We start from the raw sequence: 72,089 nt of genomic DNA on the forward strand, positions 1-72,089 counted from the left end.
TGTAAATAATTTCTAACTTCATGCATTTCAATGTGAGGTTATCGAAGGATGTTACAAGTGGTACTAGAGTTGAAGGTTGCAACACTAGCACCTTTGAGAATTGTTAAGTAGAAAAGAAATTGAGGTATGATACTAGTGGGCATCAACTCAGGTATGAGTATAACAATCTACATATTGAGATATTCATTAGACTATGTTTGGCATGAGATGTTTGATTCATGTGTATAACCACACTAGAGAGTATTATGTAATTAATTATGCTACAAAATTGTTTTCATGGAATTTGAATCTCGATGAGGATAAAGAATAAAAAAAACTTTATTACACCTTTGAAAAATATTGAACACTCACTAAGGAAGGGAAAATCAAAATATGGGTGATGTCCTTGAATAGGACGATAGAGAATTGGAAAAGGAAATTGAAAAAAACGCCTTCAGATTGCAAACAATGATTCAAGTAGTGAGACTTGACTATAATAGCTAGTTTCTCATTGAGATTTGTCATGGCTACATTAAGATGGTTGGTAGCCTTGATTAGTTAGTGTTTCATGACTAAATAATAAAACTTATATGCAAGAATTGGATTTGATTTAAGCTTATTACAAGTTGTCGACATGTGGTTATGATACTTATTTCATGTATAAGTTTCTTGATGATAATACACCTTGGGAAAATGGAAATGTGTGGATTGTTATCCTAATAGTTATTGACATTTACACATTAATTAATATTTGAATATACTTTTATGCATGAAACTAAAAGTATTGGGAAAATTAATACTTGTTAAATAATGAATATTTATGACTAACGTTGTTAATGGGATTAAACAATGGAAACTTAATGGTAACAAGAAAACCTGTGAAGGTAAAATGTTGCAATGTGAATTGCAATCGTAAATGAGAAAGTATAATTTTATGATATGCATGATTGTGTTACTTGGAAAATCAAAATATATACCACCTATATGTTAGTTATGTTTCATGCCAATCTAGATATTGTGGACACATGTTGTATGAATGCATGATTTACATAAATGTTTATTTTGTTTTAATGATAATGTGCATATGGTTCATTATGTAAAGTATTATGGAAAGAGTTCTAAAAGAGAAATTTAGCATGCTAAACAATTGTGGATAGTTGTGAAAGGCCAGAAGGCCTTGGGTTGATGGCAGTTGCCTACTCAGAGCAGTTGATGACGTTTGCCTACACGAATTTCCTTCACCTAGAGATACATGATCTGAGTAGCGGAAAAGAGTTGGCCAAGATGGTGAAGAGGGGAAAATGTTTGAGGTAACTCTGTTGATTTTGGAGCCTATTGGAGGAGGCCTAAAATTCCTCATATATGGGATGATGTTAGAAGAATATGCTGGATGCTGTCAAGGGGAATCCTATATTAGACCCTATATAGTCATTAGAATTCTTGAGCTAGATAGCGAGTGGAATTCCATAATGTACGAGGTATGGTCTTTGTCAAAAAACGGTGTAGATGTGAAAATGACTCAATCTAGTTATGGAAACTAGTTGCCATTGGTTGGGAGGAGCGTTCTTTAGCCTACTATGGTTCTCATAGCTAAGCAAATTAACTAATCAGTTATGCGTTAGTTTAAAAATGATTTTTTCTATATAATTGTGTAAATATTTTATGTACATCTTGACACGAAATGAGTGTAGCACTCGGAAAGGAATTACTTGAAGTATAAGTTCCTTTATTCTATTACTAATCTTTTTAATGTGTCAGCAAGCCTAGGAAAATATGCACTTGATGCATTTATTGAACATCGTGCCCTTTATATTAGGTGTCTGGTGTCGTTCGAGTATGGCGTTAGTGTACGACTATGCACAATGAGAGGAGATGTGTTGTTTAATCTTGTGTGTCTATTGATTAGATAAGAGAGAATCTTATGATCCTCCTCAGGTGACCATAGAGCTTTTCTTAGGTTTGGATTGGAGGAAGCTATAAGGTGTCCTTCATGTGTCGCTGCTTTCTTTTGCTTGCATGTCATTTTTTTGCAGGCAAATCACTCCATCCTCTGTTGGGTCACTACGCACTGCCCAAACCAATGCAATATATTTGAAGTCACTTGATAGTTATGGTTAATGATAATAATAACTAATGACAGTTATGATTAATTGAGATAGTTACGATTAATGATAATAATAATTTAATCTTAAAGTTATGGTTTTGCTAAACATCAAATTCGTATATGGAATTTATTTATGTAAAAGGATTTACTTTGCACAACAATTTGACTTGTCAAATCCACTTTAAATTTACAATTGTAAACTTTTAAATGAAAACCCATGCTCTAAACTATTAACCCACACACATTTTATATCATCTTAATATTTATAACTATACTGGTATGATATTTTAATATTTAATAATTATTCAATCGATATTAGAGTTTATATTGCATTTTATTAGTTGTATGTTGTTTAGATATTTTGTTTTTACTATGAAATTATTAATATTATTTTGTATGATTATTTTTACTATATTACAAGAAGTGTTTTGTAATTTAGTAGAAGAAATGTTATTTTATAAAATTATATTATAGTTCGAAAATATATTCTTATAAAATTATGTTAGATAGTATTTTTTTAAAGGCAATTTATTTTAATATTAAATTTGAATTTATTTAATATGTAAATAACGTATAGTTTTTTAATAATTTAATATAAAATATTAATATGTAATAAAATTAAATAATAAAAAATTTATATATGAAAGTTTGATTTTTAAAATTTGAAATGAACTAAACTATTATTTCATACCCAAAATAATATTAAAGTTTTTTTAATTATATTGCAGTTATTTTATATAATGTAATTATTTTTTGTCTATTTCCCAAAATGTAATCTAAATTATTTCATAATATTATAATTACAAATTGATAAGAAAAATCATAATAGTGATATTTAATGGGATAAATGTTTATATTTTCATATTTTACATTATAAAATTATTTATGATTTTTATTTTCGTGTTTTACTTTATAAAATTATTTATGATTTTTATTTTCATGTTTTATTTTATAAAATTATTTAAGATTGTTATGTTATTGTGAAATAATTATACCTAAATATTATTATAATTGACATTATTTAAAAATATATATTTAATTATAATTATGTGTTATTAATATTATTAATAATAGTCAAAGGTTAATTCAATTGGTTTAGGTCTTATTGTTAAAGCACCTTTCCATTAGAAGGTCACATGTTCAATTCTTCTTAATGCCTTTGAAGTTATTCTCAGTGCCCTCGAAATTAGGCTTTGATTAGTTTGGCCCTTGATTTTCTGTAGAAAAAATATTAAATTATATTTAATATAAATAATTAGATTTTTCTTTTCGATTAAAATTACTCTAATAAATTAGCCTAGTTGAAAAACATAATCATTTAATTTCTTATATTTTAAATAATTAAAATAATTCTACTATAATTATAGATTATATTATAATTATTTATAATTATGATATATAACATATAATAGAGTAAACATACTCGGGTAAAGGGAAACATATTTCACATATTCCTCTAATAACACAATGGATAACATGCATAATAGATACTCTAGATGCTTTATATTCTCCCAAAAATGACAAAAACGAGAAATGAGTTCATTATATAGGTGGTTAAGTAGGGTTATGATTTGTATTATTGGGCTGAGAGGTACTCTTCACCTTAGGATGATAGGGATGTTGTAATATAATATAATGTTGTGTAAACATGTTGACTTTCTCAAAGTAAAAAAAATAAAAATGAAAATAATTCTATATTAAAGTGAAAATAATTTCAAACTAAAAAATAAAATAAAAAATTCTTATGTTATTGTTGTTGTTATTAACTTCACTTCTTCTTGTCATGTTATTGATGTCTTTTGGGCTTCATGATAACTCTTAATATTGACCTATGTATTTATCTGAAATATAGTCTATTTAAAAGGGGAAATTAAAGGAGCCACATCAATCTTAACTCTACATCTACCAATCAAGCAACTGATAGCTTTTCTGCCCCTATAGATATCAGGATCACGATATGTCAGGACGCCCGTGTTTAAATCAGAACTCAGATTTAGACGATCCCTGTAATCATCGTCAATATGATAATCGTCAGGTTTTCTGGGAGACATTTAATTTCTGGTGAATCAAATTGGTAGTGGGAAGTAAATGGGGAGCATGACTGATAGGTAGTGTTCTCAAACCATAGTTACCAAGTTCGGCCGTACTGCAGAAAAAAATTCGAAAATTCGCCGGTTCGATTCGATTTGCGAATTAATACGTCAATTCGAGTTCGGTACGGTGTATTAGATATTAGGTTCACAATTAACGTTGGCGTTTTCGCAGTGGGTTGTCGTCGCTGCCCGCGGGGCTCTTCTCCCCTACAGGATCTGCTTGGAATGAGCGCTTTTTGGGCTTCAGTTTCTTCAAACCTTACCCCCCTTGGATTCCATAAATCGATTGCAGGTACCCTCTGGTCAAAGGTACCTTACAACAAATATAATAACCATGGAATGAGCGCTTTTTGGGCTTCAGTTTCTTCAAATCTTACTCCCCTTGGATTCCATAAATCGATTGCAGGTACCCTCTGGTCAAAGGTACCTTACAACAAATATAATAACCAAAGTCCCCACTCGTTCCTAATAGTTAAAAAAAGACAGGAGAAGAAAGAAGAGAATTAGGGCTCTTCCTCTCCTCGGAGTATTTAAATGCAGGATTGCCCATTTATTATTTCTGTAAACTCCACAAGCCCTAGGAATCACATGTGCAGGAAATGCCTTGTTATCTACTCAACTTCGTAAAATGGACGACTTAGAAATGAGGGAACCGACTTGTACTCACAGATCAATTCCTACACCAACCATGACATCAGAGGCCTCTCGAATTGATAGATCAAGTCCGACCACCTTGACAGGGGATATAAAATATTGGTTAGCTATCATGATATCCGGATCCATAAAAAAAAAGTAACTTCTATATTACAAAAAATTATAAAATGGAAAAATTCATTACTATAAAAGATATAAAATGGTAAGCTTCCAAATTGACAACTTTTATAAAAAAAAAAAATAGAAAAACAGTAACTCCTATATTATGACAATTTTTATAAAAAAAAAATAGAAAAGCAGTAACTTCTATATTATAAAAAATTATAAAATAGCAAAAGTCAGTTTACAATGGATAAGACTTATAAAAAAATAAAAATAAAAAAAAGATAAATCCAATATTAAAAAAAGAATATTAAGTATTTGTAATACGTATAATGTCGAATTTTTTCCGTATTGAATTTTATAGTGTCGAATTTTTTCCGTATCGAATCGAATTCGAATTCGAATTCGAATTCGAATTTGGTAACTATGTCTCAAACAACCTCGCGTAACCTTCCACACTCTCATGAACCGTGAAAGCTCCCGGATTGACGACATGAGACCAACTATCTGCATTTGAATAAGAATGAGTAGTGGTCCATCCTTCATACCCAACTTTTTCTTGCGAGCTTTCGTTTTCCGCGACAACAGGCATGGTGATTCCAGTGGATTCCAGAAACGCTGCATCACATGAGAGGGTATTAATATTATTCCGGAAATAGGAAATCGGGGGGCTAATCTCATTCTTTTGGTGCTCTGTTTCTTCCTCTTTTAATTCCAAATAGCCAGGACCACAGAACTGATTTTCAGGTGTGGGCCCCACAATGCAGGTGTTATAAGGTGTCTGGTGTCCTTCGGGCATGGCGTCGGTGTTCGGCTTTCCCTTTATGATTGTCCGTGCGCCCCAGCAAATGTAAGGCGATCTGCGACCACCTGTTCAGCATCGCACACATTGAGGCAGGAATAAAATGTGAAATATAATCAATATGGCGAATCACATAAACCTGTTGCCTACAATGGATTGAAAATATATAATGAGTCGTCCTTCTTCTCGTGAAAATGCTCCTCGCTTAAGGCCAGGGCGTAGGTAGTTAATCCATCTGAGACTACAGCTTTTTCCCGCATCTCTGGAGAAACGTTGTTACATGAGATTCACATCATTGTTATGTAATCACATCATTAAATGATTTATTGTTATTGTTATGTAATCACATCATGTCCTCTTCAGGTGACCACAGACCTTTTCTTAGGTTTGGATTGGAGGAAGCTGGTCCTCTTCAGGTGACCATCATGTCCTTTGCTTGCTTTTGCTTGCACCTCTTTTTTGACAGGCTAATCACTCCACCATCTGTCGGGTGACTGCGCACTGCCAGCCCAGCGTTTATCGTGCAATATAATTAAAGCCGCTTGATTCGTGTTGCACTTTTAAAACACGTGTGTATATTTGATTGACATGAAGGAACATTACGCATTTTGTATCATAGCAGTAACAGGGCAAGCTTTATTTGCTAGGCTATGCATCCATAAATGCGCGGGGCAATATACGTCCACCGTCGGATAATGTATTGATTTCGATTAAACTGTGGGAATATGCTGCCTGGATGCGCGAAGCAGTATACGCCCTCCCCGAATAATGTATTGGTTTTGATTAGACCCAATACTACCCACACATTTATAAATGCATAATAGAACAAATAAAACTTGCCCAATAAAAACGGTGTAAATTGAAATAGGCTACCAGGCAGGAAATATTCTTTTTGAGTTGTAATTTGACTTCACTTTTATACCAGACTCTGATTTTCTTATACTTGCACATGGTCAGTTTTATATTACAATTGATTTTTCTCAAAATTCTGTGTTTTTTTTTTTCTTCTAATATTTTTTATAAAATTGAACATAAATTATTCTATTAATACAATTCTTTTCAAAATTAAAATTAATTTTAATTTTAAAAATCTACAAGCACGTAATTCCATGACCTAGGTTATAGATACGTGTAATCACAGTACCTAGGTTATAGATACGTGTAATCACAGTGAATAATGGTACCAAAGCTTTATGTAGTTACATGTAAAATTATTACTTAGGTTTGGTCAATTTTGTTGTATATATATTTATGTTTTTTAATATTCATATTTCTATGTTACATCATTTTATGTTTCATTTATATGACATTGGTAGTGCACATGATAATAAAAATTTCAGATTTGTTTTAAATTTTTTAAATTAATAATTATGAAACTAAATTTAATATAGAATAATTATAATATTTATTGAAATCTATTTATTTATTTAGATAAAGTATTTAGATTTTTTTTAGATATTCGTTGAATATATGTTCATGTTTTTTATAAAAAATAATATTGGTGTTTCTTTTAAATATTTATAATTTTTAATACAAATTTTTATTTTATAATAACAATAATAAATTAATTTTAAAGTTACTATTAAACTAAATATTAATAACAACTTATTCTCACAATACAGATAATATTTATATAAAATAATTTATCACATTTAAGAAAATTACCATATCGATATGTTTTTAGGTAAAAACTGAAGAAAAAAAAAATAAAAAAATTCATTAAATCACCTATATGAACATAGAATTCTATATCTCTCTACCCAATCAAGTGATATGATTTGTGTTTTGAAGAGGTTACGAAAGTGTCATGATACTTTAAGAAAATCAATCTCACCCTTATATTATTTTATTAGTATAAACTCAAATTATTCAACCTAAGCTTTTCGTAACATATACATGGGTAGTATGAATTGCATTGCACTACATATTACACTTTTTTTAATTTTAAAATCTTTATTTTTTATTCTTTTAATCATCATTTTAATACTAGAAACACATCATAAATTCCCTCTACATCCCAAATTCCACAACTTGACAACTGTAATCTAACTTTTTTAAAATTCCACCTAGATTTAACCAAAAATCTATTGAAAAAAACCAATGTTTTTTGGGGAAAATGTTAGCTCTAAAATGTATACAATTAGAGAGCATATTAAAGTTGTAAATTTTTTACCATTAGAGAGTATATTCTAGCCTTGTTAGGTGCCCATTTTCGTCTTGTTTGTTGGCCTTGCACCCTTTTTATTTTCAGATTTTGATGAGGTTTGATGACCCGCATAGTAACGAGTGGTTACCCATTGCTAGGCTAATATCTGGTGCTCCATACCTTTGACACCCTACATTCCTTTTTTCATTGTTTCATCGCCTAGGGCTTATTGTCCCTAGATTTTCTATATTACTGTGAATATCTATGCGACTGTTTTTTATTCATATGATAACCAATCATTTTTTTGTTTACTGCGAATATATATATATATATATTTGTTTACTGCGAATATATATATATAGATATATAATGTTAAATTTATTTGAAAATAAATAAATCATTTTGTCAACATCTCCATGTTACTATGTTTTCATTTTCATTGTAATTGAATCTTAATTACAATAATGAATTGAATAATGATTTGATGATTCCCACCATCCAATTTTCTGTAATTTAAATAACTAATTTAATAAAATTAAACCATATAACTTGTTGTAGCTCCTAGAGACAACCCTTGTGTTGAGGAGAGATCAATGCCTAGGACATCTTAGCCTGCCTTGAAGATATTTCATTGCTACTCAAGAGATAAGGGAAAACGACTTTAGATCTAGTTCAATTACCTTTTTTCAAAGGCAAATATAGTATATGTAGTCATAGAAAATCATTCCCAAGAATAGATGCTTCAGGTATGGTGGCTGGCACACAGAGAATGCTGCTTAGATTTCTCCTTATAGTAAAGATGAAAAGGAGAAACATAAGGGAGGAACCTAGTGTAGAGGGATAGATAAACACATAATCCTATACAACAAATCTTGACAGAATTATGAAAGAATAAGGAAATACAATGAAGAAATTATGGAGCGCATTTTATGTTTTCCAACTCAATATTTCATCAATACATTCTGTCACACTATAACATAGTAAATCTATAATATTCGTAGGGACTCTGTGCTACAATATAACATAGTAAATCTATGATTTATAAGTGAATGCAATAGCTACTACTTACACAATTTTTGAGGAACATAATAAAAAATGAAATGACATACAAATGAAGAACACATACTGCATATCCCAAGTGCTTGGAATCACCAGAACCTCTTCATTAACTTCCAAAACGAAAATGGATTGTAGGCCTAAATAGGAAAAATTTACCAAAGAAACAATAACAGCCTAAGGAATAAGTCTTTAGAACTAAATTTGGAACCTCCTTGGAAAAAAGAGATTAGAACTCTAGAAAGCAGACATCAGATATCTAAGAGTAGAATTTTGGAGCCTTTTTAATGAGTTTCCTCCCTCTTTTTATAGGTAGAAATAAGGAAAAACAAATTACAAAATATCTTCAAATGTTACAATTGTTTGATCGACTCAGCAGTTTCAGCATGCGAGTGTCCTAATGATTACAAAACGGATCCGATTCTCTTCTTGAAAATGAAAAAAAATTACAAAATAACAAAACATGATATATGTGAGGTGTTGTGATGGACACAACAAAATATCTCCATGTCAATTCCTCTTTTTTCCTTAGGAAGACGTATGCCCCAACGTTTAGATGAGAAGTGAGCTGATGATCTGGCCATATTTTTGTTACTATATTCCCTCATGATTCTTGGCTAGTTCACCTATCACATTCTACCTTTAACAACTTCGATTTCCTCTTTCTAGAGCAGGCCATGATTAGGTGTGGTGGCATTGGATGTGCCCCGTGAGCTAGCTGCCAACCCATCCATCCCTTTATTTCCTCTGTGGTACACTATCAAAACCCAATACAACTCTTAACACTTCCAAGGTGCAGTTTCAGAGTCGATGCGTATCGTAACTTTAATTAAAATGAGGTTAGAAAAATCCAAATTTTCGATGCCTCGAGCAACCCCATGCTTAGCTCCTTATTATTCATATGCCATAGAACCAACACATGTGAAAATCAGTATAGCACTTGAGGGGGGCTGTAGTATCAGGGCCTTCCTTTATCGTAACTCTTATAAAACGGAAAATAATGAAATCATAACATTCTGATGCTCCTCAACCCCTTTTCTCTTAGTCCTCTTATCACAATCTCACCTTATAACCTTGTTCCATGACCAGTGGACTGGGCACTTGAATTCTTAAGGCTTCGTGCTCCTGTTGGGAACCCATCTCTATTTAGTATTCGTGCTTCCCCCTTGGTTCTTTGAATTCTTGCGTCCAAGTGCGACATAATGTCAGAGATCCTTATTATCATAACCTTTTTTAAAATGAAATTAGAATAGAGTTTTGGTACCTCCTTGCTACGATATTCCTTCTTAGCACATAGGTGCTCTATCCACCCTAAGCCCTTAGTTCTTTTGAATTCTTATGACCAAGTGTCACATAACATCGAATCCCCTCCATCAGAATTTCTTCAAGTTATAAAATAGAACAAAGTTACAATGTATCCCTCGAAACCAACTGCCAACTACACATTGGAAACCCCGCTCATTAGAATCTTTTCAAAAATGCAACTTCAAAAGGAGTCCAAGATTTTTTACATCTGATATTAAACATAGCTCTTGGGTGCTCCACATTTTCTATGCCCTTGGTCCTCTAAGACCTCATGACCAAGTGCTAACAACATCAGAAACCCTCCATCGAATCAGAATTTTTATAAAACAATTAAATGGGGGCTTACAAAATCTCTTTCCTCTTAACTTCCAACCTTAAAAAGGGTGCCATACCGATATCATCATCTCCACATAGAGCCTCCTTGGTTGTGACACGTGTCACCCAAATTTTCCCCATTAGGCCCACTAAAATGTCGAAATCCACTACCACGTGCACTATACGTCCACATCACACTGACATCATCAACCTTGTCAGCTCCATGGAGCCAATTATCTACCGACATGTGTCATGTCTTGAGGAGAGAGAAAGACTCCCTAGGGTCCTAAGATTTTCAATGATTTCCTTTGTTTTGCCCCTTCTCAGTGACGTAAACGATTATATAAATAATTATATTTTTAAAGGGTTATGAGGTTGCGATCTTCGATGTCCAGCCTTCTAGTATCTGGCCTCGATATACATTCCTTCCCGTTCTTCATATACGGGGTTCCAATGTGACTGAAACCCGAATTTCGACACTCCCCTTTTCATTTTGGCCTTTCATATTTCGACACTCCCGTTTTCAACTCTCCTTTGAATTTTGTCTCCCGAAATTTCAGGTCTCCCATCTGATATCAACACCTGATATGGTGAGCTTCCTCTCAAATGGTCATTCGATGTGTTTCCCTTCCCTTTTGATTTCCCTTTGAATCACCAAGATTGCACCTCTTCCTTATTGTATCAGGGACGGAAAAGATGACCATTCAACATAAATACAAGAACATAATACAAATACAACACATCTAATCTACAACATTATTATTATTAAATAATAATAAAAATTCTGTAAAATAATTTGTCTAAAATGTAGAGTTCATGTAAATTATCACCATCCTTGCATGTGTGAAATTTATGCAACTCCATCTTGAAATATTTGATAATATAATGCTCACCCTTACCTAGCCTCCATCACCATCGAGATTATTAATACATGCATTGGGTACCACTTTATTTTTTGAGATGTCACTTTGATATGGACAATCACAAAACACCAAGTATCCAACTTTCAATGATGTACTAACCTCCATGTATAATTTTATTGTTGTTTTTCATTTATCATGCCCTTAATGATTTTTTATTTTTATTCCTTTAAATTAATTTACTGTAGAAGATAATTTTGATGAAGAATAATATATATATGATAAAACGTGAGATTAAAAATTTGATATATAATTTTTATCTAAATAAGTATGTTAAAGCTTTTCGAATTTTAATTTAATTATCAATATTTTTAGAACTTTAATTTAATTATTAATAATTATTTAGTTGATGATATTTTTTTCTCAACTGAAGAAATTGTGTATGGAGTAATTATTGGGCATACACAACCCTGCCCAAGATTGGACCATGTATATGATAATAAAAAATTCAGATTTATTTTAAATTGTTTGAATTAATGATTGTGACAATAGAATAATTATAATATTTAATTAAATTTATTTATTTAGCTAAACAATTTAGATTTTTAAAAATATTGTTGAATATATTTTTACGTTTTTTATAAAAAATATTGGTGTTTCATTTAAATATTTATATTTTTTAATACAATTTTTTATTTTATAATAATAATAATTTAGCTTTACGATTTGGGTTTTGAAGAGGTTAATAAAGTGTCATGATACTTTAAGAACATCAATATCATCCTTATAGTACTTTATCAGATTATTCAACCCAAAATTTTTCATAACATATACAAGGGTAATATGAATTGCATTGCAATTACATATTACACTCTTTTAAAGTGCAAAATATTAAATCAGTATTGTTTTAATCATCATTTTAATACTAGAAATGGATTCAACATCATCATAAATTCCTTTTGCATCCCAAATTCCATAACTTGACAATTGTAATTAGACTTTTTTAAAATTCCGCCTAGATTTAACCAAAAATCTACTGAAAAAGCCAACATTTTTTGGGAAAAATTGTTAGCTCTAAAATGTCTACAATTAGAGAGTATATTAAAGTGGTAAGTTTCTTACCATTAGAGATTATGTTCTAGTCTTATCAGGTGCCCACTTGCGTCTTGTTTGTTGGCCTTGCACTTTTTTTCCTTTCAGATTTTACTGGGGTTTGATGACCCGCATAGTAATGAGTGGTTGCCTATTGTTGGGATAATATCTAATGATCCCTCTAGAGATATTTGACTGCCTACATTCCTTTTTTCATAGTTTCATTACCTAGTGCTTGTTGTCCCTAGATTTTTTATATTATTATGAATATGTAAGTGATTATTTTTTTATTGATACGATAACCAATCAATTTCTTGTTTACTATATATATATATATATATATATATATATATATATATATATATGTTCTTCATAATGTTAAATTTATTTATGCATTGGAAAAAGTGATTTAATCAACTAAATTTTGTAATCTTTAAAAATAATTAAATCGTTTTCTCGACATCTCCATGTTACTTTATTTTCATTTTCATTGTAATTCAATCATAATTATAACATTTAATCGAATAATGATTTGATGACTCCCACACTCCACTTTTTTGTAATTTAGATAACTAATTTATTAAAATTAAACCATACAACTTGTTGTAGCTCCTAGAGACAACACCTGGGTTGACGAGAGATCAGTGCCTGGGAAATATTAGTCTCCATTGAAGATAATTCATTGCTTCTCAAGAGATAAGGGAAAATGATTTTAGATCTTGTTGAATTACCTTTTCTCAGAGGCAAATATAGTATATGTAGTAAGAGGACATCATTCCCAAGAATAAATGCTTCGGTTATGGTGGCCGACACACAAAGAATGTTGCTTAAATTTTTCGTTATAGTAAAGATGAATGGGAGAAATATAAGGGAGGAACCTAGTGCAAAGGGCTAGATAAACACATAATCTTGTGCAACAAATCCTGAAATAATTATGAAAGAATAAGGAAATAAAATGTAGAAATTATGGAGCGCATTTTAAGGTTTCCAGCTCAATATTTCATGGGTACATTATGTCGAACTATAACATAGTATATCTATATTCTTCGTAGGGATTGTTAGCTACAATATAACATAGTAAATCTATGATTTATAAGTGAATCCAATTGCTACTACTTACACAGTTTCTGAGGAACATAAACACATATGAAATGACATACAAGTGAAGAACGCATATTGCATATACCAAATGCCTGGAATCACCAGAACCTCTTCATTAACTTGCAAGATGAAAATATATTGCAGGCCTAAATAGGCGATTTTTTCCAAAGAAACAATAACAGCCTCAGGAATAAAACTTTAGAACCAAATTTGGAACCTCCTCTGAAAAGAGAGTTCAGAACTCTAGAAAACAGACTTTGGATCCTCTAAGAGCATAATATTGGAACCTTTTTAATGAGTTTCCTCACTCCTTTTATAGGTAGAACCAAAGCAAAACAACTTGAAAAATACCTTCAAATGTTACAATTGTTTGATCGACTGAGTTGTCTGAGCATACGAATGCCTTAATTATTACAAAATGGATCTGATTCTCTTCTTCAAAATGAAATAATTTACAAAATAACAAAACATGAGAAATGTGAGGTGTCATGATGGACACAACAAGATATATCCATGTCGATTCCCCTTATTTCCTTAGGAAGACTTAGGCTCCAATGTCTGGATGAGTGGTGGGCTAATGATCTAGACATATTTCTGCTACTATATCCCCCCACAATCCTCAGCTAGTTCACCTGTCACTTTCTACAAAAAATAACCTGAATTTCCTCTTTCTGGAGTAGGTCATGATTAGGCATGGTGGGATTGAAGGTGCCTTGTGACCTAGCTTCCAACCAATCCATCCCTTTATTTCCTATGTGGTACACTATCAGAACCCAATACACCTCTTAACACTTCCATGGTCTAGTTTCACAGACGAGGCATTTTGTAACTTCAATTAAAATGAGGATACAAAAATCCAAAGTTTATATGCCTCGAGCCATCCCGTGCTTAGCTGCTTACTATTCATACACCATAGAACCAACACATGTGAGAATCAGTATAGTTCTTGATGGGGCCTACAGTATCAGAGCCTTCCTTTATCATAACTCGTATAAAAAGCAACATTACAAAATCGTAACATTCTGATGCTCCTCAATCCCTTTTCTCTTAGCCCTCTTATCACAATTTCACCATAGAACCTTGTGCCATGACCAGTGGAATGGACCCTTGAGTGCTTAAGCATTTGGGGTCTTATTAGGAGCGGATCTCCCTCTAGTATCTGTGCTTCACCCTTGGTTCTTTGAATGCTTGCAACTAAGTGCAACATAATGTCAGAGATCCATATTATCATAACCTTTTTAAAATCAAATTAGAATAGAGTTCAAATATTTCCTTGCTACGATATTCCTTCTTAGCACTTAAGTGCTCTGTCCACCCTAAGACCTTAGTTCTTTTGAGCTCTTATGAGCCAGTGCCACATAAAACTGGATCCCCTCCATCAGAACTTCTTCAAGTTAGAAATTAAACAAAGTTACGATGTATCCCTCTTCTGATGGGCTCCATATCACTTGGGTGCTCGACCTTGGTCTACACCCTTGGTTATTTGGGCACTCGAAACCAACTACCAACTACATTTTGGAAACCCCTCTCATTGGAATCTTTCAAAAATGCAACTTGAAAAGGTGTCCAAGATTTTTGACCACGAATATTCAACATAACTCTTGGGTGCTCCACATTTTCTATGTCCTTGCTCCCCTAAGTCCTCATGACCAAGTGCAAACAACATCGGATCCCCTCCATCAAATCAGATTTTATAAAATAATTAAACAGGGGCTTATGAAATGTCTTTCCTTCGAACTACCAACCTTCAAAAGGGCATCACGCTGATATCATCATTTACACATACAGCCTCCTTGGTTTTGACACATGTCACCCAAATTTTCCCCATTAATCCCACTAAAATGTCGAAATCCACTACGATGTTCACTGTACGGCCACATCACACTAATGTAATCGGCCTTGTCACCTCCATAGAGCCAATTATCTAACGCCATGAGTCCTGTCTTGAGGAGAGACAAAAGGCCCCCAAGGGTCCTCAGATTTTCAATGATTTCCTATGTTTTTCCCCTTCTGAGCGATGTCAATGCTTATATACTAATTATATTTTTAAAGGATTACTAGATCCCAATCTCCGATGTCCGAGATTTTAGTATCAAGCCTAGATATACCTTCCTTATTGTTCTTCATATATGGGGTTCCGATGTGACTGAAGCTCGAATTTTGACACTCCCCTTTTCATTTCAGCCATCAATATTTTGACACTTCCCTTTGCAGCTCTCCTCTAAATTCTAGCTCCGAAATTTTGGGTCTCCCATCTGATATCGACCCTCGATATGGTGATCAACTGAGTTGTATGAGCATGCAAATGCCTTAATTATTACAAAATGGATCTGATTCTCTTCTTCGAAATGAAATAATTTACAAAATTACAAAACATGAGAAATGTGAGGTGTCATGATGGAGACAACAAAATATCTCCATGTCGATTCCCCTTATTTCCATAGGAAGACTTAGGCTCCAATGTCTGGATGAGTGGTGGGCTAATGATCTGGCCATATTTCTGCTACTTATTCCCCCACGATTCTCGACGTTCACCTGTCACTTTCTACATTTAACAACTTGAATTTCCTCTTTCTGGAGTAGGTCATGATCAGGATTGGTGGCATTAAAGGTGCCATGTGACCTAGCTTCCAACCAATCTATCCCTTTATCTCCTTTGTGGTACACTATCAGAACCCAATACACCTCTTAACACTTGCATGGTGCAGTTTCAAAGACGAGGCGTATCCTAACTTCAATTAAAATGAGGTTACAAAAATCCAAAGTTTAGATGCCTCGAGCCATCCTGTGCTTAGCTACTTATTATTCATATGCCATATAACCAACACATGTGACAATCAGTATAGTGCTTAATGGGGGCTATAGTATCAGAGCCTTCCTTTATCATAACTCTTATAAAAAGGAACATTATAAAATCATAACATTCTGATGCTCCTCAACACCTTTTTTCTTAGCCCTCTTATCACAATTTCACCATAGAACCTTGTGCCATGATCAGTGGAATGGGCCCTCGAGTGCTTAAGCCTTTGGGCTCTTATTAGGAGCCGATCTCCCTCTAGTATTCGTTCTTCACCATTGGTTCTTTGAATTCTTGTGACCAAGTGCAACATAATGTCAGAGCTCGTTATTATTGTAACATTTTTAAAATGGAATTAGAATAGAGTTCAGATATCTCCTTGCTACGATATTCCTTCCTAGCACTTAGGTTCTCTGTCCACCCTAAGCCCTCATTTCTTTTGAGCTCTTATGATCCAGTGCCAAATAACATTGGATCCCCTCCATCAGAACCTCTTCAAGTTAGAAATTAGAACAAAGTTACGATGTATCCCTCTTTCGATGGGCTCCATATCAGTTGGGTGCTCGACCTCGGTCCACGCACTTGGTTATTTGGGCCCTCGAAACCAACTGCCAACTACATTTCGGAAACCCCTGTCATTGGAATGTTTCAAAAATGCAACTCCAAAGTTGTCCAAGATTCTTGACCACCGAAATTCAACATAACACTTGGGTGCTCCACATTTTCTACGCCCTTGGTTCCCTAAGTCCTCATGACCAAGTGCAAACAACATCGGATCCCCTCCATCAAATCAGATTTTTTATAAAACAATTAAACGCGGGCTTACGAAATTTATTTCCTTCAAACTGCCAAGCTTCAAAAGCGCATCATGTTGATATCATCATTTCCACATAGAGGCTCCTTGGTTTTGACACATGTGACCCAAATTTTCCCCATTAAGCCCACCAAAATGTCAAAATCCACTGCTACGTTCACTATACGGCCACATCATACTGATGTCATCGGCCTTGTCAGCTCCACAGAGCCAATTATCTACCGCCATGTGTCCTGTCTTGAGAGAAAGGCCCCCTAGGGTCCTCAAATTTTCAATGATTTCCTTTGTTTTTCCCTTTCTTATCGATGTCAACGCTTATATAATTATTATATTTTTAAAGGGTTACAAGGTTCGATCTCCGATGTACATAGCTACGCCCTATCACTGTGTTGATGCCTCGAAAATCGATACATCGACATCGGGGAAAGCCACCTGGTCCAGACCTTAAAGGCAACTCCTTCTCCGTTTGGTGTGGTGGCTGTGACTAGATATAATGGGACCAGTTTCCCAGTGATTTGTAAATAGGATGGATAAGTGATTGATTTTCTATTATCTAATGGTAATGATGGATGATTTATTCTAAAAGTGCAACAATATAAATAACTAATCTACCCCAGGAAATTTTTCTCTTAGTGAAACTTTTGGTAATTCTTATTAACAAGTAGGCATATAAATGACTCCACTTATAAACAAGAACATTCATTCATATGATAATTACTTTGTTCAAGTAGCTGGACAAAGTAATAATTAAAACATTATTACACTATTCTTTATATACCATTGACATAAATATGAATGAAAAAGTAACAATCCTTAAACATTCAATAGTGATAAGCTAAAGGGCTGTTGTGAAAGCACATACATATATCAAATGATAGAAAAAATGAATAAACATTGATTCATATAAAATAATGAAGCAAAGACATAGATAATAGTACCATATGTAATTTGAATCCCGTCCGATATCAATCGCATTCAGATCCCGTCTTTCAACTTAGAAATACTCTCACAAAAAGCAATAGTTCATATCTCATCAAAGTACTTTTCATTAAAATTTAGAATTTAGGTCCAGTCTTCACAAGAAAATATATATCAGAAGCACAATAGTGCAACTCCCGATCCGAGTCTTAATACAAAAATTGAGGACCATTTCCAAAAACATGAAAGGGTCTATAAATACTTTCTAAACTAACTAACTATGAAATAAAAATGCTATGAGCTGGTATAACCAAATCATAAATATATGAAAATCTCCCCGAAATAGACATGCATGCAGTCGGTAAGAATGATTCGTTGTTTCGGCTGACTATCCTTTGGCTTGCGCTGGCATATGGCGAGTATTGGTTGGAGTTCTGGAGGGTGACTCATACGTGAATGTAATTGGGCAGAATATGTGGCATCAATAATATCAGGAATCATGCAACCGATTGCATCGGTTAGACATTTCATCACTGCCTTTTGACTATGTGGTTTAACAAGGAAGAACCAAAAGATGTCCCATGTTAAAGTTTGAATGCTCGCAATCAATCTCTCCCTCTTTTCCAGTTCCTGTTTGCATGTCTGCTCCAATGCTTTTGCTGAAGGGAGTTTCCCTAGAGTGCATTCTTAAATTAAATTGGACAAATAAAGAGTATCATTAATTAATTCAATCAGATTACCAGTCGCTGATCTGCATCTTGAAGTCACCCTCTCCACTTTCATCAGTTGAGATTGCCATTCTAGGAACAGAATTTCCATATGTGATTCTAGAATTTGAGGCAGATTTGCAGCTTGTCCTTCCTTGGTTTGTTGCCAAGAGAGAAACTCTGTTAATGTTTCATCGTCTTCCTCCAATTTTTGTCTTGCATCAACTAACTTATCAATCATTGATGAGGAAATTTCACATAGGGGTAGAGCAGGAGAGATATTATGACATAGAAAGTTCAATTGATTAGATAATGCCTTATTAATCTGGAGAGCTTCTGATTTGAGTTCTCCTACTTGAGGAAATCCTTTGAACCTTTCTATTTGAAGTGACAGCTGAGCGATTTGTTCATCTTTTGTTTTTCTCAACTGCTCATTCATTGTCTTCAGCTTGGCCAATGCTTGGGATAGCTCCTTTTGTTTCTGAACTGCATTTTGATCTATTCTTTGCTTCTCTTTGAACAATTGCTCGTTTAATTGGTTGTTTGATTATTGCTGTGCTGCCAACTGTTGTTGTAACTGCTCTATCCTCTGTTGCTTTTCAGATACCTCTGCCTCTATTGAAACAATTGTCTAATCATTTTCTTTAAGCAAATTGCTGACTTCCAATGCCTTGTCCATAGTAGTTGTCGAGTATGCTCCAGCGTACTAAGAGAGTTTAGTAAGGTCTTCAGAAATATTGACTTCCTATCTCCATACCACAGTAGTTATTTCCATCTGTGCAGGCAAAAGAGAAGATTGATCAAGTTTTCTCTTTTTCCTTTGTCTCTTTATTACAACCCTATGCTCAGGGCTGTAGAAGACATCCAAAGGTGGTATTTCTTCTACATGTAGAACGATTTCATCGAATGGATTTTCTGGAATCATCTCTATATCCTTTTGAGTCATCGGTGGGCTGCTGGTTCCTTCAGTCATAACCATATCAGTTGCTGCCTTGTGACCAGTACTTACTTCAGGCATGTTAAATCCCTGTAGGCTCTCAGTATTGCTTATGATTGAGTCGAACTGTTGCCATTCTTTGAGCAGTTTGGGATCAACGTGAATGTTTGTATCCATGAGTTCACTACCTCTTCCCTGTTCCTATTCCTATTCTGGCATTTTTTCTTTCTCGAAGATCTTTTCCACATTAGGAGTCTTATCCGTAGTTATTTGTTTAGTTTGACTGGATGGCTGAATTGTAGGAATTGTGTCTAATAGGTCTAAAGGCAGAGTTTGCAACCTCTGTTCTCTAAGCCTATTAAATGTTTCTAGCCCTTCATCTTGATACCTGATTCTAGCCAATCCTTTAACTTGAAATAATGATTCAGTTGAGGCAAATAGATCATCGAAGTCATCTGCTTCATGATCAAATTTAGCAAGTTTGGCTTGTTCAAGAACATTATAGACAACCTTTCTTGGATCATATTGCCTGTGAGGAATTGTGGCAAGATTCAGCATTTGTATCTTTTTTGTCTCCTTCTCTGTGTGCTTGTAATCATGAAGAGTGAAAACGTCACATCGTAAAGGGAATACAGGCCATACATGTTTCTTAAAATTTCTAAGGGTTTTTGATGTCCCTTCTATGTTATTTGATAAGCCAATTTTGCAAGCTAACAGTTTATCGAGCACATACAGGGGGAGGACATGGGGTTTATTAAGGCTACCAAAAAGCCTTATATAAGTATATTTTTCCTCCCCGAACCAACTACCTACTACTTTCAAGTCTATCTCTGCTTCCTAGGGTATCCTCAGAGTAGGCTTATTAAAAATAGAGTAATATATAGGTAAAATAAAACCATTGCAAATTTTATACAGATGATTTTTGTAGTGAGCCTTCCATAACTGCTCATGATAAATATGGATTGGTTTAGGGTCTTGGGGAGTCCATCTCCATCCGAATAACAGAAATTCAGAATTGAAACAAATAGTATCCATAATGTATGCACAATAATAGAATGGGGGAATGGTCCTCATAGTTTGATGTGCTTTTGTTGTGTACTCTAGAATTTCTGTGGCTAGTTTATCTGACAAAATATTCGCCCAATCCATCACATAACCATTGATTGTAGCTTCCATTAGAGGGACCATTTCTATAGTGAATTTAGCAGAATCATATATTCTGCACATCCTACACATCATAGCACCAACATATCAGTAAGGGGAAGCCAATGAGTAGACAAAGTACTTACCCGATGACTCGTGCTTGTGATTTTCTAGGAAATGCCTCCACTGCTTTATCAGGGCTGACTCTGAGTCATTTTCCTTTGCAAATGCTTCTAGGAACGCCTTGTTGTATCGCTTCTTAGGTTGAGGTAAGTGATACATTTTCCTAAGATCCTCAGGCTGAAATGAGCCGAATAGTCTCCCATCAGCTGTGTAAGAGGTTCTATCTCAAACTGGAATTTTCTCTACCAACCGTCTTACCACATCAGCATATGGCAGGATTTTGGCTCATACTGTTATTCTGTGAAGATAGGAACACGCCAATTCTTTAAGATTTCCTTCAGACTCGTCAGTTGAATCGGCTGTGGCCTCCTCTGATAGCTCTTTGGGCTCCTCTACTTCAATCGGATTAAAATACTCTCTCAGCTTGTGTTTCCCAGACCAAGACATGTCCTATCTGAGATTAATCCTTTTTTGCTTGGTCCTGGATCTTTGACTGCAGGAGCTGTTGTTGCACGCTCCTTTGATTTCTTCCCCATTTCCTCCAGATCTCTGTTTTCGAAGGAATTCTACACAAACAGTTGCAAACCATGATATAGAGAAAGTGCTATTGCAAGCCGATACGACAATGAATAGAGTTACGTCGATTGGCATATGATAAATGAAATATAGTTAAGGATTACCACGGATGAAATCTTATTAAAAGATCTACCCTTAACTACATTATTGAATAGCCGTTTAATCTGTCAATCATGGTAAATAGCATCATAAATGCCCATCACGTCGCTCATATGTCAAATGATTATTTCAAGCATGCTTTAGATTTCATTGATCGGCGATCGGCGATAAATCGCAAATCTGCGATCAGGAGTGTCGAAGGGAAGGGCTTTAACACTTGTTGTAAATATCTCCGATTATCAAAAGGTGATATAATGCATACAAACCTTTTAAATGTATATTTTCTTATTTTTCGAGGTGCGCACCTAATTAAAAGATCGCAGTCGGGACTTGGGCTTGAGCTTTATTGTTTTTTCATGCAACTCCACCGATTGCCAATTATGATTTGCTTTATCGTATTAGAGGATTTTGAGTAGGCCTTTTCATATGTTCCTTTATCATTGACACTACTAATTTTCCAATTGTGATTTTCTTTATCGCATCGGAGAAGTTGAGGGGTTCTATTTTATTATACCTTTCACATGTCCTTCCTCTGATTTCCTGATTGCAATTACCTTTTCGAATTGGAGAATTGGGTGAGGTTTTCACTTTTGTGTGTGTTTCCTTTATTATTGCGATATGCGATCTCCAATCGTTTTATCGCAATAAAGAATGGTTTTAGAATATTTACTTAAAGGAACACTTTATTTTTATTTAAAAGGCTTTATAAAATGATTCATTTACATCGGGCCTTTTAATAAATATTTTTTCTTATGATGGGTTAATACCAATTTTTATTTGTCAACACACAAAACTTAACTAAGTTGATTTTTAAAAGGGACCCATTTCTTATCAAAATTTTATGTAAAGATTTTTAGAAATAGGGGGGTTGTTGTACAACACAACACACTACTAGTCAATTAGGAAAATGTCTTAGAGAGGGCTATCGAATTTATGCTATTCAAATGGGATTTACCAACACCAAGAATAAAATTACCTCTTTAGATAATAATTCTATCATTCAGGAACTTGCTGATGTTTTTCTTGAATCCATTTCGGGATTACCACCCAAGCGGGATATTGATTTCACCATTGAGTTGATTCTGGGGGTAGCCCCTGTATCCAAGACTTGTTATCATGTGAGCACACCTGAGTTGACAAAACTCAAGATGTAACTTCAAGAAATTTTGGATAAGAAATACATTTGCCCCAGTGTGTCCCCTTGGGGAGCCCCTGTACTATTTGTAGGGAAGAAGGATCGAACGTTGATAATATGTATTAATTATCGTCACTTAAATAAGTTGACTATCAAGAATAAGTATCCATTACCATGCAATGATGATATGTTTGGTTAAGTGCAAGGAGAAAAAGTATTTTCAAAAATTAATTTAAGGTCAAGATATCGTCAAATACAAATAAAAGAAGAAGACATTTACAAAACTACATTCCTAACCCGTTATGGTCATTATGAGTTCGTAGTGCTACCCTTTGGCCTTACAAATGCTCCAGCTACCTTCATGAGTTTGATGAATAGTATTTTCTAACCCTTTCTTGATAAGTTTGTATTAATCTTTATTGACGATATTTTCATATACTCAAAAAATTAGGAAGAACACAAGGAACATTTTAGAATTGTGTTGCAGATTCTACGGGAGAACCAATGACATGTAGAATTTAACAAATGTGACTTCCTCAAAGATCAAATCCAATACTTGGGTCACATTATATCAGCAGAGGGAATAGCAATCGACCCAAAAAAGATTAAAACCATTATGGAATGGACCGCCCCAAGGAATGTAGTTGATATTAGATCCTTCCTGGGATTGAACGTGTACTAACATCGGTTGATTGAAGGGTTTTAAAAATTTTCCTTTCCTATGACCTCTTTACAGAAAAAAGGGTGCATCCTCCAATGGATAGCAGAGTGTCAACAAATTTTTGAGAAATTAAAACACCTACTTACCACTGCACCCGTATTAAAGGTAGTAGATCTAGAAAAGTCTTTTGTTGTTTGCAAATATGCAAGCAAAGAAGGTGTTGGAGGAATGGTGACACAAGAAGGAAAAGTTATTGCTTATGATTCATGGAAATTAAAGTATTATGAACAACGATATTTTTCATATGACCTTCAGTTAACAACGATAGTACATGCACTTAAAATGTACATTACTTCTTGGGGAAGAAATTTCTACTGCTAACAAATCACAATAGGCTTACTAACTTCTTCAATCAATCAGGTCTAAATTCTCGACAAGCCAGGTGGACGGCATTCTTAAGTGAGTTCGATTTTGAGATGAAACAGCTTAAGGGAAGGAGAATTGAGTGGTTGAAGCATTGAGTAGGAAAGAACATTGCACTTATGAAGTTCAGATCAGCCAAGCACACTCCAAAATTATGGAAATTATAAAGGAGGCATAGGTCAAGGACCCCGAATACACTTTTCTTTGACAATAAAGAAAGGAGGCTCTATTGAAAGGACAAAAATTATATTAAGGAATAAATCTTGATAAGCTCCTTACCTTTAAAAATAGAATATATATTCCTAATCATAGCTCTATTAAGAAATTAATAATGGATGAGTTTCATAGGAAACCGTTTGTACACCACCCAGGCTACCAGAAACTGTTAACAACCATCTAAAAAGGGTATTTTTGGCACGGATTAGGAAAGGACATTGTAGAATACTTTCCCAAAATGTTTGGAGTGTCAATTAATGACGATGGAACATGAACATCCCATTGGTTTGTTGCAACCACTGCCTATTCCAGAATGGAAATGGGAGACCATATCATTGAACTTTATCACTGGTCTTCCCCGGACCAGGAAGCAACATGATTCAATCATGGTTGTAGTTGATAAATTGAGTAAAACTGCACATTTCATTCCTGTGAAGTCCACTTACAAAACAGTGGAAATTGTAGAAATATTCATGAGGGAAATTTTCACCTCCATGGAATACCGAAGGTGGTAATTTCAGACCGGGATGTGAAATTTACATCTACATTTTGGAAAACCCTCTTTTCATGACTGGGCACCCAAATCCAGTTTAGTATAGCTTACCATCTCCAAATGGATGGGAAAACCAAATAGGGAAATCAAGTGCTCGAAGACATGTTACGCATGTCCATAATGCAACATCCACATAAGTGGGAGGATTACCTCCACCTCGTGGAATTTTCATACAACAATGGACATCATGAATCACTGGACATGAGCCATTTCGAGGTGTTATATGGAAGAAAGTGCAGATTACCCGTGGATTGGGATAACCCCGTTAATAAACTAGCATTGGGTCCAGACATGCTAGCAGAGATGGAGGAAGTTGTTAAGAAGGTTAGACAAAATATAAATGCTGCCCAAGATAGGAAGAAAATGTATGCAGATAGAAAGAGGACATATAAAGAATTTCAATCAGGATATCATGTGTATCTAATGGTTAAGCCCTGAAAAAGCTCCTTACAATGGAAGGGTTGTGCTAAGCTAGCACCCCCGTATTGTGGAACTTTTAAAGTCTTGGAACAAATTGGATGGTAGCCTATAAACTTGCATTACCAAGCCACATCCGGGTCCACAATGTTTTTCACATTTCATTATTAAAAAAATATGTGTACAACCCAAAACATATAATAAATTAGGAAAATATTCAAGTCAAACTGGAAGGAGAGTTTCTGGTAGAACCTCTTCATATTCTCAATTGAAGAGAAACCACCTTACGGAAGCGAACCATCACCCAAGTTAAAGTGCAGTGGAAGAAATTTAGCCCGAATGAGGCCATGTGGGAAGAAGAGGGATTTATGCAGGAAGTGTATTTAGCTTTATTCCCTTAAAGTTGAAAAAAAGAAAAGAGGGGAGAGTAGAGAACACTGAGGACGGTGTTCCTCACATGGGGGGGAGATGTAACACCCCAGGCTACAAGAAATATTTACTATGGTTATTTAAACTGATTTTATGATTTACTGTATTTATTTTTTTACATCAGGATATTGATTGAGGCTAGAAAGCCAGATAACAATGATTACCTAATTTTTGTTAATTATGAATTTTGACATGTTAATATAACATAACTGTTTGTCTTAATTAAAATAAATAGTTAATAAAGAAATAGTTATACCTCTGCCCTAAAAGGGGAAAGAAGGGATAAAAGAGACCTATCCTTGAGCTGGGGAAAAGGAGAAATCAATGGGAAGTTACTCATTATCAATCATCTGAGTGCAAGACTTGTGGTTGGACCATGGAGTCCTGAGGCCCAAGGCACTAGATGCAACTGGAAAAAATCCATAAGTAAAACAAAGAAAGTGCTCGGGGGAGCCTGAACGTAATCGCGAGGCTCGAGGCTGGGAGGAGAGGCTTTCCAAACAAAGCTAGGTGAACCCATTTATAAATATGGAACAGATAAGGATTATGTTATGTATGTACAAGATGGTATTAATTAGTGATAAATTATTTAGGAGTATGATTAAATATTTATATTCAGTGATAAATATAGTCACCTTGATTGAGAAAGATAGTTAGCAAGGTAGTCATCTTGATTGATAAAGATACAATGGAAAACTAGTCATATTAAAAGATATTAAGATGCATTAATAGATAGTCATATTCAGTATCATTGGTGCAATAATGCAGACAGTAACGTGTAGAATGAATAACAAATTTAGTACTCAGTAATATTTACATATAGCCAGTATGAAACTTCTCGCACTCTACCTTCCCTATCCGAAGTTTTACATGAAAATATGCAGTACGGTAGATAAACCCTTAATGAAAGTTCGCATCTATTAAACCTGGATCAATAAAAAAGATGTGCATATTCTTTATCATGTCAACATTAACTAAAAGACTCTCTTCATGTTAACCTGTCTATCTCTTTTGTTAACTTAAGAGGAGCAAAAGAAGCAGTCTTATATGAATAGTCTAAAACCTCATCATAATTTTCGGAAGTTTATTAAAAGCTAAAAGAACTTCCATTTTCAACCAGAGAGTATCGACTTATGAGATTACAGATAAAATAAATAGTAAATCATAAGGAAGAAGGGAAAAACAATTCTCAATAATGAAGCCCTATCAAACATGTATGACCACAAAAATCATTGTAACTAAAGAAGTTTCAAGTTAAAACATATATTATGTGCAGGCTATGAAAAACATACAATGTGCACCCAACAGGAAAATACCAAAGCATAACGGTTCTATATATAAATATATGTTTGTGTAAATATAACACTAAATCCAGAAGTTCATAACTTAATACATATTAGAATCTTGTCAAACAGTTAAATTAAGAGGCGAGAGATCTTTTCTATGTCTCTTCCAAAACAATTATGAAAAAGAAGGAATTAATTCCAACCAAGAACTAACATTACAGTCTGCAAACTAATATGATCTTTTGCTACAAAATACATCAGATGTGATATATTTAACACCACAATGCATATACTTGCAAATGTGTGAGTACCCTAGATTGCATCAGACCAACCATTAGAAGACAATAAGGTGAGTTACAACCTGCACCAGTTGCAGAGTTGTGAGCAGATTTCATCATCAAAAACCCATCATTTTAATCTCATGCCTCTTCTATTCCAATCATGACATACCTGTAAAATTATGGGAGAATGTTATTAAAGGGATGAATGACCTGACTTAGGCCGACAAGAAAATTACGAAATACAGGGACAAACCTTACCGGAGTTTTGCAAGCCACATCCGGGGGTCTTCCAGTTGCATGACATAAACACCCTAGGGTTAGAAAATTTTAAGGTAGGAGGAAACCTAAAATGACTAGAGAAACCGTCAGCTTGAAAGTAAACTTACCTGGTTCATGCCGTGGAAAATAACCCTCATTTCTCCTAGCATCTGAAGAGCTGAGTGCCCAACCTGACCAGTAATGGAATACATTAACCCTGGGCATCGAAACATCCCTCGATTCAAACTGAGGATGATCCAAGTAAGAAACTGATTCTGCAGACAACAATGGTTCAAAACTACATCCTCGCGGTAGTTGAATAGACAGAGCCATAAGGTTTGGAGGCTAAGTTAAGAAACCAACAAAGAAACCAGGAGTATACGAGTAGTAGAGAAGCAAAAGCCTCCACCATGAAATGTAAATGAGCAGTATACCTACAAGAAACAAGGTGTTGGGTAGATGGATAATCTCAGAGCCATTATCACCATTGGATGGAAATGATCGGATCAACGGACCAGATGCACAATGCTTGTCATAGCCAGAGCAAGGGCTAGGATAGCTGCCAATAACATTAACATCAGAAATCAAATCGTAGGAAGTCATGTACAGGTTGCAATAAATTCTGTGGCGAGCTGTAGACCCGTTGCCTCATGTAGGATCGCATGGACCCTTGCGGTATGCTAGAAACCACTGTGGTATTAGTACCAAAATTCATTATCAGATTTGCCTTGGACTTGTACCCACTTACATGGCAAATAAACATATATCCCGAGATTCGTATTTACATGCTAAGGTTGGGTTTGATGTTTGAAGTTAATGGGTATCTTTAACCCAAAAAAATTTTTTATATGTTATTTTTACTGTAATATGTTAATGTTTGTTACATTGGGTTTGTAATATCCCTATTGTAATTGTCGTAAAACTCCTAACAACTACGAAATGAAAATATTATAATTTAGTGTATATATATAAATATATATATAACTGTTCTCATCAATAATTGGTTAAAATTAAATGAATTCTTGGCAACATCCATTCATTCTTTATTTCACCATGGATTGGGGCTCAAGGGGATGGATAAAAAACATGGTTGAAGTTTTCAGTGACATACTATGGATTGTATATTGTTTCAGAGATTAGATTAGCCATGTTGTGCAAGAATGAGTATCATGATTCCCATATGTTTTAACTCCATCAAATGCTCCTATTCAATTTGTGATTGGTGTTATGGAACAAAGCATGCATATGATGTGATATTCAAAGGATTTTTGAAGACAAACGTCTGACATATGTGTTGAATGCACAAAGTGTTTGCACAGCTTGAATTTTTCACACATTATTATTGAAAATAAGTTCTCTCTTTGTGTTGAAGGTGATGGAGGAAAGGAGTCTTCCACGGCAAAGATAAGTAACTTGCTCACCTTCTTGAAGGAAAATTATATGTACATTTATTTGGGTATCTTTTGAAAGATTTCTTAGAATATATATATATATATATCTATATATATATATATATATATATATATATATATATATATATATATATATATATATATAATCTTATGAAGTGAGAAATGTGAAAAAATATGTTTATTTACGTGTCTTTTCAAAAGATAAATTATTACATTATTTTCCAAAAAATGGAGTTTATATATGTTATTTATATATAGGATTTACTACATTATTTTCCCAAAAATGAGAGTTTATATATATTCTGCATATAGAGGATTTTAATGATATTGTGTTCTTGTGTTCTAAGTAAACATGTAGTTTCTCTTAGAAATATTACATGTGAATCTTGTGTGTTAAGAGATGAGTAGCTTTGTCATTTTCTTGGAATAAATTACATGAAATTCTTGCTAAGTAACCAAGATATCATCTTGAGAAAAGATGCATGAGACATGTAAAGTTATTTAGGAGATCGTATGAAAAGTGGTCAGGTGTTCTTTGAATAGAATATGTGATTTTTTTTTAATAATAATTTCTTGAAAATGAATATATGCTTAAATTCATTGTGATAATAGTTATTTTTGGATGTTTCTTGTGAAATAAATATGCATTTCATGCATGATAAAAATAGATAATGAACTAGATTCTGTTGTAAGAATATAAGATTTTTTTTAGTTTCTTTGAAAGGAACATGTGCTTCTATGCACATAGATAATCATTACTAATTTTCTTGAAGATAATGTATGTTCTATATACACAGAAACAATAGTCATTAAGATAGTTTCCTTTTAGAAAAGGTGTTCATAGTTTCATGTGTGAAAATAATGGATTTTATGATAGATCTCTTGAAATAGAAATAGATTGTTTTCTTAGAAGTTGCATATGAATCTTGTACATACAAGAAAAAGAATGCATTCTTGTTTCTTGAAAAGATTATATGCATTGAGGTAAAGGTCATTGGGTTAGGAAAAACACATTATGTTATAGAGATATTTTCTTTGCATGGGTAGAAGAACTATTGAACTATATTTCATTATAACCAATTATATGCCATCATAACTCTTATCTTAGTTTCTTTTGAAATAATATGTATATGGATGAGACATTTGTCTTAGCTATCTTTTGGAAAGAATATACATTCGCATGTAGGAAATGATAACATGTTGTGTTTTCTTAGCTTAAAAAAGATCCTCTTGGGAAGTATTTTCATTTCCATGCATAGGAACAACATTCATTCATTATGTTAGCTTTATTTATGGATTTACATCCACCAAAAGTAATAGCTGAAGGGATACTTCTTTTGATAACATTAATGTAATCCACATGCACGAATATCATAAATGATGTTTTAGTTTCCTTTAAATGAATGTCTACACACTTGTAGAGATTTTTCTTGTAAGAACATGTGCTTATGTAAATGAAATAGTTAATGTGGTATTTATTTTTTAGACATTCTTTGATGGTTACATTCTTATAGCTAGTGCATATGAAGTGTTGTTAAAGGAAGCATGTCGTGATATTTTGCTTGTATTTCATTGATGTACATGAATAGATGGTGAAACATCACTAGTATAGATTTATGAATTGGTTGATTAGTACTTTATGTAATCATGATATCAACGTATGCTGACAACATCAATGGCAGGAAAGGATGGTGACTTCTGTAAATGATAGATTATGTTTAACATGGTGGCAAGTAAATAACTAATGGTCCATGCATATGAGTGCAAGTTGCAAGATGGTCCACTCAAAGAACAAGTAGGCCAGAAAGATATAGAGATTAACGATTTGTGGGTAAAGGATATCATGATGATCGTAATATATTTTAGCTACATATCTTGAATTAAATGACATTTCCTTGTAATATTTTATGAAAATGGTTAAAGGATGGACTCCCTTATAAGCCAGTGAGTGAGGGGTGAACACCCTCACATTAGTTTAATAATAAAATTAAATGTTTGCTAATAATAAATGTTTTATAATAAAATTAAAAGTGATTATGACTTCTAAGAGTAATTGGTAACTAATGGTAACTTGGTAAAGAGATTTTGATTTTGTCTTATGAATTTGAATAATGGTTGAGTGATGGAAAGTAGAAATTGTTTATTTTGCACTTGCAAATGCTTATGATTATTGATAAAACATTATTTATTTTGGATTATTAGTATTTCTTGGAAATGAAATCCTTCATTTTGAAGGGGAAGGATTCCCTTTTGGGCTATTTAGATTCTTATACTTATATCATGAGTGAAAGTCAAGTTCTATGTATAGGTGAACACCAAGGACAATGTTTCCTTTAAGGGGGGAAGTATGTAATATCCCTATTGTACCTCTCATAAAACTCCTAACAGTTAAGAAATGGAAATATTACAATTTATTATATATATAAATACATAAAACCGGGCTCATTAAGAACCAGTTAAAATTAAAGAATTCTTGGGAATTGTTCGCAACTTCCATTCGTTCTTTATTTCACCATGGATTGGGTGCTTGTGGGGCTAGCTAAAACACATGATTGAGGTTTTAGTGGCATAATATGGATTTTATATTGTTGCAGAGATTAGCTATCTTGTGCGAGGATGAGTAATACGGTTCCAATATTTTTTAACTCCATCGAATGCTCCTCTGTCTTAGTTCAATTTGTGATTGGTTGTAAGGAACAAAGCATGCATGTGATATGATATTCAAAGGATTTTTCAAGAAAAAGTTCTTGACATCTGTGGGGAATGCTTGAAGTGTTTCCAGGGCTCAAAGTTTTCACACATTATTATTGAAAATAAGTTCTTTCTCTATGTTGAAGGTGATGGAGGAAAGGATTTAACCATCGCAAAGATAAGTAAATTTCTCACCTTATTGAAGGAAAAATAGATGTGCATTTATTTTGGTATCTTTTGAAACATTTCCTGGAATATATATGTATTATATATACATAATCATATGTAGTGAGGAATTTGAGAAATTGTGTGTTTATTTGTGTGTCTTTTGAAAAGATAAGTTACTAAATTATTTTCCAAAAAAGAGACTTAATATATATTTGTCAGGCTAGGAGGTAACTCGTCAGAAATGAGATTGTATATCCATTTAGGTTGTTCATTATTATATACATGAGGGAACGACTGTTGAGTTTCAGCCCCCAATGACTCTCCATTTTCTCTATTATTTATTTACATTATTTACAGTTGTTCACCTAATCCCTATGATTAGGTGCTAACATTCCCCCCCTTAATCTGAAAGGATGTTGGTGAGTCCAAGCAGTGTTATGTATCTTTCAAGCATTTCTCCTCCAAGCGCTTTGGTGAATATGTCTGGAATCTACTCATTAGTGGAACAATGGCAAAGATGGATTGTTTTCACCTTAACATGATGTCAAATCAGATGATATTTTGTATTGATGTGCTTCGTTCGATCATGGGACTTTGGGTCCTTGGCCAACTTTATTGCCAAGGTATTGTCAATCATGAGTGGTGTCGAATGTACTTGTTTTACCTGCAAATCTTCTAGAATTTTCCCAAGAGACACAATTTCTTTTGTTACCTCAACTATTGCCACATATTTTGCCTATGTTATGGAATCTGCTAGAACTAATTGCTTGCGCGATCTCCAGGAGATAACTCCTAATCCAAGACTCATAACATAACCTGAAGTAGATACCCCAGTTTCTTTATCTCCGTCAAAGACTGAATCAGAGTATGCAATCAAGATGAAGTCGGCCACCTATGTATACTTGAGTCCAAAGTCTTCAGTTCCCTTCTAGTACTTTAGAAATATTTTTGTAGCAGACCAATGTCCCTCACAAGGGTTTTGCATAAACATGGAGAGGATTCCAACAACAAATGAAATGCCTTGTCTGGTAGTAGTCAAGTAGTTGAGACTTCCTACAATCTGTCTATACTTTGTTGCATCCTCAATTTTTTTTCCTTCAACGGATGTGAGATTTAAGTTTTTTTCCATTGGAGTAGTCAGGGGATTGCATTCAGCCATGCCAAGCCTATTTAACAGATCTCCAATGTACTTCTTTTGAGAAAGGAATATGGACTTCAGATGTTGATTTACTTCAATACAAAGATAGTAATGAACATAGACAAAATCAATCATTTCAAAACCTTTCCTCAATTCCTTCTTTATGGATGAAATGTATCTCTCATTGTTCCCTGTCATCAAAAGATCATCTACATATACCACAAGATATACAATTGTTTTTCCAACTTTCTTGACAAACAAAGTTGCATCTTCAAGATCATAATGTTTGAAATTGAGTTTCAGAAGATGCTCAGTTAGGTTTTCATACCAAGCTCGTGATGCTTGTTTGAGGCCATACAAGGATTTAAAAAGTTTGCATACATTGTGTTCATGTCCTTTCACAACAAATCCTTCAGGTTGGGACATAAAAACATTCTCTTTTAGATCTACATTCAAGAAAGTAGTTTTTGCATACATTGGATGGACTTTCCAACTGTTCTGAGCTGCTAGGGAAAAGAGTGTCTGGATGGTAGCCCATTTTGTTGTGGGGGAAAAAGTCTCCTCATAATTGACCCGTTCCTTCTATGCAAAATCTTTTGGCACAAGCCTGGCTTGGTGCTTGTCAAGTGAGACATCAGCTTTATACTTGTTCTTGTAGACCCACTTGCAGCCAATTGGTTTGGTTCCCAATGGAGGATCAACTAGCTTCCTAGTGCCATTCTTTATCAAGCCATCATACTCCTTTTGCATTTCTTCTTTCCACTCATCATGAGAAGCAGTTTCTTTGAAGGAAGTTGGTTCAAAATTTGTAGACAAATTCAATTCACAATCATAAGAAACATCCATTATTATCAACAGGTGAATTAGAGTCATCTACATCACCTCCATTTTGTTGGGTTGAATTTCTAGTTCCTGTCTTTCCAACCTCATCAGGATGAACACTTTCAAGTGTCTTTGTTAGCCACTTTAAGGGACCTTTTTGAGATGGTCGAGGCTGCTCCATTTATTGAGTAGGGACTGAATCAAGATTGAGTCTCCCAATTATGTCAATCACATCACTCAAAGTATCATCCGTTCTTGGAGTTTCATGCATGGGACAGAGTGCTTCAGAAGAATATTCCACAAGTATAGGAATCACGCCTTCAACATGTGGAATCTGATTATCAAATTCTTCAAATGTTTCTGCATTTGCGAAGATATCCAAGCGGTCAAGTTGCCACTCAACAACATTGTCAGTTTTGGATGATTCAAGAAAGATTACATCTCTAGATACAACAAACTTTTTATCGACTTCATCATAAAGACAGTATGCTTTGGAGGTGTTTGAATACCTCAGGAAGATACACTTATGACTTCTTGAACCAAGTTTGTTTCTATGTACCTATGGTATCAAGGCATAACAAGTGGAACCAAAGACCCTAAGATGCTTTACCAAAGTTATGTGTCCATACCACATTTCATAAGGAGTCTTATTTCTAATAGCATTAGATGGACATCTATTCTTTACATATACAGTACATAGAACTGCATCAACCCAAAACATCAATTTTACATTGTTGAAAAACATCATGGAGCGCACCATATTTAAGATTTTCCTATTCATTCTTTCAACTACTCAGTTTTGTTGGGGATTATAAGGCACAGTTGTTTAATGTTTGATCCCATGTTGGCGAAGATAGTTTTCAAATTAACTTGAGTGTATTATTTTCCATTATCAGTGCGAATAGATCCAATATGAGATTGTGCATCATTTTCAGTTCATGTATGAAAGTTCTTGAATGTTTGAAAAGCATCAGATTTATTCTTCAATAAATAAACCCAACACATTCTGGTGTAGTCATTAAGAAATGTCATCATATATTTATTTACATTTGTAGAAGGAACAGGCATTAGACCACATAAATCTGAATGAATGAGTTCAAATTTTCTATGTCCTCTAGAATGTGAATCATGAAAGGACTATTTGTTATGCTTTCCTAGAATGCAAGCATCACATTGCTTAAGTTTCCTAGGAATTGTAGGGAAACCAGTAATACCATTTTTCTTCAACAAGTGGAGGTTGTCATAGTTTAAGTGTCCAAATCTAGTATGCCATATTAAAATTTATGGAAATATACCTTCTTCATAATGAGAATTGTATGAGAAATTTTTTGCACGAGAAGAGGTACCCTGCAGCTTGAGAAGCCTTTCTTCTTCTATCCCTGTCACAAAAAGTGAGTGGTCTGATGATTTTCTCACCTCAAGCTTACCATCAAACATATGAATGGAGTGTCCTTGCTGGAAGATGTGGACCAAGGACAAAAAGCTTCTCCTCAGCTGTGGAAGATATAAAACATGATGCAGAAGAAAGTCTGGAAGACCAGGCAATTTAAGCTTGATTGTGCCAAGCCCTGATGGCTTGAATTTTGATTTTTCTGCAAAGTATACTGCTCCATCAACATTGTCAATAAATTCTTCAAAAAAATCTCTTCTAAAAGTCATGTGGCAAGTTGCTCCTGAATGAAGCAACCAATCATTTTTCCAAGAGGCAAGTGAAGCATTAAATAAGTTTTCATTTACTCCAATATTACAGTGTGCCACAACATAGTGAGTGGATTCAGGTGCTTTACCTTTCTCTATGTCATTAGTTTTACCTTTGGGTTGGTTTATTTCCTGCTTAATTCTATCCCAAGGCAACTTGCATGTGGATGCATCATGTGATCCATCTCTTTTGCAACGTAAGCAATGCAAATCTGACTTTTCTCCTTGAGAGTGTCTACCCCCCCACCTCTGAAATTTCTTCCTCTTTCTCTTCGACCACCTCTTCCTCTAGAAGAATGTTGAGCAAGATTCTTCTCTCTGTGTGCAAGACACACAGCCTCTTTAGAAGACTGAGGAGTTGTCTTCTTCCCAAAACCTTTCTCTCTTGCAGCAATTTTTTTCACAAGGGAGTTAAAGGTAATATCTTTGAGGTTTCCATTTGCTTGCAATGACTCAAGGTAATTTGAGTAAGTGAGATAAATTTCCTTGAGAAAAGCTATCAGAGGAATGTCCAATTCAAAATTAGTGACTTTGATATTGTGCATAATAGATTTTATTGTTGATATAAGAGCAATAGCATCATCATTTTGTAATTCAAGGTTGAAAATTTTTATCATGAGTTGAACAATTTCAAGTGTAAAGTGTCAATCATAGTGTTCCTTCAGTTTTTGTAAGGCTTCGAAAGCATTTTAAAATGGAGAAATATGGTTACTCACCTTTTCATTCACTGATGCTGCAATAAATGTATAAGCCTTGTTGTGCTTATCTTCCCAAATGGCGAATTCCTTGTCTGAGGTAGGTTGTTTTGGCTCTTTCTCTCTGTCTCCAAAACACACTCCTTTCCACAGCTCATTAAAAATGAGAGTGTGTTTGATTTTCCATGACCATTCTGGATAGTTCTCCTTACCGGTAAGAACCATTGCCACAACGAATATCAATGAATGCATTTTAAAAAATATGTGTACTGTAAAAAAAAATGTACCTCTACTACCAATATGTTGTAAGAAATTGTAATTGTAATGTATATAACAGAGGTATATAATAGAGGTATATATAAAAAGTGTACCTATGCTACCAATATGCATCTCAATGTTGCTCTTCTAATTGCCAATATCGAAATTGTTGGAAAGTGAAAGGACTATTTAGACATGGAATGCAGTGTAGAGTTCATGCTTTAGGAGGCTGTAGTCAACACATACACTACACCTAAACTAATCACCGCACATTAATTACTATTCAACGGACATAGTTGACCATTCAATGCACATACCATAAGGAAATTCAATGCACCATTCCCACGTTTCATTCCCACTATTCAACGCTACATTCAAAACTTTATTCAATGCTCCATTCACACACTACAATGCTGCATTCAAAATTGTATTCAATGTTGTTTTCTATGCAATTCGAACTATGCATTCAATACAACCTTCACCATAGTCCATTCATCGCATAGAGACTATGAATCAATGCACATACACTGCACAAACATTGTATAGCCAAACCAAGTGCACAAATCAATGCATATGAACCAACGTACCAACCTGAGCTTAAATTTGTTGGTAGACTCTATGCATTTATCAACAAAGAATAGCACCAACTCCAATATAGAATAACATTGATGAAGAGGAAGGACGGTATGTGTTACTTGGAGCAGAATCGATTTTATAACATAGAGAAATTCAGGGAATCAAGACAGAATGCAGAGTTTTTGTATACCAATGCATATGCAACTTCCAAAATACATTGGAGTATCCTAGGTATGGAGGTATAGACCAATGTTCGGGCCAACTTTCATGCAACATTTAATACTCAGTTTCCACACAACCAACAGGGGATTGACAGGTCTCAACTTTCAACGGTGAAGTGCCACAAAGCTTGTGAAGAATTTCCTGTAGCTATGGGATTGATGCCTTGAATTGGCTTAAACGATGGTTCAATTTTACAATGAGAATAGGCCGAAGAAAGGAGCATTTCATTTCTCTTCATGTCGAGTTCACTAGAGGGTGGGGAGATGAGTTTTTCAAGAAGGAATAGAAAATTCATATGACAGTGTAGGTAAGGTGGGTTTAGTCCTCAGGATCATGACAAAGGTGTCAGTTCTGCAAAATAGGCAGAACATAGGCAGGAGGGTGTTAGAAGGGAAACCTGTAATGCTGAGAATAGAGCTGCCTCTGATAGCATGTCAGGCCAGGAGGTAACTCCTCAAAAATGAGATTGTATATTCATTTAGAATGTTCATTATTATACACATGAGGGAGTGACTGTTGAGTTTCATGTCCCAATGACTCTCCATTTTCTCTATTATTTATTTACATTATTTACAATTGTTCACCCAATTCCTATGATTAGGTGTCAACAATATTATGCATAGAGATGATTTAGTAAATTATTTTCCCAAAAAGGAGAGTTTATATATATTCTTCATATAAAGGAATTTAATGATGTTATGCTCTTGGGAAAATAATGTGTGGGATAGTTAGTACACATAAAACCTAAGTAACTCTATAGTTTCTCTTAGAAATATTACATGTGAATCTTGTGCGTTAAAATTTTTGTAGCTTTGTCATTTTCTTGGAATAAATTACACAAAATTCTTGCTAAGTAATCAAGGTATCCTCTTGAGAAAGGATGAATGAGACATGTAAATCTCTTGAGGAGATAGTATGAAAAGTGGGCACGTTTCTTCGAATGGAATATGTGATTTTTTTAATAATACTTTCTTGAAAAGAAATATATGCTTAAATGCATTGTGACAATAGATATTTTCCGAAGTTTCTTGTGAAATAAATATGCATTGCATGCATGATTCAAATAGCTAATGAGCTGGATTCTTCTGTATGAAGATAAGATTATTTTTAGTTTTCTGAAAGGAACATGTGCTTCTATGCACATAGATAATCATTACTAAATTTCTTGAAGAATATGTATGTTTTATATACATAGAAACAATAGTCATTAATATAGTTTCTTTTTAGAAAAAGAGTTCATAGTTACATGTATGAAAAGAATGTATTTATGATAGATCTCTTGAAACATAAATACATTGTTTTCTTAAAAGATGCATATGAATCTTGTTCATACAAGAACAGGAATGCAATCTTGTTTCTTGAATAGATTATGTGAAGTGAAGTAAAGGTCATTGTGTTAGGAAAAGCACACTGCGTTATAGAAGTATTCTCTTTACATGGATAGAAGAACTATTGAGCTATATTTCTTTAGAACAAATTATATGTGATCAATTTTATGCTATCATAACTATTATCTTAGTTTCTTTTGGAATAAGATGTATATTCATGCATGATTTATGCTAATTATATTTTCGAAAGAGTATACACTTGCATGCAAGAAATGACAACATGTTGTTTTAGCATACATTGGAAAAGATCATTTTGGGAAGTATATACATTTTGCATGCATAGGAACAACATTCATTGTGTTAACTTTCTTGACGAATTTTCATGCACCAAAAGAAATAAATGAAGGGCTAGTTCTTTTGATAACATTTATGTAATCTTCATGCAAAAATATCATAAATGATGTGTTAGTTTCCTTTAAAGTAATGTCTAGACAATTGTAGTGATTTTTCTTGTAAGAATGTGTGCTTGTGTAAAGGAAAAATTAGTTAATGTGGTATTTATTTTATAGACATGTTTTGATGGTTACATGTTTATAACTAGTTCTTATGGAGTGTTGTTAAAGGAATCCCGTCATGAAATTTTTATCACATTTAAGGGACGTTCAGGAATAGATGGTGAAGCATCACTAGCATATATTTATGAATTGGTTGATTAATAATTTATGTAATCATAATATCAACGTATGTTGATGAGATCAATGGTAGGAAAGGATGGTGACTTGCGCAAAGGATAGATTATGTTTAACATGATGGCACATAAAATAAATGGTCCATGTAGATGAGTGCGAATTGCAAGATAGTCCACTGAAAGAGAAAGTAGTCCACAAACATATAAATATTGAATATTTGTGGGTAAAGTATATCATGATGATTGTAATCTATTGACTCCCTTATAATCTATTGAGTGAGGGTTAACACCCTCATGAGCATTTAAAAATAAAGTTAAACATGTGTTGATTTTCACCGTATAGAGTTTCTAGGGTATATCAATGTCTAATAATGTGGTTGTATGTTGTGCTAACTTTATGATGTGTATTACTTACATGAGCTATTTCTTATAATATCAAGTATGTGATTAACTAATCTAGTTAAATGAATCATGGAAATGATGCTAGGTTGCAGCAGAAATTTATGTTAATATGCTACAACAATGGTTGTTAATGGTTATGTGACTTTTTATTCCTCTACTAAAGTTACTCTATGTAATAATGAAGGTTATACCTAACGTTTGATGAGTAATATGGAATATTAATTTGGATAGTTACCCATGGGTAAATTGTGTAAATAATTTATAACTTCATGCATTTCAATGTGAGGTTATCGAAGGATGTTACAAATGGTATTAGAGTTGAAGGTTGCAGCACTGGCGCCTTTGAGAATTGTTAAGTAGAAAAGAAATTGATGTATGATACTAGTGGGCATCGACTCAAGTACGAGTCTAACAATCTACATATTGAGATATTCAGTACACTATGTTTGACATGAGATGTATGATTCATGTGTATAACCACAATGGAGAGTAGTATGTAATTAATTATGCTACAAAAGTGTTTTCATGGCGTTTGAATCTCGATGAGGATAAAGAATAAAAAAAACCTTTATTACACCTATGAACAACATTGAACACTCACTAAGGAAGGGAAAATCAAAATATGGGTGATGTCCTTGAATAGAACGATAGAGAATTGGAAAACGAAATTGAAAAAAATGCCTTCAGATGGCAAATAATGATTCAGGTTGTGAGACTTGACTATAATAGCTAGTTTCTCATTGAGATTTGTCATGGTTGAATTAAGATGGTTGGTAGCATTGACTAGTTAGTGTTTCATGACTAACTAATAAAAATTATATGCAAGAATTGGATTTGATTTAAGCTTATTACAAGTGGTTATGACATTTATTTCATGTATCAGTTTCTTGATCATAATACACCTTGGGAAAATGGAAATATTTGGATTATTATCCTAACAGTTATTGACATTTACACATTAATGAATATTTAAATATACTTTTACACATGAAACTAAAAGTATTGGGAAAGTGAATACTTGTTAAATAATGAATATTTATGACTAACGCTATTAATCGGATTAAGCAATCGAAACTTAATGGTAACAAGAAAACCCGTGAAGGTAAAATGTTGCAATTTGAATTACAATCGTAAATAATAAAGTATAATGTTATGATATGCATGATTGTGTTACTTGGAAAATCAAAATATATACCGCCTATATGTTAGTTATGTTTCATGTCAGTGTAGATATTATAGACACATGTTGTATGAATGCATCATTTACATAAATGTTTATTTTGTTTTAATGATAATGCGCATATGGTTCATTATGTATATTACTATGGAAAGAGTTCCAAAAGAGAAATTTAGCATGCTAAAAAATTATGGATAGTTGTGAAAGGCCAAAAGGCCTTAGGTTGATGGTAGTTGCCTACTCAGAGGAGTTGATGGAATTTGCCTACATGAATTTCCTCCACCTAGAGATACATGATCTGAGTAAGGGAAAATACTTGGCCAAGATAGTGAAGAGGGGAAATTGTGTGAGGTAACTCTGTTGATTTTGGAGCCTGTTGGAGGAGGCCCAAAATTCCTCATAGATGGGATGATGTGAAAAGAATGTGTAGGATGTTGCCAAGGGTAATCCTATATTGGACCCAATATAGTCAATGGAATTCTTGAGCTGGATAGCTAGTGGAATTCCACAATGTACTAGGTATGGTCTTTGTCAAAAAATGGACTAGATGTGAAAATGACTCAATCTAGTTATGGAAACTAGTTGCCACTGGTTGGGAGGAGTGTTCTTTAGCCTACTATGGTTCTCATAGCTAAACAATTTAACTAATCAGTTATGTGTTAGTTTAAAAATGAATTTTTCTATATAATTGTGTAAATATTTTATGTTCATCTTGACATGAAATGAGTGTAGTGCTCGGAAAGGAATTACTTGAAGTATAAGTTCCTTTATTGTATTACTAATCTTTTTAATGTGTCACCAGGTCTAGGAAAATATTTGCTTTGTGTATTTATTGATCATGGTGAACTTTATATTAGGTGTCTAGTGTCCTTCGGGTATGCCGTCAGTGTATGACTATGAATAATGAGATGAGATGCATTGTTTAATCTTGTGTGTCTGTCAATTAGATAAGAGAGAATCTTTTGTTCCTCCTCAAGTGAACATAGACCTTTTCTTAGGTTTGGATTGGAGGAAGCTAGAAGGTATCCTTCCCGTATCGCTACTTTATTTTGCCTCCATGTCATTTTTGGGAGGTGAATCACTCCATCCTCTGTTGGGTGACTACGAACTGCTCAACCCAGTGCAATATTTATATTGCAATATATTTAAAGTCGCTTGATAGTTATGATTAATGATAATAATAACTAATAATAGTTATGATTAATTCAGATAGTCATGATTAATGATAATAACAATTTAATCTTCTGCTGGGCCGAAGAAGAGTAGGAAGGAAAACACGCAGAACTAGGGTTTGGAGTAGAATAATAGAGTTGGGTACCATGGAGGGGTGAGAAGTGGGGAGTTCTACTCCCTCCCACAGTCATGTTGTCTCTAATCGTTTCAAGAAGCCCATGGAAGTGGAAATAGGGTATACAAAAAGAGGAAAATAGGTAAACAACAGAGCAAAGAGTATGGCAGAAATACAGGAGGAATTCAGAAGGGAGAAACGTACAGAAGTAGATAGTCAGAAAGATTAACCCAGAATTTGGACAAGACCATGTAAACCCAATGTTTCCATCACACCCCGAGTGGTGTTAAGTTACCCAACCCTATAGGCGCACAGGGAGAACATGGAGAGTTATGCAGTAATTTCAAATTCATGGGGTTATGGCCTACGCAGAAGACCCTACACATGTGGATAAAGAACCTTGGAAACCTAAGGGAGATATAGATTTGCACCTTGGATCCAAGGGTTTCTTCACAGTTGTGTTTACTAACGTTGAGGATATGGTACTAGTGGGTATCACCTCAAGTATGAGTATAAAAATCTGCATATTGATATATGCAATAGACTATGTTTGAAAAAAGATGTGTGATTCATGCATATAAGCGCATTGAAGAGTAGTAAGTAATAAAATTTGTTGCAAAACTTTTTTCATGACATTTGAATCCTGATGAGGATAACAAATAATAAAAGGTCTATTACACCTATGAGCAATATTGAAAACTCACTAAGGATGTGACAATCAAAATATGGGTGATGTCCTTAAATAGGAGGATAGAACATTTTAAAAGGACATTGAGAAAAAAAAAAAACCCTTTATATGTTAAACAATGATTCGCATAGTGAGACTTGACTGTAATAGCTAGTTGTTGACTAAGCCTTGTCATGGTTGCATTAAGATGGTTGGTAGCATTGATTATTTAGTCTTGCATGGTTGACTAATAAAAATTATATACATGAATTGGATTTAATATAAGCTTATTGCAAGTTGTAGACAAGTGATTATGGTAGTTACTTCATGTACTGATTTGTTGTTGATAATACATTGTGGGAAATGGGAAATGTTTGGATTGTTACCCTAACCATTATCGACATTTACACATTAATGAATATTTGCATATACTTTATGCATGAAAGTATTGTATGCATGAAACTAATTATTGGGAAAGTGAATACTTATTAAATAATGAATATTTATGACTAACATTGCTAATGGAATTGGGCAATGGTAGCTTAATGGAAACAAGAAACCTGTGAAGGTAAAATGTTGCAATGTGAATTGCAATTGTAAATGAGAAAGTATAATGTTATGATATGTATGATTGTGTTACTTAGAAAATCAGAATATATACAACTCATATGTTAGTTATATTTCTTGTCAATCTAGATATTATGGACTCATCTTCTATGAATTCATGATGTACCTAAATGTTTGTTTTGTTCTAATGATAATGTGCATATGGTCCATTATGTAAATTACTATGGAAACAGTTCTAAAAGATAAATTTATCATGCTAGATAGTTGTGGACAATTGTGAAAGGATAGAAGGCATTGGGTTAATGGTGTTTTCTTGACCCAAGGGACCATTGATGATGCTTTCCAGCCCGGATTTCATTCCCCTGGAGATAGATGATCTTAATAAGGGAAAATAGTTGGCCATGATGGTGAAGAGGGGAAAACGCCTGAGGAAACTCTATTAATATTGGAGCCTGTTGGAGGAGGCCCAAAATTCCTCATAGACAAGATGCTATTAGATGAATACACGGGAAAATAGTTGGCCATGATGGTCAAGAGGGGAAAACGTCTGAGGAAACTCTGTTAATATTGGAGCCTATTGGAAGAGGCCCAAAATTCCTCATAGACGGGATGGTATTAGATGAATATGCGGGATGCTACCAAGAGGAATCATATAGGTGACCCTATGTAGTCATTGTAATTCTTGAGTTGGTTAGCCGATGGAATTCCATACTCGACTGGGTATGGCCTTTGTCAAAAAAATTTCCTAATGTGAAAATAGCTTGATCTAGTTATGGAAACCATTTATCATTGGTTGGGAGGAGCGTTCTTTAACCTACTGTGGTTCTCATAGCTGAACAAATTAACTAATCAATTATGTGTTATGTTAAAAATGATTTTTTCTATATAATTGTGTAAATATTTAATGTACATCTTGACACGAAAGGAGCCTAGTACTCGGAAAAGAATTACTGGAAGTATAAGTTCCTTTGTTGTATTACTAATGTTTTTAATGTCTTAGCAGGGCTAGGACAATATGCACCTGGTTCATTTATTGATCATTTTGACGATTAGAGAGATATGTGTTCTCTCAGTACTTTTAGATGTATTGTGTGGATGTCTTTTGCGGGAGCTAAGATAATGTGCATGTAGTGTAGTGGTTTATCCTTTTGATGATTAGAGGTTTGGTTCTCTCTGAGTACTTGTTGAAGCAATATGATTACAATATTGCTTGAAATCACATGAATAATTAATAGATAAATGATATTATTTGATTCAAAATGCTGTGACTAATGTGATTGAATTTGTTAGTCATACACTACAGGTTACTTACAATGGCGTGTTGATGGGTTTTCCAACCATTCTTAGAGTTCTTGCGTAAAAATGATTATGACTTCTAAGAGTGATTGGTAACTAATGGTAACTTGGTATAGAGATTTTGATTTTGTCTTATGAATTTGAACAATGGTTGAGTGATGGAAAGTAGAAATTGTTTATTTTGCACTTACAAATGCTTATGATTATTGATAAAACATTATTTCTTCTGGCTTATTAGTATTTCTTGGAAATGAAATCCTTCATTTTGAAGGGGAAGGATTCCCTTCTGGGTTGTCTAGATTCTTATACTTATATCATGAGTGAAAGTCAAGTTCTATCTATAGGTGAACACTGAGGATAATGTTCCCTTTAAGGGGGGAAGTATCTAGTATCCCTATTGTAACTATCATAAAACTCCAAATAGTTACGAAATGGAAATATTATAATTTAGTAAATATATAAATACATATAACCAGTCTCATCAAGAACTGATTAAAATTAAATGAATTCTTGGGAATTGTTGGCAACTTCCATTCATTCTTTATTTCAACATGGATTGGGTGCTTGAGGGGCTAGCTAAAACACACGAATGAAGTTTTAGTGGCATAATATGGATTGTATATTGTTGCAAATATTAGTTATCTTGCATGAGGATGAGTACTATGGTTCCAATATGTTTTAACTCCATTGAATGCTCCTCTGTGTTAATTCAATTTATGATTGGTGCTAAGGAACAAAGCATTCATATGATATGATATTCAAAGGTTTTTTCACGACAAAGGTCTTGACATGTGTGGGGAATGCATGAAGTGTTTGCAGGGCTCAAAGTTTTCACACATTATTATTGAAAATAAGTTCTTTCTCTATGTTGAAGGTGATGGAGGAAAGGATTCTGCCATGGCAAAGATAAGTAAATTTCTCACCTTATTGAAGGAAAAATAGATGTACATTTATTTGGGTATATTTTGAAACATTTCCTAGAATATATATGTAATATATATACATAATCGTATGTAGTGTCTTACTAGAGCTAGACACACTGCGGGTGAAGAGGTCATTCTTGGGCGACAGAAAACCATTGATAGGTCCCTTAGATCAAGGAATGGCCCTCTGCCTCACCCTCCATGAAGTTTTTATCCTTCAATTAGAGAGGGATTGCTAGCCCTCCTAAAAAACTAGCTCTCAGAAGATTGCTTACGTCGAATCAGTTGGACATTATTTTCTTACAAGAAACCCTCTGTTCGGCTAATGCTCTTATTCCTTCAGTTAATTCATGGTTGCCAAATTGGAATTTCCATGCCCTGAACGTGTCTGGGAGATCTGGGGGTATCCCTATTGGTTTATGTAACAAGTCTATGGAAATCAAGAATATTTGGGGAGGTAGGGGATATATAGGTGTGGATATATATGCCCCTACATTAGAGTCTAAAGTTTGTATTGTGAATGTATATGGTTCATGTGTGGATAGGGAAAATTTCTGGAGAACCCTCCTAGACTTAGAATTCCTGTAGGCAGACAACACTACACATGGAGGGGATTTAAATTTCTCATTGTGATTCAGTGAATCTTGGGGCCATTCGGCCCAAGTAGATGGTCTATCTAACACTATATCTACTTTACTAGAGGAGCATCAATGGGTGGACATCCCTACTGCTAGGATACAGTATACTTGGACAAACAACCGCAATGGAGACCACAGCCTGGCAAGGAGACTAGACAAATTTCTCATTAAAGAAGTTTTCTTAAGCACTCATCCTCGCATAAAATTGTGGGTTGGTACTGGAGGTATTTCTGACCGCCTGCCAATTTACTTGGAACTGGTAGATATCAATCTGAGAATTAAAAGCCCCTTCAAATTCAATGCCTCTTGGCTCAAGGATCCTTCTTACATTCAAACGGTCACTGATTTCTGGTAGTCCAACCCTATACCGAAACACAAGGATCATATAGAAGGTTTTATCAGAAAATTGATAGAATTGAAGAGGATCTCCAAAAGTTGGGCACACCAGAAACGAAAGAATGATGACAACACCCTGCGGGAGGTAGAGTTTGACATTGCCACACATGAGGAAACTTTGAGTGGCACTTTCTTATCAGAAGAAAGAAAAGAACACTATACCTCCCTCATCTCGAAGTGATCCCAAATTCTGAAGGAAAGGGAGGAGAGCTAGAGACTCAGGAGCAGGGCTATCTGGCTCACTAAAGCTAATGACAATACCATGTTCTTTCACAAATTTGCAAACGGTAGGAAAGCCATCAATACTATTTGGGAACTTTGTAATGATCAGGGTCGACCTGTATCATCACAGCGGGATCTGGCTAGTTTAGCCATTGAGCACTTCAAAGTATCTGCAAGGCACCTAGAGCAGTTAATATTATGGAAATCATGCGGGTTGCTGAACATTTTCCTAGATTTGTAGAATAGGAGGACATGGAGGACCTAATGATGGAAGTGATGAAGGAAGAGCTTGAGGCAACTATAAAATGGTTTAAAAAATACAAGAGCCCAGGCCCGGATGGGTGGACCATCGAGTTCTACATAGCTTTTTTTGATATCCTTGGGGACGACTTGCTCAAGATTGTGGAAGATTGTAGAAGGAGAGGAAGAATATTTTTGGCCATCAAATCCACCTTCATCGCCCTTATCCTGAAATCAGACAATCCTTCCTCTTTCAACGATTTTAGACCCATCTCCCTTTGCAACTATTTGTACAAGATTATTGCAACGATCATTGCAAACCGTCTAAAGCCTATCCTTTCTAGACACATATCCTCTGAATAGTTTGCTTTCCTTCAGCACAGATAGATACATGAGGCCATTGCCACAACTCAGTAACTCCTCCACCCAATGCAGATGAGGAAGCAAAAAGGCATGATTTTGAAGGTGGACCTCTCTAAGGCCTTTGATAGAGAAAATTGACTCTACATTAGATTACTTTTGACTCACCTTGGCCTTCCTTATGCATATATTAAATGGATTATGTGCTGCATTAAAGATGTATCTTATAGTGTTTTATTAAATGGGGAAGCCACACCATTTTTCCTCTCAGAGAGGGGACTCAAGCAGGGATGTCCACTCTCCCCCCTACTTTTCTTACTTATCATGGAAGGATTAAGTAGGGTCATCATATCAGCTCGTAATAGAAATCAATTGGCTGGAATCAAGATCACTGAGAATTGTACTCTCACCCACCTTTTATTTGTTGATGATGTTCTCATTTTTTTAAATGGTAGTATTGGAGATACCACGGTCCTCCAGAATATCTTCAATCTATTTCAGCAGGAAACTGGGATGATTATAAATGATAGTAAGTCTACGATTACTACTTTTGGTTGCTCACAACATGAGATAGTATTCACCACACAACGCTTCCCCTTTATATCACAGAATCTGGAAGACGGTCTAAAATATCTGGGCTTCAGGCTTAAGCCTCATGGATACAGGATTGCGGATTGGACTTGGCTTATTGCAAAAGTGGAAAAGTGACTTTAGGTTTGGTACCACAAATACCTATCCCGTGCAGGAAGATTAGTCCTTATAAAATCTGTGATTGAAGCTACTTTTGTATTTTGGATGGCTCTAGCCTGGTTATAGAAGGGCATACTAAACAGACTGCAAAGCATATGTTGCAGATTCTTATGGAAAGGCAATCAACCGGTTAGGTTATTTGCTTGGGTCAAATGGGAGACGATATCAAAGCCCAAGAGACGGGGAGGATGGGGCATCAAAAGGCTAGATTTATTCTCCAAAGCTCTGGCAGCAAAGCTTGGCTGGCATCTTATCACCACAAACAGCCTCTCGACCAGGGTTGCACAAGCAAAATATATTTGGCCTATAAACCTGATGGGTTGGTTCAAATAGCAGCACAGAATAAACAATAACATCTCCAATATATGGAAGGCAGTGATAAGTGAATTACCACTCATACATGAAGGCATAACGTGGAGAATAAAGGAGGGTAATGTTGTCTGTATTGGCACGGACCCATGGATTGGTTGTGGTAATGCACACAGGCTACCAGATGATTTGATAAGGAATTTACACAACAGGGTTATTACACACATCAGACACATCGGTGACAACAATAACTCCTCCTTCCTACAGAATGCATGGGAATCGGCTATTGATCTGGACATTCCTATTCAATGGCGGCAATATTGACTACACGAAAGCTCTTACCCAAGCACACATTCAACTATCTGAACGACCGGATGAGATTATATGGGCCTTTGCCAAACACGGATCATACTCTCCTAAAGAGGGTTATATTAGATTAATGGAACCTTACAAGCCCCATAACATAAACCCAACTTGGAGATTACTATGGAAGCTTAAGGAAGCCCCTCGAACCTGCTTACTAATGTGGAACATTTTGTTTAACAAGATTCCTACGGGGATAAATTTGATGAAAAGATCTTTTCATGGACCTTTCTGGTTTCATCTATGATGTAATGATGAAGAGAGTACTGAACATCTCTTCCTTAATTTCCCCACCTCCAAGGAACATTGGAACTCCATTATTACTCACTTTCCAAGCTTAAAAAACTAGCATGGACATGACATTTTGGAAGCCTGGTATACATGGTGTGAAAACCATAATGGAAAATCTAGGGATATGCATCTCCTTATTTGCTGGTCATTATGGATTGCAAGAAACCAATCTATTTTCAACCACAAGACTCCCCATTGGCCTGCCATATTGCTCCATACTTTTGCAGACTATGATATTCTACCCGAGGAGGACTCCAATACCCCTCCCCGTATCATTAAACCAAAAATCATAGACAAATCAGAACCGCGGGCATATTTTGATGGCTCTGCACAGGAGGCAGGATGTGGTGGCGAGGCCATTCTCTACTTAGATGAAACACATTGCTTCAAGATAGAAATGAGATTAGGCAGGGGAACAAACAATTATGCGGAGCTCTGTACTACTAAACGTCTCATACATTTTGCATTGGAAAAGCATTGCAGACATCTACAACTGTTTGGTGATTCCAAAATTGTTTGTAATTGGTTAAATAATACATCTCACTACAATGCATTTTCACTGAGGCATATATTAGAAGAGGCACAAAGATTTATATCTTCTTTTAACTCTTTTGCCTGTCATCACATTTTTAGGGAGCGAAATTTGGGGGCAGACCGACTTTCCAAAGAGGCAGCGCATAGACAGGGTGATGACTGGCTAATACATGAAGAGATAGATGGGACTTTCCACCAGCATTATCACAGACCTTATGTGGATCACAGAAAAAATGGGCTACAAGCCCTATAAATATTTTTCTTAACTTTTATATATCATGTTTATTTATAACTTTTATGTACTGCATGTACTACTCTAGACATATAGTTCTATTTTTGATACTTAGATTCTGTCTCTGCGAAGAGACAGAATTCAATTTTGATTTAGTTCTCTCTCTGTTAGAGAGTTGGCATAGGTACAGTAAAATTGGTAACAAGACTCCCTGCGTGGAGATATAACTGATCTTTTTTGGGTTTAATTCTAGAACTCGATAGGCAACTCTGCCTCCATATGCATATGCACTAGCATCTACAAAATGTAATTTCTTATATATTAATAGAAATTATGAATTTTTTCTAAGGGAAAAAAAAATAATCGTATGTAGTGAGGAATGTGAGAAATTGTGTGTTTATCTGTCTGTCTTTTGAAAAGCTAAGTTACTAAATTATTTTCCAAAAAAGAGCGTTAATATATATTTGTCAGGCCAGGAGGTAACTCCTCAGAAATGAGATTGCATATTCATTTAGGTTGTTCATTATTATATACATGAGGGAGCGACTGTTGAGTTTCATCTCCTGATCACTCTCCATTTTCTCTATTATTTATTTACATTATTTAAAGTTGTTTAGCCAATCCCTATGATTAGGTGCTAACATTCCCCCCCTTAATCTGAAGGGATGTTGGTGAGTCCAAGTATTGTTCTGTATCTTTTAAGACTTTCTCTTCCAAGTGCTTTGGTGAACATGCTTGCAATCTGCTCATTAGTGGAACAATGGCAAAGATGGATTATTTTGGCCTCAACATGATGTCCAATCAGATGAAATTTTGTATTGATTTGCTTCATTCGATCATGGAACTTTGGGTTCTTCGCAAACTTTATTGCCGAGGTATTATCAATCATGAGTGGTGTCGAATGTACTTGTTTTACCTGCAAATCTTCCAGCATTTTCCTGAGCGACACAATTTCTTTTGTTGACTCAGTTGTTGCTGCACATTCTGCCTCTGTTGTAGAATCTGCTGGAACTAATTGTTTGCATGATATGAAGGAGACAACTCCTGATCAAAGACTCATAACATAACTTGAAGTAGATACCCTAGTTTCTTTGTCTCCATCGAAGACAAAATTAGAGTATCCAATCAAGATGAAGTCGCCCACCTGTGTATACTTGAGTCCAAAGTCTTGAGTTCCCTTCAAGTACTTTAGAACTCTTTTTTTAATAGACCAATGTCCCTCACAAGGCTTTTACAAAAACATGGAGAGGATTCTAATAGCAAACAAAATGTCTGGTTTGGTAGTAGTCAAGTAGTTGAGACTTCCTACAAGCTGTCTATACTTTGGTGCATCCTCAAATTCTTTTCCTTCAATGGATGTGAGATTTAAGTTTTGTTCCATTGGAGTAGTCAGGGGACTGCATTCAGCCATGCAAAACCTATTCAACAGATCTCTAGTGTACTTCTTTTGAGAAAGGAATATGGACTTCGAATGTTGATTTACTTCAATACCAAGATAGTAATGAACATAGCCCAAATTAGTCATTTTAAAACCTTTCTTCAATTCCTTCTTTATGGATGCAATGTATCTCTCATTTTTCCCTGTCATTAAAAGATCATCTACATATCCTACAAGATATACAATTGTTTTGCCAACTTTCTTCACAAATAAAGTTGCATCATCAAGATCATAATGTTTGAAATTGAGTTTCAGAAGATGCTTAGTTACATTTTCATACCAAGCTTGTGATGCTTGTTTCAGGCCATAGAAGGATTTCACAAGTTTGCATACATTATGTTCATGTCATTTCATGGCAAATCCTTCATGCTAGGACATAAAAACATTCTCTTTTAGATCTCCATTCAAGAAAGCAGTTTTTACATCCATTTGATGGACTTTCCAAGTGTTGTGAGCTGCTAGGGCAAAGAGTGTCTGAATGGTAGCCCATTTTGTTGTGGGGCCAAAAGTCTCCTCATAATTGACCCCTTCCTTCTGTGCAAAACCTTTTGCCACAAGCCTGGATTTGTGCTTGTCAAGTGAGCTATCAGCTTTATACTTGTTCTTATAGACTGACTTGCAGCCAATTGGTTTCGTTCCCAATGGAGGATCAACTAGCTTCCAAGTGCCATTCTTTATCAAGGCATCATACTACTTTTGCATTGCTTCTTTCCACTCATCATGAGAAGCAGCTTCTTTGAAGGAAGTTGGTTCAAAATCTGTAGATAAATTCAATTCGCAATCATAGGAAACATCCATATCAACAGGTGAATCAGAGTCATCTACATCACCTCCATTTTGTCGGGTTGAATTTCTAGTTCCTGTCTTTCTAACATCATCAGGATGAACACTTTCATGTGTCTTTGTCGGCCACTTTGGGGGACCTTTCTAAGATGGTCTAGGCTGCTATGTTGATTGAGTTAGGACTGAATCAATATTGAGTCTCCCAATTCTGTCAATCACATCACTCAAAGTATCATCCACTATTGGAGTTTCATGGGGGGGACACAGGGCTTCAGAAGAATATTCCACACGTTGATCTAGTATAGGAATCACCCCTTCAAGATGTGGAATCTGATTATCAAATTCTTGAAATGATTTTGTATTTGCGAATCTATCCAAGCGATCAAGTTGCCACTCAACAACATTATCAGTTTTGGGTGATTCAAGGAAGATTACATCTCTATATACTACAAACTTTTTATCGACTTCATCATAGAGACAGTATGCTTTGGAGGTGTTTGAATACCCCAGGAAGATACACTTATGACTTCGTGCACCAAGTTTGTTTCTATGTACCTTTGGTATCAAGGCATAACAAGTGGAACCAAAGACCCTGAGATGCTTTACTGAAGGAATGTGTCCATGCCACATTTTATAAGGAGTCTTCTTTCTAATAGCATTAGATGGACACTTATTTTTTACATATAAAACACATAGAACTACATCAACCCAAAACATCAATTTTACATTATTGAAAAACATCATGGAGTGCACCATATTTAAGATTGTCCTATTCATTCTTTTAGCTACTCCGTTTTGTTGGGGATTATAAGGCACAATTGTTTGATGTTTGATCCCATGTTGGGGAACATCATTTTCAAATTAATTTGAAGTGTGTTCTTTTCCATTATCAGTGTGAATAGAGCCAATATGAGATTGTGCATCATTTTCAATCCATGTATGAAAGTTCTTGACTATTTGAAAAGCATCAGATTTATTCTTCAATAAATAAACCCAACACATTCTGGTATAGTCATCAATAAATGTCATCATATATTTATTTCCATTTGTAGAAGGAACGGGCATTGGACCACATAAATCTGAATGAATGACTTCAAGTTTTCTATGTGCTCTGGAATGTGAATCATAAAAGGACTGTTTGTAATGCTTTCCTAGAATGCAAGCATCACATTGCTTAAGTTTCCTGGGAATTGTAGGGAAAGTAGTAACACCATTTTTCTTCAACAAGTGGAGGCTATCACAGTTTAAGTTTCCAAATCTAGGATGCCATAATAAACTTGATGGAAATGTACCTTCTTCATAATGAGAATTGTACGAGAAATTTTGTGCATGAGCAGAGGTACCCTACAACTTGAGAAGCCTTTCCTCTTCTATCCCCATCATGAAAAGTGATTGGTATGATGATTTTCTCAGCTCAAGCTTGCCATCAAACATATGAATGGAGTGTCCTTGCTGGTGGATGTGGACCAAGGACAAAAACTTTCTCCTTAGCTATGGGAGATATAAAACATGATGCAAAAGAAAGTCTGGAGAACCAAGCAATTTAAGCCTAATTGTGCCAAGCCCTGATGGCTTGAGTTTTGATTTTTCTACAATGTATACTACTCCATCAACATTGTCACTAAAATCTTCAAAAAAATCTATTCTAAAATTCATGTGGCAAGTTGCTCTTGAATCAAGCAACCAATCACTTTTCCAAGAGGCAAGTGAATCATTAAATAAGTCTTCATTTACTCCAATATTACAGTGTGCCACAACATAGTGAGAGGATTCAGGTGCTTTACCTTTCTCTATGTCATTAGTGTTACCTTTGCATTGGTTTATTTCCTACTTAATTCTGTCCCAAGGAAACTTGCATGTGGATGCATCATGTGATCCATCACTTTTGCAGTGTATGCAATGCAAATCTGACTTTTCTCCTTGAGAATATTTGCCACCCCTGCCTCTGAAATTTCTTCCTCTTCCTCTTCGACCACCTCTTCCTCTATAAGAATGCTGAGCAAGATTCTTCTCTCTATGTGCAAGACACACAGCAGCTTCAGAAGACTGAGGAGTTGTCTTCTTCCAAAAATCTTTCTCTGTTTCAACAAAATTTTTCACAAGGGAGTCAAAGGTAATATCTTTGAGGTTTCCATTTGCTTGCAATGACTCAAGATAATTTGAGTAAGTGGGATAAAGTGCCTTGAGAAAAGCTATTAGAGGAATGTCCAGTTCAACATTGGTGGATTTGATAACATGCATAATAGATTTTACTTCTAATGCAAGAGCAAGAGGATCATCATTTTGTAATTGAAGGCAAAAAAATTTAATCATGAGTTGAACAACTTAAAGTGTAGAGTGTGAATCGTAGAGTTCCTTCAGTTTTTTTAAAGCTCCGAAAGAATTTGAAAATGGAAAAATATGGCAACCCACATCTTCATTCACTAATGCTACAATCAATGTATAAGCCTTGTTGTTCTTATTTTCCCAAATGGCGAATTCCTTATCTGAGGTAAGTTGTTCTGGCTCTTTGTCTCCATCTCCAACACACATTCATTTCCACAACTCATTAAAAATGAGAGTGTGTTTTATTTTCCATCACCATTCTGGATAGTTCTCCTTACCGGTAAGAACCACTGCCACAATGGATATCAATGAATGCATTTTAAAAAATTAGTTTACTGTAAAAAAATGTACCCCTGCTACCAATATGCTATAAGAAATTGTAATTCTAATGTATATAATAGAGGTATATATAAAAAGTGTACCTCTTCTACCAATATGCATCTCAATGTTTCTCTTCTAATTGCCAATATCCAAATTGTTGGAAAGTGAAAGGACTACTTAGACATGGAATGAAGTGTAGAGTTTGTGCTTCAGGAGGCTGTAGTCAATTCATACACTACACTTAAACTATTCATCGTATATTACTTACTGTTCAAATCACATAGTTGACCATTCAATGCACATACCAGAAGGACATTAAATGCATCATTCCCACATTTCATTCCCACTATTCAACGCTATATTCAAAACTATATTCAATGCTCCATTCACACACTACAACGCTACATTCAAAATTGTATTCAATGTTGTGTTCTATGTAGTTCAACCTATGCATTCAACAGAACCTTCACCATAGTCCATTCATCGATAGAGACTATGAATCAATGCGCATACACTGCACAAACATTGTATAGCCAAAAGAAGCACACAAATCAATGCATATGAACCAACGTATCAACCTGAGCTTAAATTTTTGGGTAGACTCTACGCATTTATCAACAGAGCATAGCACCAACTCTAATATAGAATAACATTCATGAAGAGCAAGGAGGATATGTGTTACTAGGAGCATAATTGATTTTACACAACAGAGAATTTCAGGGAATCAAGACAGAATGTAAGTTTTTGTATACAATGCATATGTAACTGCCAAAATACATTGGAGTATCCTAGGTATGGAGGTATAGACCAACGTTTGGGCCAAAATTCATGCAGCATTCAATACTCGCATTCCACATGACCAGTAGGGGCTTTACAGGTCTCAGCTTTCAACGGTGAAGTGCCACAAAGATTGTGAATAACTTCCTGTAGCTGCAAGCTTGATGCCTTGAATTGGCTCAAATGATGGCTCAATTTTACAATCAGAGCAGGTCACAAGAAAGGAGTGTTTCATTTCTCTTCATGTCACACTCACCAGAGAGTGGGGAGATGAGTCATTCAGGCAGGAATATAAAATGCATATGACAATGTAGGTAAGGTGGGTTCAAGCCTCGAGAGCATGACAAAGGTGCCAATTCTAGAAAATAGGCAGAACATAGGCATGAGGGAGTTACAAGGGAAAACTATAATGCCAAAAATAGAGCTACCTCTAATACCATGACAGACCAGGAGGTAACTCCTCAAAAATGAGATTGTATATTCATTTAGGTTGTTCATTATTATATACATGAAGGAGTGACTATTGAGTTTCATGTCCCAATGACTCTCCATTTTCTCTATTATTTATTTACATTATTTATAGTTGTTCACCCAATCCCTATGATTAGGTGTCAACAACATTATGCACAGAGAGGATTTAGTACATTATTTTCCCAAAAAGGAGAGTTTATATATATTCTGCATATAACAGATTTTAATGATGTTATGTTTTTGGGAAAATAATGTGTCAGATATTTACACATAAAAACTAAGTAAATCTATAGTTTCTCTTAGAAAGATTACATGTGAAGCTTGTGTGTTAAAATTTTAGTAGCTTTGTCATTTTCTTGGAGTAAATTACACAAAATTCTTGCTAAGTAATCAAGATATCCTCTTGAGAAAAGATGAATGAGACATGTAACTTTCTTGAGGAGATAGTATGAAAAGTGGGCACGTTTCTTTGAATAGAATATGTGAATTTTTTTTAATAATACTTTCTTGAAAAGGAATATATCCTTAAATGCATTGTGACAATAGTTATTTTTCAAAGTTTCTAGTGAAATAAATATGCGTTGCATGCATGATACAAATAGCTAATGAGTTGGATTCTCTTGTAAGAAGATAAGACTGTTTTTAGTTTCTTGAAAGGAACATGTGCTTCTATGCACATAGATAATCATTACTAACATTCTTGAAGAATACGTACATTTTATATACATAGAAACAATAGTCATTAATATAGTTTCTTTTTAGAAAAAGAGTTCATAGTTATATGTATGAAAAGAATGGATTTTATGATAGATCTCTTGAAACATAAATACATTGTTTTCTTAAAAGCTGCATATGAATCTTGTTCATACAAGAACAAGAATGCATTCTTGTTTCTTGAATAGATTATGTGAAGTGAAGTAAAGGTTATTGTGTTAGGAAAAACACACTATGTTATAGAAATCTTCTGTTTACATGGATAGAAGAACTATTGAGCTATATTTCTTTAGAACAAATTATGTGTGATCAATTTTATGCTATCATAACTATTATCTTAGTTTCTTTTGGAATTAGATGTATATGCATGCAAGATTTGTGCTAGTTATATTTTGGAAAGAATATACATTCACATGAAAGAAATGACAACATGTTGTGTTAGCATACATTGGAAAAGATCCTTTTGGGAAGTATATACATTTTGCATGCATAGGAACAAAATTCACTGTGTTAACTTTCTTGATGAATTTGCATGCACCAAAAGAAATAAATGAAGGGCTAGTTCTTTTGATAACATTTACGTAATCTTCATGCAAAAATATCATAGCTGATGTGTTAGTTTCCTTTAAAGTAATGTCTAGACAGTTGTGGTGGTTTTTGTTGTAAGAATGTGTGCTTGTGTAAAGGAAATATTAGTTAATGTGGTATTTATTTTATAAACATGTTTTGATGGTTACATGTCTATAACTAGTTCTTATGGAGTGTTGTTAAAGGAATCATGTCATGATATTTTTCTCACATTTAATGGACCTTCATGAATAGATGGTGAAGCATCACTAGAATATATTTATGAATTGGTTGATTAGTACTTTATGTAATCATAATATCAATGTATGCTGATAAGATCAATGGTAGGAAAGGATGGTGACTTGTGCAAAGGATAGATTATGTTTAACATGGTGGCATATAAAATAAATGGTCCATGCAGATGAGTGTGAGTTGCAGGATAGTCCAATGAAGGAGCAAGTAGGCCACAAATATATAAATATTGAATATTTTTGGGTAAGGGATGGGCAAAGGATATCATGACGATTGTAATAGCTTTTAGCTAGATATCTTGTATTAAATGGCATTTCATTGTAATATTTTATTACAATGGTTAAGGGATGGACTCCCTTATAATCTATTGAGCGAGAGGTTAACAGCCTCATGAGCATTTAAAAATAAAGTTAAACATTTGTTGACTTTCACCCTAGAATGTTTCTAGGGTATATCGATGTCTAATGATGTGGTTATATGTTGTGCTAACATTATGATGTGGATTCCTTACATGACCTATTGTTTATAATATCAAGTATGTGATTAACTAATCTAGTTAAAGGAGTCATGAAAATGATGCTAGGTTGCATCATAAAGTTATGTTAATATGCTACAACAATGGTTGTTAATGGTTATGTGACTTTGTATTCCTCTATTAATGTTACTCTATGTAATAATGAAGGTTATGAGCAATATGGAATAGTAATTTGGATAGTTACCCATGGGTAAATTGTGTAAATAATTTCTAAATTCATGCATTTCAATTTGGGGTTATCGAAGGATGTTACAAGTGGTACTAGAGTTGAAGGTTGCAGCACTCGGGCCTTTGAGAATTGTTAAGTAGAAAATAAATTGAGGTACGATACTAGTGGGCATCAACTCAGGTATGAGTATAACAATCTACATATTGAGATATTCATTAGACTATGTTTGACATGAGATGTGTGATTCATGTGTATAACCACACTGGAGAGTAGTATGTAATTAATTATGCTACAAAACTGTTTTCATGGCATTTGAATCTCGTTGAGGATAAAGAATAAAAAGAACTTTATTACACCTTTGAACAATATTGAACACTCACTAAGGAAGGGAAAATCAAAATATGGGTGATGTCCTTGAATAGGACGATAGAGAATTGGAAAAGGAAATTGAAAAAAACGCCTTCAAATTGCAAACAATGATTCAGGTAGTGAGACTTGACTATAATAGCTAGTTTCTCATTGAGATTTGTCATGGTTACATTAAGATGGTTGGTAGCCTTGATTAGTTAGTGTTTCATGACTAAATAATAAAACTTATATGCAAGAATTGGATTTGATTTAAGCTTATTACAAGTTGTAGACATGTGGTTATGATACTTATTTCATGTATCAGTTTCTTGATGATAATACACCTTGGGAAAATGGAAATGTGTGGATTTTTATCCTAATAGTTATTGACATTTACACATTAATGAATATTTGAATATACTTTTATGCATGAAACTAAAAGTATTGGAAAAATTAATACTTGTTAAATAATGAATATTTATGACTAACGTTGTTAATGGGATGAAGCAGTGGAAACTTAATGGTAATAAGAAAACCTGTGAAGGTAAAATGTTGCAATGTGAATTGCAATCGTAAATGAGAAAGTATAATTTTATGATATGCATGATTGTGTTACTTGGAAAATCAAAATATATACCACCTATATGTTAGCTATGTTTCATGCCACTCTAGATATTGTGGACACATGTTGTATGAATGCATGATTTACATAAATGCTTATTTTGTTTTAATGATAATGTGCATATGGTTCATTATGTAAAGTATTATGGAAAGAGTTCTAAAAGAGAAATTTAGCATGCTAAATAATTGTGGACAGTTGTGAAAGGCCATAAGGCCTTGGGTTGATGGCAGTTGCCTACTCAGAGTAGTTGATGATGTTTGCCTACACGAACTTCCTCCACCTAGAGATACATGATCTGAGTAGGGGAAAAGAGTTGGCCAAGATGGTGAACAGGGGAAAATGTCTGAGGTAACTCTATTGATTTGGAGCCTATTGGAGGAGGCCTAAAATTCCTCATAGATGGGATGATGTTAGAAGAATATGCTGGATGCTGTCAAGGGGAATCCTATATTAAACCCTATATAGTCATTAGAATTCTTGAACTGGATAGTGGAATTCCATAATGTACGAGGTATGGTTTTTGTCGAAAAACGGTGTAGATGTGAAAATGACTCAATATAGTTATGGAAACTAGTTGCCATTGGTTGGGAGGAGCGTTCTTTAGCCTACTATGGTTCTCATAACTAAACAAATTAACTAATCAGTTACGTGTTAGTTTAAAAATGTTTTTTTTCTATATAATTGTGTAAATATTTTATGTACATCTTGACACGAAATGAGTGTAGCACTCGGAAAGGAATTACTTGAAGTATAAGTTCCTTTATTCTATTACTAATCCTTTTAATGTGTCAGCAAGCCTAGGAAAATATGCACTTGATGCATTTATTGATCATCGTGCCCTTTATATTAGGTGGCTGGTGTCGTTCGGGTATGGCGCTAGTGTACGACTATGCACAATGAGACAAGATGTGTTGTTTAATATTGTGTGTCTGTCGATTAGATAAGAGAGAATCTTATGATCCTCCTCAGGTGACCATAGACCTTTTCTTAGGTTTGGATTGGAGGAAGCTATAAGGTGTCCTTCATGTGTCGCTGCTTTCTTTTGCTTGCATGTCATTTTTTTGTAGGCGAATCACTCCATCCTCTGTTGGGTCACTATGCACTACCCAAACCAATGCAATATATTTGAAGTCGCTTGATAGTTATGGTTAATGATAATAATAACTAATGACAGTTATGATTAATTGAGATAGTTACGATTAATGATAATAATAATTTAATCTTAAAGTTATGGTTTTTGTTAAACATCAAATTCGTATATGGAATTTATTTATGTAAAAGGATTTACTTTGCACAACAATTTGACTTGTCAAATCCACTTTAAATTTACAATTGTAAACTTTTAAAAGAAAACACATGCTCTAAACTATTAACCCACACACATTTTATATCATCTTATTATTTATAACTATACTAGTATGATATTTTAATATTTAATAATTATTCAATCGATATTAGAGTTTATATTGCATTTTATTAGTTGTATGTTGTTTAGATATTTTGTTTTTACTATGAAATTATTAATATTATTTTTTATGATTATTTTTACTGTATTACAAGTAGTAAGTGTTTTGGAATTTAGTAGGAGAAATGTTATTTTATAAAATTATATTATAGTTCGAAAATATATTCTTATAAAATTATATTAGATAGTATTTTTTTAAAGGCAATTTATTTTAATATTAAATTTTAATTTATTTAATATGTAAATAATGTATAGTTTTTTAATAATTTAATATAAAATATTAATATGTAATAAAATTAAATAATAAAAAATTTATATATGAAAGTTTGGTTTTTTAAATTTGAAATGAATTAAACTATTATTTCATACCCAAAATAATATTAAAGTTTTTTTAATTATATTGCAGTTATTTTATATAATGTAATTAATCTTTGTCTATTTCCCAAAATGTAATCTAAATTATTTCATAATATTATAATTAAAATTTAATAAGAAAAATTATAATAATGACATTTAATGGGACAAATGTTTATATTTTCATATTTTACATTATAAAATTATTTATGATTTTTATTTTCATGTTTTACTTTATAAAATTATTTATGATTTTTATTTTCATGTTTTACTTTATAAAAAAATTTTAGATTTTTATGTTATTGTGAAATAATTATACCTAAATATTATTATAATTGACATTATTTAAAAATATATATTTAATTATAATTATGTGTTATTAATATTATTGATAATAGTCAAAGGTTAACTCAATTGGTTTAGGTCTTATTGTTAAAGCACCTTTCCATTAGAAGGACACATGTTCAATTCTTCTCAATGCCCTTGAAGTTATTCTCAGTGCCCTAGAAGATAGGCTTTGATTAATTTAGCCCCTTGATTTTCTGTAGAAAAAATATTAAATTATATTTAATATAAATAATTAGATTTTTCTTTTCAATTAAAATTACTCTAATAAATTAGCCTAGTTGAAAAACATAATCATTTAATTTCTTATATTTTAAATAATTAAAATAATTCTACTATAATTATAGATTATATTATAATTATTTATAATTATGATATATAACATATAATAGAGTAAACATACTCGGGTAAAGGGAAACATATTTCACATATTCCTCTAATAACACAATGGATAACATGCATAATAGATACTGTAGATGCTTTATATTCTCCCAAAAATGACAAAAATGAGAAATGAGGTAGGTTGAGAAAAATGAGAAATGAGTTCATTATATAGGTGGTTAAGTAGGGTTATGATTTGTATTATTGGGCTGAGAGGTACTCTTCACCTTGGGAGGATAGAGATGTTGTAATATAATGTAATGTTGTGTAAATATGTTGACTTTCAAAGTAAAAAAAATTGAAATGTAAATAATTCTATATTAAAGTGAAAATAATTTCAAACTAAAAAATAAAATAAGAAATTCTTATGTTATTGTTGTTGTTATTAACTTCACTTCCTCTTGTCATGTCATTGATGTCTTTTGGGCTTCATGATAACTCTTAATATTGACCCATGTATTCATCTGGAATATAGTCTATTTAAAAGGAGAAATTAAACGAGCCACATCAATCTTAACTCTACATCTACCAATCAAGCAACAGATAACTTTAACTCTACATCTACCAATCAAGGAACAGATAGCTTTTGTACCCGCCATAGATATCAGGATCACGATATGTCAGGACGCCCGTGTTTAAATCAGAACTCAGATTTAGACGATCCCCGTAATCATCGTCAATATGATAATCGTCAGGTTTTCCCGGAGACATTTAATTTCTGGTGAATCAAATTGGTAGTGGGAAGTAAATGGGGAGCATGACTGATAGGTAGTGTTCTCAAACAACCTCGCGTAACCTTCCACACTCTCATGAACCGTGAAAGCTCCCGGATTGACGACATGAGACCAACTATCTGCATTTGAATAAGAATGAGTAGTGGTCCATCCTTCATACCCAACTTTTTCTTGCGAGCTTTCGTTTTCCGCGACAACAGGCATGGTGATTCCAGTGGATTCCAGAAAGGCTGCATCACATGAGAGGATATTAATATTATTCCGGAAATAGGAAATCGGGGGGCTAATCTCATTCTTTTGGTGCTCTGCTTCTTCCTCTTTTAATTCCAACTTTTTCTTGCGAGCTTTCGTTTTCCGCGACAACAGGCATGGTGATTCCAGTGGATTCCAGAAAGGCTGCATCACATGAGAGGATATTAATATTATTCCGGAAATAGGAAATCGGGGGGCTAATCTCATTCTTTTGGTGCTCTGCTTCTTCCTCTTTTAATTCCAAATAGCCAGGACCACAGAACTGATTTTCAGGTGTGGGCCCCACAATGCAGGTGTTATAAGGTGTCTGGTGTCCTTTGGGCATGGCGTCAGTGTTCGGCTTTCCCTTTATCTGATTGTCCGTGCGTGCCGGCAAATTTAAGGCGATCTGCGACCACCTGTCCAGCATCGAACACATTGAGGCAGGAATAAAATGTGAAATATAATCAATATGGCGAATCACAGAAACCTGTTGCCTACAATGGATTGAAAATATATAATGAGCTTTTCCCGCGTCTTTGGAGAAACGTTGTTACATGAGATTCACATCATTGTTATGTAATCCCATCATTAAATGATTTATTGATATTGTTATGTAATCACATCAGGTCCCCTTCAGGTGACCACAGACCTTTTCTTAGGTTTGGATTGGAGGAAGCTGGAAGGAATCCTTCCGGTTCCGTTGCTTGCACCTCATTTTTGACAGGCTAATCACTCCACCCTCTGTCGGGTGACTGCGCACTGCCAGCCCAGCGTTTATCGTGCAATATAATTAAAGCCGCTTGATTCGTGTTGCATTTTTAAAACACGTGCTTATATTTGATTGACATGAAGGAACATTACGCATTCTGTATCACAGCAGTAACAGGTCGAGCTTTGCTTGCTAGGCTATGCATCCATAAATGCGCGGGGCAATATACGTTCACCGTCGGATAATGTATTGATTTCGATTAAACTGTGGGAATATACTGCCTGGATGCGCGAAGCGGTATACGCCCTCCCGGAATAATGTATTGGTTTTGATTAGACCCAATACTTACCCACACATTTATAAATGCATAATAGAACAAATAAAACTTGCTCAATAAAAACGGTGTAAATTGAAATAGGCTACCAGGCAGGAAATATTCTTTTTGGGTTGGAATTTGACTTCACTTTTTATACCAGAATCTGATTTTCTTATACTTGCACATGGTTAGTTTTAAATTGCAATTGATTTTTCTCAAAATTCTTTGTTTTTTTTCTTTTAATATTTTTTATAAAATTGAACATAAATTATTCTATTAATATAATTTTTTTCAAAATTAAAATTAATTTTAATTTTAAAAATCTACAAGCATGTAATTCCATGAGTTAGATATACGTGTAATCATAGTGAATAATGGTACCAAAGCTTATGTAGTTACATGTAAAATTATTACTTAGGTTTGGTCACTTTTGTTGTATATATATTTATGTTTTCTAATATTCATATTTCTATATTACATTATTTTATGTTTCATTTATATTACATTGGTAGTGCACATGATAATAAAAATTTCAGATTTGTTTTAAATTTTTTAAATTAATAATTATGACACTAAATTTAATATAGAATGATTATAATATTTATTGGATAAACTATTTAGATTTTTTTAAATATTTGTTGAATATATGTTCATGTTTTTTATAAAAAAATAATATTGCTGTTTCATTTAAATATTTATAATTTTTAATACAAATTTTTATTTTATAATAACAATAATAAATTAATTTTAAAGTTACTATTAAACTAAACATTAATAACAACTTATTCTCACAATACACATAATATTTATATAAATTAATTTATCACATTAAAGAAAATTACCATATAGAAATGTTTTAAGGTAAAAACTGAAAAAAATAAAAATAAAAAAATGCATTAAATCACCTATATGAACATAGAATTCTATATCTCTCTACTCAATCAAGCGATATGATTTGTGGTTTGAAGAGGTTACGAAAGTTTCATGATACTTTAAGAACATCAATCTCACCCTTATAGTATTTTATTAGTATAAACTCAAATTATTCAACCTAAGATTTTCGTAACATATACATGGGTAATATGAATTGCATTGCACTACATATTACACTTTTTTTAAGTGCAAAATCTTTATTTTTTTATTCTTTTAATCATCATTTTAATACTAGAAACACATCATAAATTCCCTCTACATCCCAAATTCCACAACTTGACAACTGTACTCTGACTTTTTTAAAATTCCACCTAGATTTAACCAAAAATCTATTGAAAAAACCAATGTTTTTTGGGAAAAATGTTAGCTTTAAAATGTATACAATTAGAGAGCATATTAAAGTTGTAAATTTTTTACCATTAGAGAGTATATTCTAGCCTTGTCAGGTGCCCATTTGCGTCTTGTTTGTTGGCCTTGCACCCTTTTTCTTTTCAAATTTTGTTGAGGTTTGATGACCCGCATAGTAACGAGTGGTTACCCACTGTTGGGCTAATATCTGATGCTCCCTGCAGAGACCACCCTACATGGCTTTTTTCATACTTTCAATGCCTAGGGCTTGTTGTCCCTAGATTTTCTATATTATTGTGAATATCTATGTGATTGTTTTTTTATTAATATGATAACCAATCATTTTTTTTGTTTACTGCGAATATATATATATATATATATATATATATATATATATATATATATATATATATATATATATATATATATATATATATATATATATAATATGTTAAGTTTATTTGAAAATAAATAAATCATTTTGTCAACATCTCCATGTTACTATGTTTTCATTTTCATTGTAATTGAATCTTAATTACAACATTGAATCAAATAATGGTTTGATGATTCCCACCATCCAATTTTCTGTAATTTAAATAACTAATTTAATAAAATTAAACCATATAACTTGTTGTAGCTCCTAGAGACAACCCTTGGGTTGAGGAGAGATCGGTGACTAGGACATCTTAGCCTCCCTTAATGATATTTCATTGCTACTTAAGAGATAAGGGAAAACGATTTTAGATCTGGTTCAATTACCTTTTTTAGAGGCAAATATAGTATATTTAGTCACAGAAGATCATTCCCAAGAATAGATGCTTCAGGTATGGTGGCCGACACATAGAGAATGCTGCTTAGATTTCTCCTTATAGTAAAGATGAAAAGGAGAAATATAAGGGAGGAACCTAGTGCAGAGGGCTAGATAAACACATAATCCTATGCAACAAATCTCGACATAATTATGAAAGAATAAGGAAATAAAATGAAGAAATTATGGAGCGCATTTTAAGTTTTCCTGCTCAATATTTCATCAATACATTCTGTCACACTATAACGTAGTAAATCTATAATATTCATAAGGACTCTCTGCTACAATATAACATAGTAAATCTATGATTTATAAGTGAATGCAATAGCTACTACTTACACAATTTCTTAGGAACATAAAAAAAAATGAAATGACATACAAATGAAGAACAAATACTGCATATACCAAATGCTTGGAATCACCAGAACCTCTTCATTAACTTCCAAAATGAAAATGGACTGTAGGCCTAAATAGGAAAAAATTACAAAAGAAATAATAACAACCTCAGGAATAAGTCTTTAGAACTAAATTTCGAACCTCCTCAGAAAAAAGATATTAGAACTTTACAAAGCAGACTTCAGATATCTAAGAGTAGAATTTTGGGGCCTTTTTAATGAGTTTCCTCCCTCTTTTTATCGGTAGAAATAAAGAAAAACAACTTACAAAATATCTTCAAATGTTACGATTGTTTGATCAACTCAGCGGTTTGAGCATGCAAGCGTCCTAATGATTACAAAATGGATTTGATTCTCTTCATGAAAATGAAAAAAATTACAAAATAAAAAAACATGAGAAATGTGAGGTGTCGTGATGGACAAAACAAAATATCTCCATGTTGATTCATCTTTTTTCCCTAGGAAGACGTAGGTTCCAATATCTGGATGAGTGGCAGGCTGATGATCTGGCCATATTTCTGTTACTATATTCCCCATGATTCTTGGCCAGTTCACCTATCACATTCTACCTTTAACAACTTTGATTTTCTCTTTCTAGAGCAGGCCATGATTAGGTGTGGTGGCATTGAAGGTGCCCTATGACCTAGCTGCCAACCCATCCATCCCTTTATTTCCTCTGTGGTACACTATCAAAACCTAATACAGCTCTTAACACTTCCATGGTGTAGTTTCAAAGCCGATGCGTATCGTAACTTTAATTAAAATGAGGTTACAAAAATCCAAATTCCCGATGCCTTGAGCAATCCCATGATTAGCTCCTTATTATTCGTATGCCATAGAACCAACACATGTGAAAATCAGTATAGCGCTTGATAGGGGCTGCAGTATTAGGGCCTTCCTTTATTGTAACTCTTATAAAAAGGAAAATAATAAAATCATAACATTCTGATGCTCCTCAACCCCTTTACTCTTAGTCCTCTTATCACAATCTCACCTTATAACCTTGTGCCATGACCAGTGGACTGGGCACTTGAATTCTTAAGCCTTTGAGCTCCTGTTAGGAACCCATCTCCATTTAGTATTTGTGCTTTGCCCTTGGTTCTTTGAATGCTTGCATCCAAGTGCAACATAACGTCAGAGATCCTTATTATCATAACCTTTTTTAAAATGAAATTAGAATAGAGTTTTGGTATCTCCTTGCTACAATATTCCTTCTTAGCACTTAGGTGCTCTATCCACCCTAAGCCCTTAGTTCTTTTGAATGCTTATGACCAAGTGTCACATAACATTGAATCCCCTCGATCAAAACTTCTGCAAGTTAGAAATTAGAACAAAGTTACAATGTATCCCTCCTTCGATGGGCTCCATAGGACTTGGTTGCTTGACCCTGGTCCACGCCCTTGATTATTTGGGCCCTCGAAACCAATTGCCAACTACACATTTGAAACCCTGCTCATTAGAATCTTTTCAAAAATGCAACTTCAAAAGGAGTCCAAGATTTTCTACGTCTGATATTAAACATAGCACTTGAGTGCTCCACCTTTTCTACACCCTTGGTCCTCTATGTCCTCATGACCAAGTGCTAACAATATCAGAACCCCTCCATCGAATCAGAATTTTAATAAAATAATTAAATGGGAGCTTACGAAATCTCTTTCCTCTTAAATTCCATCACTAAAAAGGGTGCCATCCTGATATCATCATCTCCACATAGAGCCTCCTTGGTTGTGACATGTGTCGACCAAATTTCCCCATTAGGCCCACTAAAATGTTGAAATCCACTGCCACGTGCACTGTATGTCCACATCACACTGACATCATCGACCTTGTCATCTCCATGGAGCCAATTATCTACCGACATGTGTCCTGTCTTGAGGAGAGAGAAAGACTCCCCAGGGTCCTAATATTTTCAATGATATCCTTTGTTTTGCCCCTTCTCAGTAATGTAGATGGCTATATAAATAATTATATTTTTAAAGGGTTACGAGGTTGCGATCTCTGATGTCCAGTCTTTTAGTATCAGGCCTCGATATATGTTCCTTCCTGTTCTTCATATATGGGGTTCCTATGTGACCGAAACCCGAATTTTGACACTCACCTTTTCATTTCAGCCTCTAATATTTCGACACTCCCCTTTTCAACTCTCCTCTAAATTTTGTCTCCCAAAATTTCAGGTCTCCCATCTGATATCAACCCCTAATATGGTTTGCTTTCTCTCATATGGTCATTAGATGTGTTTCCTTTCCCTTTTGATTTCCCTTTGAATCACCAAAATTGCACCTCTTCCTTACTGAAAACATGACCATTTGACATAAATACAAGAACATATTACAAATACAACACATCTAATCGACATCATTATTATTATTAAATAATAATAAACATTATGTAAAATAATTTGTCTAAAATTTAGAGTTCATGTAAATTATCACCATCCTTGCATGTGTGAAATTTTTGCAACTCCATCTTGAAATATTTGATAATATAATGCTCACCCTTACCTACCCTCCACCACCATCGAGAATATTAATACATGCATTGGGTACCACTTTATTTGTTGAGATGTCACTATGATATGGACAATCATAGAATAACAACTATCCAACTTTCAATGACGTACTAACCTCCATGTACATTTTTATTGTTGTTTTTCATTTATCATGCCCACATTGCTTTTTTATTTTTATTTCTTTAAATTAATTTACTGTAGAAGATAATTTTGATGAAGAATAATATATATATGATAAAACGTGAGATTAAAAATTTTGTTATATAATTTTTATCTAAATAAGTATGTTAAAACTTTTCGAATTTTAATTTAATTATCAATATTTTTAGAACTTTAATTTAATTATCAATAATTATTTAGTTGATGATATTTTTTTTCTCAACTGAAGAAATTGTATATGGAGTAATTATTTGGCATACACAGCCCTGCCCAAGATTGGACCACGTATATGATAATAAAAAATTCAGATTTATTTTAAATTGTTTGAATTAATAATTGTGACAATAGAATAATTATAATATTTATTTAAATTTATTTATTTAGCTAAACAATTTAGATTTTTTTAAAATATTGTTGAATATATTTTTATTTTTTTTATAAAAAAATATTGTTGTTTCATTTAAATATTTATAATTTTTAATACAGTTTTTTATTTTATAATAATAATAATAATTTAGTTTTACGATTTGGGGTTTGAAGAGTTTAAGAAAGTGTCATGATGCTTTAAGAACATCAATCTCATCCTTATAGTACTTTATCACATTATTCAACCCAAATTTTTCATAACATATACAAGGGTAATATGAATTGCATTGCATTACATATTACACATTTTTTGAGTGAAAAATATTAAATGTGTACTGTTTTAATCATCATTTTAATACTAGAAATGGATTCAACATCATCATAAATTCCTTCTGCATCCCAAATTCCACAACTTACAATTGTAATAAGACTTTTTAAAAATTCTGCCTAGATTTAACCAAAAATCTACTGAAAAAACCAACATTTTTTGGGAAAAATTGTTAGCTCTAAAATGTCTACAATTAGAGAGTATATTAAAGTTGTAAATTTTTTACCATTAGAGAGTATGTCGTAGTCTTATCAGGTGCCCATTTGCGTCTTGTTTGTTGGTCGTGCACCTTTCTTCCTTTCAGATTTTGTTGGGGTTTGATGAACCGCATAGTAATGAGTGGTTGCCTATTGTTGGGCTACTATCTAATGCTCCCTCTAGAGATATTTGACAGCCTACATGCCTTTTTTCATAGTTTCATCGCCTAGTGCTTATTGTCCCTAGATTTTTTATATTATTGTGAATATCTAAGTGACTGTTTTTTTATTGATATGATAACCAATCAATTTTTTGTTTACTATCTATATATATATATATATATATATATATATATACACTTCATAATGTTAAATTTATTTATGCATTGGAAGAAGTGATTAAATCAACTAAATTTTATAATCTTTAAAAAAAATTAAATCATTTTCTCAACATCTCCATGTTAATTTATTTTCATTTTCATTGTAATTGATTCCTAATTATAACATTGAATCGAATAATGATTTGATGATTTCCGCCCTCCACTTTTCTGTAATTTAAATAACTAATTTAATAAAATTAAACCATACAACTTGTTGTAGCTCCTAGAGACAACCCCTGGGTTGAGGAGAGATCAGTGCCTAGGAAATATTAGTCTCCCTTGAAGATAATTCATTGCTGCTCAAGAGATAAGGGAAAATGATTTTAGATTTTGTTGAATTACCTTTTCTTAGAGGCAGATATAGTATATGTAGTAAGAGGACATCATTCCCAAGAATAAATGCTTCTGGTATGGTGGCCGTAACTCAAATAATGTTGCTTAAATTTTTCGTTATAGTAAAGATTAATGTGAGAAATATAAGGGAGGAACCTAGTCCAAAGGGCTAGATAAACACATAATCTTGTGCAAGAAATCCTGAAATAATTATGAAAGAATAAGGAAATAAAATGTAGAGATTATGGAGCGCATTTTAAGGTTTCCAACTCAATATTTCATGGGTACATTATGTCGAGCTATAACATAGTAGATCTATATTCTTCATATGGATTGTTAGCTACAATATAACATAGTAAATCTATGATTTATAAGTGAATCCAATAGCTACTACTTACACAATTTCTGAGGAACATAAACACATATGAAATGACATACAAGAGAAGAACGCATACTCCATATACCAAATGCCTGGAATAACCAGAACTTCTTCATTAACTTGCAAAATGAAAATAGATTGCAAGCCTAAATAGGTGAATTTTGCCAAAGAAACAATAACAGTCTCAGGAATAAAACTTTAGAACCAAATTTGGAACCTCCTCTAAAAAAAGAGTTCATAACCCTAGAAAACAGACTTCGGATCCTCTAAGAGCAGAATATTGGAGCCTTTTTAATGAGTTTCTTCACTCTTTTTATAGGTAGAACCAAAGAAAAACAACTTGCAAAATACCTTCAAATCTTACAATTGTTTGATCGACTGAGTTGTCTGAGCATGCGAATGCCTTAATTATTACAAAATGGATCTGATTCTCTTCTTCAAAACGAAATAATTTACAAAATAAAAAAACATGAGAAATGTGAGGTGTCATGATGGACACAACAAAATATCTCCATGTCAATTCCCCTTATTTCGTTAGGAAGACTTAGGCTCCAATGTCTGGATGAGTGGTGGGCTAATGATCTGGCCATATTTCTGCTACTATATTCCCCCACGATCCTTGGCTAGTTCACCTGCCACTTTCTACCTTTAACAACTTGAATTTCCTCTTTCTGGAGCAGGTCATGATTAGCTGTGGTGGGATTGAAGGTGCCTTGTGACCTAGCTTCCAACCAAACCATCCCTTTATTTCCTTTGTGGTACACTATTAGAACCTAATACACCTCTTAACACTTCCATGTTGCAGTTTCATAGACGAGGCATATCGTAAATTCAATTAAAATGAGGTTACAAAAATCCAATGTTTAGATGCCTCGAGCCATCCTATGCTTAGCTATTTATTATTCATATGCCATAGAACCAACACATGTGACAATCAGTATAGTGCTTGATGGGGCCTACAGTATCAGAGACTTCCTTTATCAAAACTCGTATAAAAAGCAACATTACAAAATTGTAACATTCTGATGCACCTCAACCCCTTTTCTCTTAGCCCTCTTATCACAATTTCACCATAGAACCTTGTGCCATGATCAGTGGAATGGGCCCTTGAGTGCTTAAGCATTTGGGGTCTTATTAGGAGTCGATCTCCCTCTAGTATCTGTGCTTCACCCTTGGTTCTTTGAATGCTTGTGACTATGTGCAACATAATGTCAGAGATCCTTATTATCATAACCTTTTTAAAACGAAATTAGAATAGAGTTCGAATATCTCCTTGCTACGATATTCCTTCTTAGCACTTAGGTGCTCTGTCCACCCTAAGCCCTTAGTTCTTTTGAGCTCTTATGAGCCAGTGCCGCATA

The sequence above is a fragment of the Pinus tabuliformis genome, chromosome 2_2, assembly GCF_031772625.1.
Source record: "Pinus tabuliformis cultivar Carrire ecotype Pingquan chromosome 2_2, CPIR1, whole genome shotgun sequence".
NCBI classification, from domain to species: Eukaryota; Viridiplantae; Streptophyta; class Pinopsida; order Pinales; family Pinaceae; genus Pinus; species Pinus tabuliformis.